This window comes from Bombina bombina, chromosome 3 (assembly GCF_027579735.1).
Source record: "Bombina bombina isolate aBomBom1 chromosome 3, aBomBom1.pri, whole genome shotgun sequence".
NCBI lineage: Eukaryota > Metazoa > Chordata > Amphibia > Anura > Bombinatoridae > Bombina > Bombina bombina.
Window position 1 is genome coordinate 986,745,154 of NC_069501.1, and position 72,089 is coordinate 986,817,242.

Genomic DNA, 72,089 nt, shown 5'->3' on the forward strand with positions numbered 1-72,089 from the left:
TTCACGGGGATATCATGTTTATTAGATGTTGAAGGAACATCAGGCATTGTACTATTACTGATGGATACATTATCTGCATGTAAAAGCTTATCATGACAACTATTACATACCACAGCTGGAGATATAATCTCCACAAATTTACAACAGATACACTTAGCTTTGGTAGAACTGTTATCAGGCAGCAGGGTTCCAACAGTGGTTTCTGAGACAGGATCAGATTGAGACATCTTACAAATGTAAGAGAAAAAAACAAACATATAAAGCAAAATTATCAATTTCTTTATATGGCAGTTTCAGGAATGGGAAAAAATGCAAACAGCATAGCCCTCTGACATAGAAAAAGGCAAGAGGCATATAAGAATGGGGTTTTAAATAATAAAATGATTTGGCGCCAAGAATGACGCACAACGCAAACTGAATTTTTTTTGGCGCTAACAACATCCCGAAATGACACACTCGCGTCATAGCAGACGCACCTTGCACAAGGAACTTGGCGTCAACTAAGACGCCAGAAATGACGAACTTACATCCTTTCGCGCAAAAAAAATGATCACGTCAAGAACAACGCAATAAACATCAGCATTTTGCGCCTCGCGAGCCTAATTTTGCCCGTGAAAATTTTGTGAAAAAGCAGTCAATTTGAAAAAAAGACTAAACCCCAGGCAAGAAAAATATTTTCCTAAATATGTTTCCCCCCCAAATATGAATAGTCTGCAAAAGGAAATATACATAAACCTGACTCATGGCAAATATAAGTACAATACATATATTTAGAACTTTATAATAATACATAAAGTGCCAAACCATAGCTGAGAGTGTCTTAAGTAATGAAAACATACTTACCGAAAGACACTAGCAGATAGCCAAACCAGTAATGAAACAGTTATCAGTAGAGGTAATGGAATATGAGAGTATATCGTCGATCTGAATAAGGGAGGTAGGAGATGAATCTCTACGACCGATAACAGAGAACCTATGAAATAGATCTCCCGCGAGGAAAACCATTGCATTCAATAGGCGATACTCCCTTCACATCCCTCTGACATTCATTGTACTCTGAGAGGAATCAGGCTTCAAAATGCTGAGAAGCGCATAACATAGAAATCTAGCACAAACTTACTCCACCACCTCCATAGGAGGCAAAGTTTGTAAAACTGAATTGTGGGTGTGGTGAGGGGTGTATTTATAGGCATTTTGAGGTTTGGGAAACTTTGCCCCTCCTGGTAGGATTCTATATCCCATACGTCACTAGCTCATGGACTCTTGCCAATTACATGAAAGAAAGAAGGTTTTTCAGTAACTTGTAATGGCAGCGCTATGGAGAGTGCAATACCATTCATTTTTTTGTGTGTTATTTATACAACTGGTTTAGCGCAAAACTTGTAATCTTGGTGCATGTTTGCTGGAAAGGCCAATGGATAATTTAACGGTTGTTTGATAGAACGATTTGTTGGAGTTTGTTTAGTAAGCTTTTGGAGCATATTAGGTGTGATATCCCATGAACCTTGCTACAGTGGGTATTGAGGTATACAGCAATAATACTCTAAAAGTGAAAACACAAGCAATAAAAGTATCAGAAAATGGAAGGATCCTAAACATCAAAAATGTATATTTTTTTTAGAGATTGCTCCTATGTGATATGGTATCCACCAATTGACAATTTATTTTTCTACGTATTCAATTATTGTCACTTTAGGAGTCTCCTTGTTATGTGCCATTTTGTCCTGTTTGTATGGTCCCGAAGTGTCATATTATCCTGTAAATTTTACCTCACTGTTAATAATCTTCTGGCACTGAAAATACATTAAAGGGATATGAAACCCAATTGTTTTTCTTTCATGATTCAGATAGAACATGCAATTTTAAAACATCTTTCTAATTTACTCTTATTATCAATTTTTCCTCCTTCTCTTGGTATCTTTATATGAAGGTAAGCACCTGGGTAGCGCTTGCTGATTGGTGGCTACATTTAGCCACCAATCATCAAGCGCTACCCAGATTCTGAACAAAAAATGGACCGGCTCCTAAGCTTACATTCTTGATTTTTCAAATAAAGATACCAAGAGAAAGAAGAAAACTTGATAATAGGAGTAAATTAGAAAGTTGCTTAATATTGTATACCCTATCTGAATCATTAAAAGGAAAAAAAATGGGTTTCATATCCCTTTAAATATGTTATGTAATAATAATTTATTATTACTCTCTCTCTTGTTAAGTGTAGTTAGTCCACGGGTCATCCATTACTTATGGGATTATATCTCTTCCCCAACAGGAAGTTGCAAGAGGATCACCCAAGCAGATCTGCTATATAGCTCCTCCCCTCACATGTCATATCCAGTCATTCTCTTGCAAGCTAACTAAAGATAGGTTGTTGTGAGAGGGCTGTGGTGTTTTTAAACTTAGTTTATTTCTTCAATCAAAAGTTTGTTATTTTAAATGGCACCGGAGTGTGCTGTTTGTTCTCAGGCAGCATTAGAAGAAGAATCTGCCTGCATTTTCTATGATCTTAGCAGACGTAACTAAGATCCACTGGCTGTTCTCGCACATTCTGAGGAGTGAGGTAACTTCAGAAGAAGGGAATAGCATGCAGGGCCCCCCTGCAAACGAGGTATGTGCAGTAAATTATTTTTCTAAGCAATGGAATTGACTGAGAAATTACTGCTGATACCAATGTTATGTAAGTACAGCCTTAAATGCAGTGGTAGCGACTGGTATTAGGCTGAGGAGTGTGTGTACACTGAAGTATTTTTCTAGGGAATGGAATTTGACTCAGAAAATACTGTTAATACTGAAGTAATGTGTGAGCCTTAACTGCGGTAAAAGCGACTGGTAGCAGGCTTATTAATAACACTTCATAACTTTTAAAATGTATGTTCAAAATGTTTACTGGCATGTTAATCGTTTTTTGTGAGGTACTTGGTGATAAAATTTATTGGGGCATGATTTTTACCACATGGCTAACTTTTGTTTCTGTATAGAAACAGTTAACTGAGCTTCCCCACTGTGTAATATGAGTGGGAGGGGCCTATTTTAGCGCTTTTTTGAGCAGTAAAAATTCAGTCACAATCTTCCTACTTCATCCTCCATGATCCAGGACGTCTCTAGAGAGCTCAGGGGTCTTCAAAATTCATTTTGAGGGAGGTAATCAGTCACAGCAGACCTGTGACAGTGTGTTTGACTGTGATAAAAACGTTAATTATTAAATTGTTATCCGTTTTTGGGTATTAAGGGGTTAATCATCCATTTGCTGGTGGGTGCAATCCTTTGCTAACTTAATACATTTACTGTGAAAATTTGGTTGCTATAACTAATTTGGTTCATTGTTATTTCAACTGTGACAGCTTTTTGTGCTTCTTAAAGGCACAGTAGCGTTTTTTATATTGCTTGTAAATTTATTTGAAAAGTATTTTCCAAGCTTGCTAGTCTCATTGCTAGTCTGTTTAAACATGTCTGACACAGATGAATCTGTTTGTTCACTATGTATGAAGGCCAATGTGGAGCCCCATAGAAAATTGTGTACTAAATGCATTGATGTAACTTTGAATAAAAGTCAGTCTTTACATGCAAAGAAATTATCACCAGACAACGAGGGGGAAGTTATGCCGACTAACTCTCCTCACGTGTCAGTACCTTCGCCTCCCGCTCAGGAGGTGCGTGATTTTGAGGCACCAAGAACATCAGGGAGGCCCTTACAAATCACTTTGCAAGACATGGCTACTGTTATGACAGAAGTATTATCTAAATTGCCAGAATTAAGAGGCAAGCGTGATAGCTCTGGGTTAAGGACAGAGCGCGCTGATGATGTGAGAGCCATGTCCGATACTGCGTCACAATTTGCAGAACATGAAGACGGAGAGCTTCATTCTGTGGGTGACGGATCTGATCCAGGGAGACTGGATTCAGAGATTTCTAATTTTAAATTTAAGCTTGAGAACCTCCGCATATTGCTAGGGGAGGTATTAGCGGCTCTGAATGATTGTAACACGGTTGCAATTCCAGAAAAATTATGTAGGTTGGATAGATACTACGCGGTACCGGTGTGTACTGACGTGTTTCCTATACCTAAAAGGCTTACAGAGATTATTAGCAAGGAGTGGGATAGACCCGGTGTGCCTTTTTCCCCTCCTCCCATATTTAGGAAAATGTTTCCTATAGACCCCACCACACGAGACTTATGGCAGACGGTCCCTAAGGTGGAGGGAGCGGTTTCTACTTTAGCTAAGCGTACCACTATCCCGATGGAGGATAGTTGTGCTTTTTCAGATCCAATGGATAAAAAATTAGAAGGTTACCTTAAGAAAATGTTTGTTCAACAAGGTTTTATCTTACAACCCCTTGCATGCATTGCGCCTGTCACTGCTGCGGCGGCATTCTGGTTTGAGTCTCTGGAAGAGGCCATTCGCACAGCTCCATTGGATGAAATTATGAACAAGCTTAAAGCACTTAAGCTAGCTAACGCATTTGTTTCTGATGCCGTCGTACATTTAACCAAACTTACGGCTAAGAACTCCGGATTTGCCATCCAAGCGCGCAGAGCGCTATGGCTTAAATCCTGGTCAGCTGACGTGACTTCTAAATCTAAATTGCTTAATATTCCTTTCAAAGGGCAGACCTTATTCGGGCCCGGCTTGAAAGAAATTATCGCTGACATTACGGGAGGTAAGGGCCATGCTCTACCTCAGGACAGGGCCAAATCAAAGGCCAAACAGTCTAATTTTCGTGCCTTTCGTAACCTCAAGGCAGGAGCAGCATCAACTTCCTCCGCTCCAAAACAGGAAGGAGCTGTTGCTCGTTACAGACAGGGCTGGAAAACTAACCAGTCCTGGAACAAGGGCAAGCAGGCCAGAAAACCTGCTGCTGCCCCTAAGACAGCATGAAGCGAGGGCCCCCTATCCGGAAACGGATCTAGTGGGGGGCAGACTATCTCTCTTCGCCCAGGCTTGGGCAAGAGATGTCCAGGATCCCTGGGCGTTGGAGATCATATCTCAGGGATATCTTCTGGACTTCAAAGCTTCTCCTCCACAAGGGAGATTTCATCTTTCAAGGTTATCAGCAAACCAAATAAAGAAAGAGGCGTTTCTACGCTGTGTACAAGACCTCTTACTAATGGGAATAATCCACCCGGTTCCGCGAACGAAACACGGGCAGGGATTCTATTCAAATCTGTTTGTGGTTCCCAAGAAAGAGGGAACCTTCAGACCAATTTTGGACTTAAAGATCCTAAACAAATTCCTAAGAGTTCCATCATTCAAAATGGAAACTATTCGAACCATCCTACCCATGATCCAAGAGGGTCAGTACATGACCACTGTGGACTTAAAGGATGCCTACCTTCACATACCGATTCACAAGGATCATTATCGGTACCTAAGATTTGCCTTCCTATACAGGCATTAACAGTTTGTAGCTCTTCCCTTCGGGTTAGCTACAGCTCCAAGAATCTTTACAAAGGTTCTGAGCTCACTTCTGGCGGTACTAAGACCGCGAGGCATAGCGGTGGCTCCGTACCTAGACGACATCCTGATACAAGCGTCAAGTTTTCAAACTGCCAAGTCTCATACAGAGATAGTTCTGGCATTTCTGAGATCGCATGGGTGGAAGGTGAACAAGGGTTCCCTTCCTAGGGACTCTTATAGATTCTGTAGAGATGAAAATTTTCTTGACGGAGGCCAGGTTATCAAAACTTCTAAATGCTTGCCGTGCACTTCATTCCATTCCACACCCGTCAGTAGCTCAGTGCATGGAAGTAATCGGCTTAATGGTAGCGGCAATGGACATAGTACCATTTGCGCAACTGCATCTCAGACCGCTGCAATTGTGCATGCTAACTCAGTGGAATGGGGATTATTCAGATTTGTCCCCCCTACTAAATCTGGATCAAGAGACCAGAGATTCTCTTCTATGGTGGCTTTCTCGGCCCCACCTGTCCAAGGGGATGACCTTTCGCAGGCCAGATTGGACAATTGTAACAACAGACGCCAGCCTTCTAGGTTGGGGCGCAGTCTGGAACTCCCTGAAGGCTCAGGGATCATGGACTCAGGAGGAGAAACTTCTCCCAATAAATATTCTGGAATTGAGAGCGATATTCAATGCTCTTCTAGCTTGGCCTCAGTTAGCAACACTGAGGTTCATCAGATTTCAGTCGGACAACATCACGACTGTGGCTTACATCAATCATCAAGGGGGAACCAGGAGTTCCCTAGCGATGTTGGAAGTCTCAAAGATAATTAGCTGGGCAGAGTCTCACTCTTGCCACCTGTCAGCAATCTACATCCCAGGCGTGGAGAACTGGGAGGCGGATTTTCTAAGTCGCCAGACTTTTCATCCGGGGGAGTGGGAACTTCATCCGGAGGTCTTCGCTCAACTGATTCATCGTTGGGGCGAACCAGATCTGGATCTCATGGCGTCTCGCCAGAACGCCAAGCTTCCTCATTACGGATCCAGGTCCAGGGACCCGGGAGCGGCGCTGATAGATGCTCTAGCAGCCCCTTGGGTTTTCCAGATGGCTTATGTATTTCCACCGTTTCCGCTGCTGCCTCGACTGATTGCCAAGATCAAACAGGAGAGAGCATCAGTGATTCTGATAGCGCCTGCGTGGCCACGCAGGACCTGGTATGCAGACCTAGTGGACATGTCGTCCTGTCCACCATGGTCTCTGCCTCTGAGGCAGGACCTTCTAATTCAGGGTCCTTTCAACCATCCAAATATAATTTCTCTGAGGCTGACTGCATGGAGATTGAACGCTTGATTCTATCAAAGCGTGGCTTCTCGGAGTCGGTTATTGATACCCTAATACAGGCTAGGAAACCTGTTACCAGAAGAATTTACCATAAGATATGGAGTAAATATTTGTATTGGTGCGAATCCAAGAGTTACTCATGGAGTAAGGTTAGGATTCCTAGGATATTGTCTTTTCTACAAGAGGGTTTAGAAAAGGGCTTATCCGCTAGTTCGTTAAAAGGACAGATTTCTGCTCTGTCTATTCTTCTACACAAGCGTCTGGCAGAAATTCCAGACGTTCAGGCTTTTTGTCAGGCTTTGGCTAGGATTAAGCCTGTGTTTAAGTCTGTTGCTCCGCCGTGGAGCTTAAACTTAGTTCTTAATGTCCTGCAAGGCGTTCCATTTGAACCCCTTCATTCCATTGATATTAAGCTGTTATCTTGGAAAGTTCTGTTTTTGATGGCTATTTCCTCGGCTCGAAGAGTCTCTGAGTTATCTGCCTTACATTGTGATTCTCCTTATCTGATTTTTCATTCAGACAAGGTAGTTCTGCGTACTAAACCTGGGTTCTTACCTAAGGTAGTTTCTAACAGGAATATCAATCAAGAGATTGTTGTTCCATCATTGTGTCCTAACCCTTCTTCAAAGAAGGAACGACTTTTGCATAATCTGGACGTAGTCCGTGCCCTGAAGTTCTATTTGCAGGCAACTAAAGATTTTCGTCAAACTTCTTCCCTGTTTGTCGTTTACTCTGGACAGAGGAGAGGTCAAAAGGCTTCGGCCACCGCTTCGTAGCATAATACGTTTAGCCTATGAGACTGCTGGACAGCAGCCTCCTGAAAGAATTACAGCTCATTCTACTAGAGCTGTGGCTTCCACCTGGGCCTTTAAAAATGAGGCTTCTGTTGAACAGATTTGCAAGGCTGCGACTTGGTCTTCACTTCACACTTTTTCAAAGTTTTACAAATTTGACACTTTTGCTTCTTCGGAGGCTATTTTTGGGAGAAAGGTACTTCAGGCAGTGGTTCCCTCCGTTTAAAGTTCCTGCCTTGTCCCTCCCTTCATCCGTGTACTTTAGCTTTGGTATTAGTATCCCATAAGTAATGGATGACCCGTGGACTGAATACACTTAACAAGAGAAAACATAATTTATGCTTACCTGATAAATTTATTTCTCTTGTAGTGTAGTCAGTCCACGGCCCGCCCTGTCTTTTAAGGCAGTTCAAATTTTTTTAATTTAACTCCAGACACCACTGCACCCTATGGTTTCTTCTTTCTCGTCTTGTTTCGGTCGAATGACTGGATATGACATGTGAGGGGAGGAGCTATATAGCAGATCTGCTTGGGTGATCCTCTTGCAACTTCCTGTTGGGGAAGAGATATAATCCCATAAGTAATGGATGACCCGTGGACTGACTACACTACAAGAGAAATAAATTTATCAGGTAAGCATAAATTATGTTTTTGTTATAAAAAAAACAAAAAAAAACGAGCATCATTTTATTTAGAAACTTTGTGTTTTCTAAATATTTATTTATGATTTTCAGAGAGGCTACTACAGAAGAGAGGGCAATTTTTATTAAAGCTTAAAAACATAGAAGATATTATCTATTATATGTGCACATATATTACTATATAACCATGATGTTCTTGAATTAAAAAAAAAAAAGTGGTTTACACGTCAAGAAAAGATTTTGCAGAATAAGATTGTATTAAAAAGGCCATTCTATTGAGAACAATGTGTTTGAGGTGAAATCACATTAAGGGGCCGAATTATCAATGTGCAGACGGACATGATCTGCTGTAGCGGTCATGTCCGCCACACATCGATAAATGCCGACAGCATACGCTGTCTGCATTTATCATTGCACAAACATACCTCCCCCTGCAGATTCGGCCGCTAGCAGGGGGTGTTAATCAACCCGGTCGTATCTGATCGGACTGATTGCTGTCAGAGGTGGCGGACGAGTTAAGGAGCAGCGGTCTTAAGACCGCTGCTTCTTAACTCCTTTTTACGGCAGTTGGGGCCGATTGACTGCTTGATAAATCGTCCCCTAAGGGTGAACACGTGGAATATCCAATGTTCACAGAGGACATGACTTCCATACAAACAAGCTTTGGTGTAAACTGTGGAGGAGTGATCAGGGTTGGCTGCGTCCACCATTAATGGGAAGTTGAACCTGTTTTGTATAGCACACCATTGTTGGTGATTTTTAAGACTTGCATGTAGTTTTAACACTAGAGATGATGCATGACTCGGCTGCGTGATCACTGCTACTGACTTGATCAGCTGCCATTTCTGATCAGGACCAGCAGTTCTCTGTGGCTCCTAAATGGCACATATGGCTAGATAACAAGTGGAGCACAAAATATAGCGCAGTATACATTATCTTTTGTGCCACCACGCATATTACAATATTTTAACTAAAGCATTTTTTGAAGGATAGCATTGGGATTGCTATTAGCACACTGTTTGTGCTTGTAATACAAGTGGTGAGTTAATCATTTCACACAAGCGCAATCCAAACTACCGCTATAAAATGTAGTGCTTTTAAAGACCTTAAGTAAATCATTTTTATTATTAATAGTACAGCACAGAACTACATGAAGAGATCCACTACCTGCACTATCGACTTAGTGATTGAGCAATATCCAACATGAATTGTACTGGGCGCCCTATAGATTATGTGAGGGATTTAATACATGTGACATGTAGATGCTAGCGTGCCCTAAATTAGCACTTGATTGATAAAAAGTAACTTTGGACTTTGAGAGCAAAAATAGAGTTGCTATTGATTGCAAAAAGCTGAATTTCGAATATCACAACCACCTTAACATGTTCCCCCAGACTTCAATGGTGTGTAAAAAGTAGAAAAAAAAACTAACACCCTTACTCGCACACAAACCCGATCGCATTTTCTCAAGTGCGCTAACCCGACATGAAATATTAATATTTTACATTCCACTGTTCTTCACATGGAAGAACATGTTCTATTTATTCATAAGTACACATACATATATATATATACAGTGGGGCAAAAAAGTATTTAGTCAGCCACCAATTGTGCAAGTTCTCCCACTTAAGAAGATGAGAGAGGTCTGTCATGTTCATCATAGGTATACCTCAACTATGAGAGAAAAAATGTGGAAACAAATCCAGACAATCACATTGTCTGATTTTGAAAGAATTTATTTGCATATTATGGTGGAAAATAAGTATTTGGTCACCTACAAACAAGCAAGATTTCTGGCTCTCACAGACCTGTATCTTCTTCTTTAAGAGGCTCCTCTGTCCTCCACTCATTACCTGTATTAATGGCACCTGTTTGAACTTGTTATCAGTATAAAAGACACCTGTCCACAACCTCAAACAGTCACACTCCAAACTCCACTATTGTGAAGACCAAAGAGCTGTCGAAGGTCATCAGAAACAAAATTGTAGACCTTCACCAGGCTGGGAAGACTGAATCTGCAATAGGCAAGCAGCTTGGTGTGAAGAAATCAACTGTGGGAGCAATAATTAGAAAATGGAAGACATACAAGACCACTGATAATCTCCCTCGATCTGGGGCTCCACGCAAGATCTCACCCCGTGGGGTCAAAATGATCACAAGAACGGTGAGCAAACATCCCAGAACCACACAGGGGGACCTAGTGAATGACCTGCAGAGGTAGGACCAACGTAACAAAGGCTACCATCAGTAACACACTATGCCGCCAGGGAATCAGATCCTGCAGTGCCAGACGTGTCCCCCTGCTTAAGCCAGTACATGTCCGGTCCCATCTAAAGTATGCTAGAGAGCATTTGGATGATCCATAAGTGGATTGGGAGAATGTCATATGGTCAGATGAAACCAAAGTAGAAGTGTTTGGTAGAAACACAACTTGTGTTTGGAGGAGAGAGAATGCTGAGTTGCAACCAAAGAACACCATACCTACTGTGAAGCATGGGGGTGGCAACATCATGCTTTGGGGCTGTTTCTCTGCAAAGGGGACAGGACGACTGATCCGTGTACATGAAAGAATGAATGGGGCCATGTATCGGGAAATTTTGAGTGCAAACCTCCTTCCATCAGCAAGGGCATTGAAGATGAAACATGGCTGGGTCTTTCAGCATGACAATGATCCCAAACACACCGCCTGGGCAATGAAGGAGTGGCTTCGTAAGAAGCATTTCAAGGTCCTGGAGTGGCCTAGCCAGTCTCCAGATCTCAACCCCATAGAAAATCTTTGGAGGAAGTTGAAAGTTGTTGCCCAGCGACAGCCCCAAAACATCCCTGCTCTAGAGGACATCTGCATGAAGGAATGGGCCAACATACCAGCAACAGTGTGTGACAACCTTGTGAAGACTTACAGAAAAAGTTTGACCTCTGTCATTGCCAACAAAGGATATATAACAAAGTATTGAGAGGAACTTTTGATATTGACCAAATACTTATTTTCCACCATAATTTGCAAATAAATTCTTTCCAAATCATACAATGTGATTGTCTGGATTTGTTTCCACATTTTGTCTCTCATAGTTGAGGTATACCTATGATGAAAATTACAGGCCTCTCTCATCTTCTTAAGTGGGAGAACTTGCACAATTGGTGGCTGACTAAATACTTTTTTGCCCCACTGTGTATATATATATATATATATATATATATATATATATATATATATATATATATATATACACACTGTATATATGTGTGTGTGTGTGTGAATATCTATTTATAAATACTTAGAACATATTCCCCTAAAATATTTACAGCAAATACATAGTTAAACACTTTATTAAAAATGAATATTGCATAAATATGATTTTTCAGGTTTACAATTTATATATATACTAGTCCTAAAGCCTGTGTACACGGGCCATTTTTTGCAATACAGCGGTCCCACCCCTTGCTCTCTTTCTCTCACCCCTCTCTCTCTCCCCCCTCTCTTTTGCTATCTCTCTCTACCCCCTCTCTTTTGCTCTCTCCCCCTTTCTCTTTTGCCGTCTCTCTCCCCCTTTCTCTTTTGCCGTCTCTCTCCCCCTTTCTCTTTTGCCGTCTCTCTCCCCCTTTCTCTTTTGCCGTCTCTCTCCCCCTCTCTCTTTTGCCGTCTCTCTCCCCCGCTCTCTTTTGCCGTCTCTCTCCTCCTCTCTCTTTTGCCGTCTCTCTCTCTATCCCCCCTCTTCTGCTCTCTCTATTCACCCTCTTCTGTTCTCTCTATCCCCCCTCTTTAGAGCTCTCTGTCTCTCGGCAGCCCGACATCTGGCCCCGCCCAGCTCCGCCCGTGTCACGCCTGGCCCCATCCGCGCCACGTCCGCCCCTGCCCACGTCACGTCCGGCCAAGCCCATGTTGCACCCGCCCGGCCATGCCCACTCCACCAGACGCCAGGTCAGTTGGAAGGCCAGGTGTGTTTGTCTTTGCGCGCAGTCTCTACTGCGCATGACATCTTCGGACAAACACACTTGGCCTTTTATTATTTAGGATATATTTTTTTATTTTATTTTTTATTTATTTATTTGACAGTGTTCTTATGAAGGTAACTGTACTTTTAAATATAATTTTGATGTATTTTGTGCAACTTTTTTGTTGAGCCCTGGCGTGTGTTAAATTCAATTAAGCTCAAGCAAACACGTATACTTTCAACTCGTAATACGCGCACAAAGACCCGCGATAAACCCCTTCTCGCAAACGCACAACACTTGTAATCTAGCCCTATATAGGGAGCATGCAGGTTGACAAGGTACATTTTAGTTCTAAAATTATTTAACTGCACTAAAATATTAAGTGCCTTCTAGGTAAAATCCATGTTTTGTGTAGATCCCAGGTATCCCCTGAAAGGTTATATACTGTGCACTGTGGTTGCTCTACATAATCTCCTTACCTCAAACAAAAAAAAAGAAAAAATGTTACTAAAGGGAAAATAATGTAAAACAGAAGTTGCAGGGCTGTAAGTTTAATGATAATTGTTATGCAAATATAGCACCTACATATTTTTTTAAATTAGTGCATTTTCCCATTCTTATTATTATTTCATTCACTCTACTCATTCATAAAAAAATAGACCAAAGCACTTAATCCAAAAATTTACATTGGTATTACTGCTTGTATGGTTTAAATACGTCAATTTAGTCAGGGGTCTTAAAATGGTTCAGTCACAGTGGTTAGTGTATCACTGAATTGCTCAATAAAAGAGTTTGCACTTCTGCTCATAAAAAATACAAAACCAAATTGGTTTTCTAATAAATTCTTATTATTTGTCTGCATCCCTGTTTGGCATAGACTTCACTTTAACTCGTCTGTCAGCCAAGGGGTTAAAGGGACATTCCAGTCAAAATCTTAATGCACATAGATTAATTACATCTTTGCATAGAAAGATATTTGCAATATACATGTATTAGCAAAAATGCTTCTAGTAAAAGTTATCACTGTTTTAGTGTTAACATTTTTCTCTGCACGTGCATGTGAAGCATAGCTAGATATTGTCACTGCACCCACATTTTAAATAAGGCAGCTGCTCAGATCATCACTGGGGCTTGTATCATGTCAGCAATTAACAAATAGAGTCATTACCAGATGGTACAAGCATCTTAGGCTCTCTGAGCAAGTACTGTGTTTAAAATGCTGGTGCACGGTGCATACCTAAATACACTTTTGAAACAGCGATAGCTTTTATGAGAAGCATTTTTGCTAATGCATATATATTACAAAATTGCTTCTGCTCAATATCAAAATGCACCCATGTGGTTTCCAATTTTGGCTGGAATATCCCTTTAATGTAGGCTGTACTATCATGTAGTGGCACTATGTTTATCTAGAGCAGAAAATGTCCACCTGTCTTCTCCATATTATATTCTCCAACCTTTTTATAGTGCAACCATGCACATTACAAGAAAATGGCTATATATTTTATCCAAACCATCCTAAGATGAGACATTTTCTTTTAGTTAAAGGATAGTATAGGGATTACTATTAACGCCCTTTTTGTGCTTGTATTACAAGTGGTGAGTTAAGTGTTGCACACAAGCGCAATCCCAAACTACCGCTATAAAATGTAGCACTTTTAAAGACCTGAAGTAAACCATTATTATTATTAATAGTATAGCACGGAACTATATATCCACCTGTCTTTCCATATTATATTCTCCAACCTTTTTATAGTTAAAATTAGAGCACACTAAAACACCACATAAGCTTAATATATTTGGCAAAGTTCTAACCTTAATATATTCAGTTTACCTCTTCGATTCACTGTGTTTTTCACCAGTGTTAGAATTCTGGGTGTACTAAATTATTCAATTAACTTGTTTATCAGCAGGCAGCTTTGTGAGTAAACATGGCTTCATCACTCTAAGAATCAGTCTAGATTCTCCTTGAAAAACATGGGCGCCAATTCTTAATTCACAGTAATCGTTCAAGGCTGCCTTCATTTTGACTTTGGCCATACCGGATTTTCCATTGATCTACATATGACAGAGTCTACAGTGATTCAGAATAGCTGTTAAGTCTTCAAGTTTCCATAAATGTTTTTGTCTTTCATACTGTGCAATGCAATAAAGTCCTTGCATAACGTTACCAAAACCCAACTAAAGTCTGTCTTACAAACATGGTGAAGTCTGGTTTTGTCTGGTAAAAATGATCAAGAGCTGGTTTTAACTGTAAAGGTAAATTGTTGCTGCTATCTTTTTCCTGAGCGCCTTGTCTCTTTGCCATTGCTCACTGGGTTGGGGGCACCAGTGAGAGAGTGGTTGGGTTGGCTTCGGGTTATGCGGCCACTGGTCTGATGAGGGGGAGGCGGCAGAGGCTGGTGTGTGGCAGGTCCTGAGCTATTATTGCCATTTCCATTGGGCAGATCAGAAGCTGAAAATTAGATGGGAAAACAAATGAATACATTTGCCCTGCCATTATTGTAGTATCCTCCTATTTTGCAACGCTAGATAATGCTTTTGTTAGCTGCTTGAAAACACCAGTACACCAATTTGAAGTTTAATATATCTGTTTTTGATAAATGTATTGAATGCTTTAAAGTTAGAGCGAACCTACTCAGCTTCTATTTTCAATAAAGAATATAAAACCAAAATAGTACATACTGCAGTAGCCATGAAAAACATTTCTACCCTAATAGGGAATTCTTATTTTTGAAGAGCTTTTAGTCCAACTGGGAAAGTATAATATTTAACATCGGCATTAAAAGGATTTAACATTGAATACTCAACTATTACATTTAACATTAAACACTTAAGCATCCACAATAATAAGATAAAGTTTGAGACAGCCAAAAGTCACATTTGCCCATTACCTTATAAAAATAAATGAAACTTTATGATTGCGCTATGCATAGCATGGATGATTCATAGATTCCATTTCAGAAGTGTTTCCCAAATTAATACAGAGGAATTGCAACAAATCCTAAGAAACCAATAACACATTGTCTGTAATAGCTTTTCATTGTCAATAATGAATGCACAGCTACTCTCCACAACCACACAATCCACGGGCAGCAATTTATTTTGCCAACAAATGCTGTACGACAATAGCACCAGCATGCATGCTCTTTGTAAATCACGTTACAACATTTTTAGGCATCAAGATATGATAAAACATTGATCAGTGTTGTATTACTGTATTACTGTATTTGTTCTTATCACTTCAGCTGGAAGGCCATATGGTAGAAAACGTCCTCTAGTATTTCCAAAAAATACCAATTCCCAACTTGAAATCATGACATTATCTGTTATACAGTAAAATAGTTTGACAATGCTTTTATGTTTACTTTTAAAAGTTAGGCTGCAAGCAATATAGCCAATCAGAGTCCACATTACCAAACTACTATTCTCATCAGGAATGTGATATAGGCCGCCATTGACCTTGGGTGGGCGCCTACTGTGGATATTGGTAAAAAATAAACCATTAATATATTTTGAAGACACCCTCAAATGCTCTACACTAAGTAGACTATAAGTAGTGATCCACTACTTAAGATTACGCAAAAGGAATGGATATAGAGAGACCGTCAGACAGAGATATCCCTTCTGAATGTCAAAAAGGAACAAAGTGAACCCTGGTAGATTAGTTTTTCCATTAGAGGAAAGAGTGTGATTAGTCAAAGTGTAGAACAAATCCCAGTATCTGTAAAGTATAATAAGGCAGAAAAAGGAGGCACCTGAGAGCGTGCTAATACAAGGTTAGAGCCAAGGTATGTAAATGATAGTAAGTGGTAATTTATATTGCAGAATATTTCTTGACTAAATAACTTACAGTCAGTAAATGTTAACTTCACAGACAAGACAGCTGGGGTTGACTCATCTTTACCTGGAGGAGTCTGGTTGTTGGATGAGCTGTGATTTGCTGATCCAGTCACGTTCTCTGCCTGTGCCTGTAAAAAGAGAAAAATATATATTGTTAAAGAAAAGCAGTTCCAATCCTCACACACCATGGGATAAAATAAAAATGCACATCTACCTGCTTGTTTTGGGATTGCTGGGCCACATATTCAGGGTTTGGCTCACTAAAGTTGGGGACCTCTGAGTAAACCATACAAAACCTTGAACAGAAAATAAACTTTATAAAAACAGACAGTTTCTAATTTTTTCTAAACAAATTTTCACTAAGGGCCAGATTACAAGTGGCATGTTAAATATTTTTTTGCTTACGCTCTAACTACATTCAAAAGTAAAAAACTACCCGGGCAGGTTATCGTGCATATTACAAGCTGAAAGTAAAAGTTAGCGCGCAAGGGTTTTCGTTAAATTCCGGACTTCGGATATCGCGACTACGTTAACTTCTTCCCATAGACTTTAACAGGGCGCACTGTAAAAAACAAAACAAAAAAAATCTAACACTTATCATTCACGCGCTATCCTGACACCTCATTAGACCAACAGCGCTAAAGCCGAAGGTAGTTATGAATACTTTATATTCCAATGTTCTTCAAATAGAACATTTTCTATTTATTTTTTTAAACAGATATATAGAAATAAATATCTATAGGAATATATATATATATATATATATATATATATATATATATATATATATATATATATATATATATATATATATTTAAAAATACAAAGAACATTTTCTTCTACGCACATACATACATATTTACACATACAAATGTACTTTATATATATATATATATATATATATATATATATATATATATATATATATATATATATAAATTTTAACAATGAACAGTGATATCACAGGATTTTCCTAAATAGGGTGAAAAATTAAGTGTTTACCTCCTCCCCTCAGAGTTTCAACATAGACCGGATTGGAGCAACATGTGAAAATCGCAAAACCGGAAGTACTACATCAGGGCACTGCCGGTCCGGTGTTACAAAGCCGTGTATAGTAATACAGATCAAACAAATACATAACTTGGTATAAAATGAGCTCTATACTGTATACTCACTACAATTTACATGGTATCCCTGTCACCAGTGAGTAAGATACTAGGAGCTTGCAGCCAGGATATACAAGTGATCGCACCACCGGAAGTGACTGTATTGCCCAAACACAAGATAGCCCCACTTTGGTTTGTTCTGAAGAAGGGGATTGTATTCCCCAAAATGTCAAGAAATTTGACCTGTTTCGGAAAATCCTGTGATATCACTGTTCATTGTTAATTATTCATTTTCAGTGCTTACACAGGTGACTGTACCAGGAGGGCGGATTCATATTTGGATATATATATATATATATATATATATATATATATATATATATATATATATATATATACACATACATATACACACACATATATATATATATATATATATATGTATATATATATACACATACATACATACATACATACGTACAACATAGCCTTTTCCAGTCTAATACCTCGTCGGCAATATCTCTTTTAACCCTTATAAAACATTTTTACTAATACTCATGTGAATTGTATTATCAGAAAGTCTATATATGAGTGCAATTGTTTATTTTAATGTGTTTGTGATTTTTTTTTTTAACCCTTACAATTTACCCTTGGTCTCCAGTCACGCTAATACTTTGAGCTTAGTTTTTGCTTGCGCTCGAGCACAACGGTTTACTGTCAGCTTGTAATATGCATGTTACTTAGCGAGGTTGCGATATTGCTTATTAGCGCACCACTTGTAATATAGCCGTAAATACATTTTATAAGCATATAATTAAGGTTATACCCTGCCTCCCTCTCGTCATGGGTGCTGCCATGCTGAAATCTATCCTTCACTACATTCCACTCATGACCAGTTTGCATATGTGCAGCAACTCTCTTTCAGATACCTACAGTGTAACCTAGGTTGCATAATGGCAGCACTCATGGTAAGAAGTGGCAACACAGTGTATATAATTGGCTGACTGAATAACTAGTCATACAATCTGATGTAAAATTGGTTTAGGTGCAAAACCCTGCATATCACTCTGGAAAGGGGGAGATTTATTATGTAAAACTGCATTATCTGTTTCTACCTCAGAGAGAGTTAATGCATAACATCCACTGCAATATAAAATTGCAGTTTTAGGGGGTACCCTGTACGTCGCCTGTCATAAGGGTCTTCCAGGGTTTTAACAGCGTGGGTCTCGCAGACAGCATTTCTTCTGCGCACCTCACTGCCCTATTTGTGCAAAAGATAGCCTGCCCTTAAGGGATTAAAGAAAAAAAAACATTTTCAATAAGCCAAATTGTATCAATTCATGTCAAGCAGGCAAATTAAAATGTCATATCATTTTATGAAATATAACTATTTATAAATGAACAGTTTGATGGTCTTATTTTAGTTATGTACACGATTTCTAGTTTAAAAAGCACAAGGAGTTACATTTCTAGAATTTTATTCAACCAAGAAACAATCACGTTTATCATCATGTAAAAAAAATAATGCACAGCACTGCCTTGTGAACATGATATGCTGTTCAAAACAGGCCAAGTGGGTTTTCACATTTTAAGGTTATTAAAAAAAGAAGAGTCCAGAAAGAGTGCAAAAACAGAATTTATGCTTACCTGATAAATTACTTTCTCCAACGGTGTGTCCGGTCCACGGCGTCATCCATAACTTGTGGGAATATTCTCTTCCCCAACAGGAAATGGCAAAGAGCACAGCAAAAGCTGTCCATATAGTCCCTCCCAGGCTCCGCCCACCCCAGTCATTCGACCGACGGACAGGAGAAAAAACAGGAGAAACCATAAGGTGCCGTGGTGACTGTAGTTAAAGAAAGAAATTCATCAAACCTGATTAAAAAACCAGGGCGGGCCGTGGACCGGACACACCGTTGGAGAAAGTAATTTATCAGGTAAGCATAAATTCTGTTTTCTCCAACATTGGTGTGTCCGGTCCACGGCGTCATCCAGGTTACCTAAACAGAAGGCACCACAGCTTGCAAAACCTTTCTCCCAAAAATAGCCTCCGAAAAAGCAAAAGTATCAAATTTGTAGAATATGGCAAAAGTGTGCAGGGAAGACCAAGTCGCTGCCTTACATATCTGATCAACAGAAGCCTCGTTCTTGAAGGCCCATGTGGAAGCCACAGCCCTAGTAGAGTGAGCTGTGATGCGTTCAGGAGGCTGCCGTCCGGCAGTCTCGTAAGCCAATCGGATGATGCTTTTTAGCCAAAAGGAAAGAGAGGTAGCAGTAGCTTTTTGACCTCTCCTCTTGCCAGAATAAACGACAAACAGAGAAGACGTTTGTCTGAAATCCTTTGTTGCTTCTAAATAGAACTACATCTAAATTGTGTAACAAACGTTCCTTCTTTGAAACTGGATTCGGACACAAAGAAGGCACAACTATTTCCTGGTTAATATTCTTGTTGGAAACAACCTTTGGAAGGAAACCAGGTTTAGTACGCAAAACAACCTTATCTGAATAGAACACCAGATAGGGGGGATTACACTGCAAAGCAGAAAACTCAGAAACTCTTCTAGCAGAAGAAATAGCAACCAAAAACAGAACTTTCCAAGATAACATCTTGATATCTATGGAATGTATAGGTTCAAACGGAACCCCTTGAAGAACTGAAAGAACTAAATTCAGACTCCAGGGAGGAGTCAAAGGTCTGTAAACAGGCTTGATCCTGACCAAAGCCTGAACAAAAGCTTGAACATCAGGCACTGCTGCCAGTCGTTTGTGTAACAAGACAGATAAAGCAGAAATCTGTCCCTTTAGAGAACTTGCTGATAATCCCTTATCCAAACCTTCTTGTAGAAAGGAAAGGATCCTAGGAATTTTGATCTTACTCCATGAGAATCCCTTGGATTCACACCAACAGATAGATCTTTTCCATATTTTATGGTAAATTTTTCTAGTTACAGGTTTTCTGGCTGGTACCAGAGTATCTATTACAGAATCCGAAAACCCACGCTTAGATAAAATCAAGCGTTCAATTTCCAAGCCGTTAGCTGGAGGGAAACTAGATTTGGATGTTCGAATGGACCTTGTACTAGAAGATCCTGTCTCAAAGGTAGCTTCCATGGTGGAGCCGATGACATATTCACCAGGTCTGCATACCAAGTCCTGCGTGGCCACGCAGGAGCTATCAAGATCACCGAGGCCCTCTCCTGCTTGATCCTGGCTACCAGCCTGGGAATGAGAGGAAACGGTGGAAACACATAAGCTAGGTTGAAGGTCCAAGGCGCTACTAATGCATCCACTAGAGTCGCCTTGGGATCCATGGATCTGGACCTGTAGCAAGGAACCTTGAAGTTCTGACGAGACGCCATCAGATCCATGTCTGGAATGCCCCATAATTGAGTCAACTGGGCAAATATCTCACTCCCACTCCCCCGGATGGAATGTCTGACGACTCAGATAATCCGCCTCCCAGTTTTCCACTCCTGGGATGTGGATCGCAGATAGGTGGCAGGAGTGATCCTCCGCCCATTTTATGATTTTGGTCACTTCTCTCATCGCCAGGGAACTCCTTGTCCCCCCCTGATGGTTGATGTAAGCAACAGTCGTCATGTTGTCTGATTGGAATCTTATGAATCTGGCCTTTGCTAGTTGAGGCCAAGCCCTGAGAGTATTGAATATCGCTCTCAGTTCCAGAATGTTTATCGGGAGAAGAGACTCTTCCCGAGACCATAGCCCCTGAGCTTTCAGGGAGTCCCAGGCCGCGCCCCAGCCCACTAGACTGGCGTCGGTCATGACGATGACCCACTCTGGTCTGCGGAAGCTCATTTCCTGGGACAGGTGATCCTGGGTTAGCCACCAACGGAGTGAGTCTCTCGTCTTCTGATCTACTTGAATCACTGGAGACAAGTCTGTATAGTCCCCATTCCACTGTTTCAGCATGCACAGTTGTAATGGTCTTAGATGAATTCGAGCAAAAGGAACTATGTCCATTGCTGCAACCATCAACCCTACTACTTCCATGCACTGAGCTATGGAAGGTCGTGGAACAGAGTGAAGAACTTGACAAGCGTTTAGAAGTTTTGACTTTCTGACATCTGTCAGGAAAATCTTCATTTCTAAAGAATCTATTATTGTCCCCAAGAAAGGAACTCTTGTCGACGGAGACAGGGAACTTTTTTCTATGTTCACTTTCCATCCGTGAGATCTGAGAAAGGCCAGAACGATGTCTGTGTGAGCCTTTGCCTTTGAAAGAGACGACGCTTGTATCAGAATGTCGTCCAAGTAAGGTGCCACTGCAATGCCCCTTGGTCTTAGAACCGCTAGAAGGGACCCGAGTACCTTTGTGAAAATCCTTGGAGCAGTGGCTAGCCCGAATGGGAGAGCCACAAACTGGTAATGTTTGTCCAGAAAGGCGAACCTTAGGAACTGATGATGATCTTTGTGGATAGGAATATGTAGATACGCATCCTTTAGATCCACGGTAGTCATAAATTGACCCTCCTGGATTGTAGGTAAAATCGTTCGAATAGTTTCCATTTTGAACGATGGCACTCTGAGAAATTTGTTTAGGATCTTTAAATCCAGAATTGGTCTGAAAGTTCCCTCTTTTTTGGGAACTACAAACAGATTTGAGTAAAAACCCATTCCTTGTTCCACGGTTGGAACTGGGTGTATCACTCCCATTTTTAACAGGTCTTCTACACAATGTAAGAATGCCTATCTCTTTATTTGGTTTGAAGATAAGTGAGACATGTGGAACCTTCCCCTTGGGGGTAGTTCCTTGAATTCCAGAAGATAACCCTGAGAAACTATTTCTAGTGCCCAGGGGTCCTGAACATCTCTTGCCCAAGCCTGAGCAAAGAGAGAGAGTCTGCCCCCTACTAGATCCGGTTCCAGATCGGGGGCTACTCCTTCATGCTGTTTTGGTAGCAGCAGCAGGCTTCTTGGCCTGCTTACCCTTGTTCCAGCCTTGCATCGGTTTCCAAGCTGGTTTGGTTTGTGAAGCATTACCCTCTTGTCTAGAGGCTGCAGAGTTGGAGGCCGGTCCGTTCCTGAAATTGCGAAAGGAACGAAAATTAGACTTATTCTTGGCCTTGAAAGGCCTATCTTGTGGAAGGGCGTGGCCCTTACCCCCAGTGATATCTGAGATAATCTCTTTCAAATCTGGCCCAAAAAGGGTTTTACCCTTGAAAGGGATATTAAGCAATTTTGTCTTGGAAGATACATCCGCTGACCAAGACTTTAGCCAGAGCGCTCTGCGCGCCACAATTGCAAACCCTGAATTTTTCGCCGCTAATCTTGCTAACTGCAAAGCGGCATCTAAAATAAAGGAATTAGCTAACTTAAGTGCGTGAATTCTGTCCATAACCTCCTCGTACGGAGTCTCTCTACTGAGCGACTTTTCTAGTTCCTCGAACCAGAACCACGCTGCTGTAGTGACAGGAATAATGCACGAAATAGGTTGCAGGAGGTAACCTTGCTGTACAAAAATCTTTTTAAGCAAACCCTCCAATTTTTTATCCATAGGATCTTTGAAAGCGCAATTATCCTCGATAGGAATAGTAGTGCGCTTGGCTAGTGTAGAAACTGCCCCCTCGACCTTAGGGACTGTCTGCCATAAGTCCTTTCTGGGGTCAACCATAGGAAATAATTTCTTAAATATAGGAGGGGGGACAAAAGGTATGCCAGGCTTCTCCCACTCCTTATTCACTATGTCCGCCACCCGCTTGGGTATAGGAAAAGCGTCGGGGTGCACCGGAACCTCTAGGAACTTGTCCATCTTGCACAATTTTTCTGGAATGACCAGGTTGTCACAATCATCCAGAGTAGATAGCACCTCCTTAAGCAGTGCACGGAGATGCTCTAATTTAAATGTCACAACATCAGGTTCTGCCTGTTGAGAAATTCTACCTGAATCAGAAATTTCCCCATCTGACAAAACCTCCCTCATGGCCACTTCAGATTGGTGTGAGGGTATGACAGAGCAATTATCATCAGCGCCCTCCTGCTCTACAGTGTTTAAAAGAGAGCAATTGCGCTTTCTCTGAAATGCAGGCATTTTGGATAAAATATTTGCTATGGAGTTATCCATTACTGCCGTCAATTGTTGCATAGTAACAAGCATTGGCGCGCTAGAAGTACTAGGGGTCTCCTGCGTGGGCAAAACTGGTGTAGACACAGAAGGAGATGATGTAGAACTATGTCTACTCCCTTCATCTGATGAATCATCTTGGGCAACTTTATTATCTGTGGCAGTACTGTACTTACTTTGTTTGGACGCTATGGCACAATTATCACACAATTTTGAAGGGGGAGACACATTGGCTTCCATACATATAGAACATAGCTTATCTGAAGGCACAGACATGTTAAACAAGCTTAAACTTGTCAATAAAGTACAAAAACCGTTTTAAAACAAAACCGTTACTGTCTCTTTAAATTTTAAACAGGGCACACTTTATTACTGAATATGTGAAAAACTATGAAGGAATTGTTCAAATTTAACCAAATTTTCACCACAGTGTCTTAAAGCATTCAAAGCATTGCACCCCAGACCTTTAACCCTTAAAATGAGGAAACCGGAGCCGGTTACAGTTTTAACCCCTCTACAGTCCCAGCTACAGCCTTTGCTGCGACTTTACCAAACCCAGGGGGGTATACGATACCAAATGAAGCCTTCTAGGAACCTCTTCAACTACTTTCAGACCCACACACATGCAGCTGCATGTCCTGCTCTCAAAAGTAACTGCGCAATAATGGCGCGAAAATGAGGCTCTGCCTACTACAGAGAAGGCCCTTCCTGACTGGGAAGGTGTCTAAACCAGTGCCTGACGTAAAAAAAACGTTCCCCAAAGTTTATAAAGTGTGAATTTCAACATAAAGCTGTATAAAATGCCCAAATAAAGCAATCGATCTAGCCCATAAAAGTGTCTACCAGTTTTATAGCCCATATTAAGCCCTTTATTCTGTTTGAGACTAAGAAAATGGCTTACCGGTCCCCATGAGGGGAAATGACAGCCTTCCAGCATTACACAGTCTTGTTAGAAATATGCCTAGTCATACCTTAAGCAGAAAAGTCTGCCAACTGTTTCCCCCAACTGAAGTTATCTCATCTCAACAGTCCTATGTGGAAACAGCAAACGATTTTAGTTACTGCTGCTAAAATCATATTCCTCTCACAAACAGAACTCTTCATCTTTTTCTGTTTCAGAGTAAATAGTACATACCAGCACTATTTTAAAATAACAAACTCTTGATAGTAGAATAAAAAACTACAACTAATCACCACATACTCTTCACCATCTCCGTGGAGATGCTGCTTGTTCAGCGGCAAAGAGAATGACTGGGGTGGGCGGAGCCTGGGAGGGACTATATGGACAGCTTTTGCTGTGCTCTTTGCCATTTCCTGTTGGGGAAGAGAATATTCCCACAAGTTTTGGACCGGACACAATGTTGGAGAAAAAGTGCTCAAACGTTAAATTCTTTCAGTGCAAAGTACTGATGGAGATTACACAGTCAAATAACTAGGTTTTCTAATGGTTACCAAGCAAATTGGAATAGCTTCAATTCTGAAAACCGCACAAAAAACATGACAGACTATGCACAGCTATTTTAATTGACTGGAATGATTAATACTGGTACGGCATTGTATCTGGTCTGACTATATTTGTTCTCTACATGTGTCTATCCACCACTCATTGTAGTGTAGTGTAGATGAAGTCTCTGTAAGTTTATTATGAAACGGTTTTGCTGGGTGGGTTATTTTGCATTTGCAATTGTCAATTAATATGAATTTTAGGATGTTTGTCTCTCTTAAGCTACGGATGTGACTTCCAGAAGCTCTATGCAAGTTCATACTCTCCAATCTTCTGTAGGTCACCTCCTCGTCCTGTATATAAAGTTAAGCAACCTTTAAATACAGATGCATATCTGCAAAAAGGAAAGAAGTAAACATTAAAACTATAGGAAAAACAAAAAACATATTACACAAGGTATGAGCCATGTCACCAGATAACAAAATATACACACAAAAAAAAAAACAACTCTTGCTTTACAGCTCTTACATAAGAGACATTAAGCATGTTATACTTTTAACAGGAACACTAAATAATTAAACATTTTAGATGATAGTTACAGACTATAGACTTAACACTGCTATATTCCAACACAGCCATTGGTTGCACATTCTAGTGACTCATGTACAGCTGTCCCTGATTGGTCTCAGCAGAAAGAGATTAGATAAAGGAAAGCTAGGTTACAACCCGTTTATGGACTTTAAAAACACAACACTCCTTTTTTTTCAATACTTTAACAATTATTATTATTTTTTTAAATATAACTGCATATTCTTCTCAGGCTAACCATCGATTTAAATAAATAATTCTATTTAGCATTTATTTAGTCCTTCAAGTAATGTTTGTGTTACATAGATCTCAGAAATGTACTCTTAAAATGACGTCTTTAAAATGGTGGGGATCTGTGGCACTTGATCTTTAATACTGTTCTAATCCTGAGCGGTTAGGATTGTTAACCTTTTATCTCTATTAATATTATTAAATAAAAAATTGAATGGCAGAGTAAATATTTGAGGAAAACTCTTGATGCAGATCATTCTCTTATTATGACTAGGGGAAGTACTTCTGGGTAGTTGGATGCTGGCAGAACATTTGAGAGATTGGTTGACAGAGTATTAGGCTAAGATGAATACATTAAAGGGACAATCTAGTCCAAAATAAAGTTTCATGATTCAGATAGGGTATGTCATTTTAAACAAGTTTCCAATTTACTTTTATCACCAATGTTGCTTTGTTCTCTTGGTATTCTTAGTTGAAAGCTAAATCTAGGTAGGCTCATATGCTAATGTCTTAGTCCTTGAAGGCCGCCTCTTATCTGAATGCATTTTGACAGTTTTTCACCACTAGAAGGCATTAGTTCATGACTGCCATATAGATAACATTGTGCTCACACTCATGGAGTTACCTAGGAGTCAGCACCGAAATGCAAGTCTGTCAAAAGAACTAAAATAAGGGTGCAGTCTGCAGAAGTTTATATACAAGTTAATTTACAGAGGAAAAAAGTATGTTAATATAACTGTTGGTTATGCAAAACTAGGGAATGGGTAATTAAGGGATTTTCAATCTTTTTAAACAATAAAAATTCTGGTGTACACTGTCCCTTTAAACTAGTTTGCTTTAGGGGTCACCTGAAGGATGGAGAATGTCAGACTTCATGGAGAGGAGGCTGGTAAGCAAAGTGATAATTTCAAGAGAATATGTAAGGTGGCTTGGGGAAAATGAAAGGTTGTGCAAAGTCTAACATACTTTTCAGAGTAGTACGTGATGGAGTATAAGGTATGTTTGTTTTGGAACATTGGTAAAATTATTCTATGATAAATTTCCATTTTACTCATATACTCGAGATTCTTAAATTGACATCCAGCACATTAAAAACATGCTCTTATTTGTTAAGAGTATTTTATCATTGTGTTACAATGGAACATATGGACAATGTTTAACCCCTGCAAAGTCCTTCTCAGGTGTGACACAGCCAGTGAGCAAGGAGCGAGATATGCAAATAGCCACTAATCACTGTCCTGCTCAGCGCCGGCTCAGCTGCAGTTCCGCTGTGGTATTTAATCCCTTAGCTAGGGTTAAACACGTAGTTAATAGGGGACACTAGTAAAATGCTCTATGCGCATTTCATTAAGAAATGTCCATTCTATACAAGATGATCACATCTGTAAATCTTATTGCTGCGGAGATGGAATTTAATTCTAACTGTTCACGGTCTGCGGTTGTGTGCATTATACTACATATCATCCTACCCTTTAGTGAGACGGATGATGTCTCCAGGTTGGATTAAGTTCCCTACGTCGTCCCAAACAGAGATGTTGATGCTGCCAGTTTTGTCAGCCACTTTACAGGTTCGAACCTCATGCCCATCCTTTGTCTTGGTTACTCTGCCTATAAAAAGAGAAGGAACAGCAGTTCATAAGTACAGACATGATCCCTGTATATAGCAGATATATCTCACTGATACACACAGAAATTACCAAACGCATTTCTGAACAATAAATTATACAATATAGACAGGTTTTTGAAATGCGTTAAAGGAATTGCAGAGAGCTTTTAAACAATTTTCCAAAATTACTTTTATCATCAAGTTTGCTTAGTTCTCTTGATATCTTTTGTTAAAGGGATAGCAAGGTCAAAAATGAAATGTGCATGGGTGCATTTCAATTTGAAATAGAAGCATTTTTACAATATACTTCCACTAGCAAACATGCTTCTACTAAAAGTCATTACTGTTTATTTTCTGCAGCATACACACATATCCTGTGAAAGCCCGTAAACCAATATTCAAACACCACATCTTCTCAGAGAGTTTGCAGTGTTGTGTCATAGACTGCTAAAGACGCATGCAAGTTTCTGAGCTCCTATCAGCCTACAGAAAAACAGAGGGATGCACTCAACTGGGCTTATACCAGAAGCTAGAAAAACGTCCTTGCTTAGTCCCTCCTTACCCCCAGGGTACAATCTCTTTCTGCACACTATGCCTTTCACAAAGGTAACATTTCCTGTAGCAATCAGTCTGACCCTGCCAAATTATAGTGCAGCGCCAAAATACCAGGCAAATCTCGATTGAACAAGGGAAAACAACAAACCCCAAAAGTACGTTTCATCCTCTATGGGCCTCGTCAGAGAGGTGCAGTTGCATTATTATTATCAGGTATTTGTAGAGCGCCAACAGATTCCGCAGTGCTGTAAACATAGTCGGTGTACAGGATAGCTTTTGTAGGGGTCAAGTGGGTAGAGGGCCCTGCCGAGAATTGCACTGTTGTAGTCGGCTCTTATGAAGCGATCTGTAAACAGCTGGGCCCATAGGCTTACATTCTAAGGGGTTCAAGGGGAAAGCAATGGAGTTAGGAAAGGTTAGTGTTGGTTGTAAGCATCCCTGAATAGTAGAGTTTTTAGTGCTTGAAGCTGTTAAAACTAGGGGAGAGAGTCTTATGGAGCGAGGCAGGGAATTCCACAAGATGGGGGCCAATCTGGAGAAGTCCTGTAAACGTGAATGTGAGGAAGTAACAAGAGAGGAGGAGATCCTGAGCTGATCGAAGGGGAAGGGAGGGAGAGTATCTAGAGACAAGTTCTGAGATGTAGGGGGGAGCAGTGCAGTTGAGAGGTTTATATGTCAGGGTGAGGATTTTATGTTTAATCCTAGAGGCAAAAGGAAGCCAGTGAAGGGATTGGCAGAGAGGTGCAGCAGATGAAGAGCGACGAGTAAGGAAGATGAGCCTGGCAGAGGCATTCATAATAGATTGTAAAGGAGCTATGCGGCAGCTAGGTAGACCAGAGAAGACGGAGTTGCAGTAGTCGAGGCGGGAAAGGATGAGAGAGTGGATTAAAATCTTGGTTGTATCTTGTGTAAGGAAATGTCTAATTTTAGCAATGTTTTTAAGGTGGAAGCGGCAGGCTTTAGCCAAGGACTGAATGTGAGGAGTGAAGGAAAGATCTGAGTCAAGTGTGACCCCAAGACATCGGGCGTGCGGGGTAGGGGTAATGATTGAATTATCAACAGTTATAGAAATGTTGGGGGTGCAAGAAGGCCATGCCTGGTTGCCCCTTTTACTCTTAGGGAGACCGAAGAGCATTAGGTCTACTCCTGGGTGGATAAATCACAGATTTTTTTTTTAACACATTAGATTTTTTTTTAAATTTAAATAGGATTTTTTTTTAACTACAATGGTTTTTGAGGAAGTAATGGTAGCTTTTATTTAAAATACATTATAATCTAAAGCTTATTCATCCTGAAATATAGATTTGTTTTTAATTCTAAAGCAAGATGCTGTATATTCATGGCTGTAATGTATACGTTTTTTGGTGAATTGCATTAATGTATTCACAATGTCATATTCTCCCAGAGGTTTCTGTAAGATACTTGTGGGTCATTTTTCTATCTAGAAGATATTATCACATATAATGGGTTTTGTAGTTTGTTGGTGTATTTGTGTCTGCAGAAATAACATGCCCCTTCTTTACAGCAAAACTGTTATAAAATAAACATACAGAGATGAGAAATAGACCTTAAAGGACATAATCATGAAAGAAAACTTTTGGGTTTCAGATAGAGCATATCATTTTCAGATTTCAGAATTAAATCTATTATCAAATTTGTTTCATTATTTTGCCATCCTTTGTTGAAGGATAGCAATGCTCTACTGGGGCCTAGCTGTAAACATTGGGTGAGACAGTGACAAGCAGCTAGCTCACAGTAGTGCATTGCTTCTAGGCCTACCTATGTATACTTTACAACAATGGATACCAAGAAACAAAGCAAATTATATAAGAGAAGTAAACTGGAAAACAGTTAAAACAGAATCAACCCATACTAAGTTTCAAGAAGCTCAATGAATAGAAGATTGCTTGGAGTGGAATCAATCTGCATAAGGACCTATGTGTGAGGAGGGAGGGGCAAACATTAAAATGAAATATGTTATTGTTTAAAGGATTCCAAAACTTTAATATTGTAGGCACAACCTTACCATACTTTTCTAATCACAAACGTTTATATTGGCAAAATTACCGACTCTTACAGCAAAACGATAGTTCATATTACTATAAAATGATATGTTATATTTTCATGGTGACGTCATTTAATCCAACCCTCTTTTATGGGCCGTTCCATAGCAAACTCCATCGGCAATTGTAATGCGATCTATTGCATATCATTAAATGTTAATTTCGTCCCTTAACGCATGCACATTGCGACCCACTGTCTCGAGCATGCGCATATGTTACGTCAGTCAACGCATGCGCATTGCGACCCGCTGTCTTGCGCATGCGCATATGTTGCCACACTTAGCCTTAGAATGGTGTTGTAGTAATGCTTGATGCTGTGTGATGTATGCTATGACGAGTCGGGAATATCGCGCATGCGCAAAGCAACATCTGTCCGCCATCTTCATAACCTAGGTTATTGGTCACGATTGGAGAATGAGAAAGACTAGCCAGAAGTGGGTTCGGAAAACAATTAATTTTCAAAGTAAGGTATATAACAAACGCGAGAAATTGTAAACACAAAGCCAATTACAAATATTGTTAAAATATATTCATCTTGCAATTGGAGATTAGTTTTTATCACGGTTTAGTGTCCCTTTAAGTTAAATAAAACTATTTAAATTGTTATTAAGGTAATGGTTATTTTTCGTTAGTTAAAAAAAAACTATTTATTTAAATTTTTATTGTTAAGGTAATGGTTATTGTTCTCCTTCTAATAAAGTACAGCTGAAAAGTTGATCAAATATGAATGATTAACATATTAAACTGGAGATAGCTCACACCTCCCAATAATTTCATTCATTTCAATGATCTATCTATACATACTGTATCTAATGATATATAACTGAATCAGTAACGGTCTGATATAACTGGAAAAATTATCTGAAAAGTTATTATTCTAAAAATGAAAACCGTGATTTAAAATCAAATCCACCCTGGTTTACTCTTCAACAAAGTATACAGAATTAAATTTGAAAGTTGTTTAACATTACATGTTCAACTTCTATCTGAACCAACCTTTTTTTCCTAGGCTCTAGCTTCACCACATTCTTGATTATTGTACACATTGTAAACATTTATTAGTCAAATCTATATTTGATTGACACAGTGTATTGCTTTAAGTAGCAATGCTTTTTATTGGATTAGCAATCTGTATTAAAATGCAAGCTTTTGAGAGTTTCCTGTCTTCCTCAAGTTTGAAGCAATACTTATCATACTAATATAGCAGTACTTTCAGATTACAAGGCTAAGACACCCCATATAAGCAACCTGACAAACATAGGGGTACCAGATTTTTTTTAGATATTTTTTGTAATTTAATATAGTTAATGTGCTGTTGTGTTTTAAGTGTTAACAAATAATTTGATTTATCGTTGTTAATCAGAAAGTGTTTTTGTTAGATCAAAGAGCATAGGTGAATATGCCATTTAAAGATCAAAAAAGCACCCTCAGTGACAGGAAAGTGTATAAATTGATTGATTTTTTTTGTTTTTTTAATTATGTTTTGAAGAGAAACAAAAAAGATTTTGGGACGGACGGACAATTAGTGGTTGTTGAGATATAAAGTTTGATAAATATAAATTGATGTGCTCAATAGCAGCATTAGGAAGCAGAGGATTGTGGGGGTTGTAGTTCCAGTACTTGGTCCGGATGCTGCTGTAAACTTGAAGACAGTAAGTACCTGGGCCAGTGGTCTGTTATCTGTAACATGTACATGTAAAGGTGGAAGCAAGTCCACATACACACACATTTACAAACTACAGAAAATAATAACAAATAAATAAATAGAAAACTCAACTGAAAATGTATAATAATTTTGGATACCTAATTAAATGATAAAAAGCAAATGCAAAAGGACATGAAAGTATAAAAACAAAATACTCTAACATAGAATTTTATTATTGCTTGAAAACTGAAACGGAGTCGATCTGTATGTGCTCTTTAACATAACTTACCTAGAGAACAATATGAAAATGATAATAGAAGCCCCCTAAAAAATCCTTTAGACTTTGGTCTCTTTTTGAGGGACAGTAAACACTGTGATTTTAATATAAAATGTTTCATTAGGTGTAGTAAAAAAAAAAAAAAAAAAAAAAAAAAAAAACCAAACTTGCTATATAAGGTTTTAATATTTATTTTGCCATCTTATCCTGCAATTTTAAAATGAATGGTTTTCCAATTCTGGAAACAGATGGAGCACATAGAAGGCTTCTCAAGACTTAAATTGCAAATATCTGTCCCAAAGTGGCCTAGAAGAGATATCAGGTGAGCCAATGACAAAAGGTATACATGTTTTGCAGCCAGAACTCAGCAGCTAGCACCCAGTAGTGCATTGCTGCTCCTGAGTCTACCTAGATATGGTTTTCAACAAAGGATACCCAAAGAACAAAGCAAATGACACAGACGTAAATAGTAACGTTGTTAAAAAATTCCATGGTCTGTCCGAATCATGAAAGTATCATGTTTACTTAACTGTGCGCATAGAAACGTTTTAATGGGGAAGAGGTTAGCTATATAAAAGACAATGGGCCAGATTATGAGTGGCACGTTAACAGTTACACTAGAGTGAAAAGGGGGTTTATCGCGTCTGTTTGCGAGTGTCGCGTGTAGCGCTCGTATTACAAGTTTAAAGTAAAAGCAATTGCTTTAGTGCAATTGAAGTTAACACTCATTGGGATAGGGCATCCTCAGAGCTCTGGTTAACTGTTTTTTGGGGGTTTTTTGCAAAAGAAAAAAAAAAGTGTCACAAACACATAAAAATGCATTGCAAAGTACAGTTACACTCATAATAACACTATCTGATAAAAAATATTCCATTAAAAAAATTACACAAAAAAGTTGTAAAGGGCTCAAAGATATGAGGTCTCAGGTGTAAGAAAAAAAAAAGGCAGGCAAAGGGCTTTAACATAGAGATATATACATGTCTAAATAAATTAGTTGAGAGCTTGTAAGTGAGTGCTGGACTTTCTCTGTGTGCTATAGTAGTAAGAAGTGAATACAGCGCCAACAAGAGGCCAAGGGATAAATATACTCACAGAGAGATAAAAGAAGATTATTTAATGAACCATGTTAAAAAGCCTCAGTAATAAAAGACTATATATAAAAAATGTAAAAAGCACATATAAATAAAATTACAAATACAGGAATATCTTACAGAAACGGCTCAAAGGGCCAAAGCTGATAATTATAATAAAAACAGAGGTAATAACAGGTGATCAGTGTGAGTGGTACACCAGAATAAGAGAGTATATACTAATAAAACAGAATTAGCCTAAGTACAACTGTAGCAAGTGCATCATGCAAAAAACTAATAAACAATAATACAAACAATAGTGTTCAAAATTAGTGTTACAAAAATAGTGTTCCAAAAAATAGAAAAATGCACTGCAGTGCAAAAAAAGGGGGGTAGCAAAATAATTGTATAGATACAATCAAATAGTGAGTGAGTGCAAATGGATATAAAAATGCTAGCTACTTAATCCAGTGAGGTTAAGATATAATTAAATAAAATACACAATATGCAATAACATAAAAAATAAAATACACAATATGCAATAACATAAAAAAAAAAATATATAAAATATAATCCAAAAAAGTGTTCAAAAAGTTGATCAACAAATGTTAGTGAAGAACAAAAATAAGTCAATCAAAACTAAAAAATGGGTGATGAAAAGCAAGGTGAAAGTGAGGAAATTGATTCCTTCCAATGTTAGTTACTTTAACGGATCCAAATTCCTGAGTGTGGTTGCTGAAGTAGCTGACTGGATCCTAGCACCTGTCAGCTGCTCCTATGGTATCCTAAAAAGTGTCCCTGTAAAAAAAGAAATTCACAACATAGTGTATCCAATATGAGAATGAAGTAAAGATTAAAGTAATGCTTACCAATATGTCAACGCGTTTCTGCCCTCAAAAAAGGGCCTTTCTCAAGACTGCTAGTCTTGAGAAAGGCCCTTTTTTGAGGGCAGAAACGCGTTGACATATTGGTAAGCATTACTTTAATCTTTACTTCATTCTCATATTGGATACACTATGTTGTGAATTTCTTTTTTTACAGGGACACTTTTTAGGATACCATAGGAGCAGCTGACAGGTGCTAGGATCCAATCAGCTACTTCAGCAACCACACTCAGGAATTTGGATCCGTTAAAGTAACTAACATTGGAAGGAATCAATTTCCTCACTTTCACCTTGCTTTTCATCACCCATTTTTTAGTTTTGATTGACTTATTTTTGTTCTTCACTAACATTTGTTGATCAACTTTTTGAACACTTTTTTGGATTATATTTTATATATTTTTTTTTTTTTATGTTATTGCATATTGTGTATTTTATTTTTTATGTTATTGCATATTGTGTATTTTATTTAATTATAGCTTAACCTCACTGGATTAAGTAGCTAGCATTTTTATATCCATTTGCACTCACTCACTATTTGATTGTATCTATACAATTATTTTGCTACCCCCCTTTTTTTGCACTGCAGTGCATTTTTCTATTTTTTGGAACACTATTTTTGTAACACTAATTTTGAACACTATTGTTTGTATTATTGTTTATTAGTTTCTTGCATGATGCACTTGCTACAGTTGTACTTAGGCTAATTCTGTTTTATTAGTATATACTCTCTTATTCTGGTGTACCACTCACACTGATCACCTGTTATTACCTCTGTTTTTATTATAATTATCAGCTTTGGCCCTTTGAGCCGTTTCTGTAAGATATTCCTGTATTTGTAATTTTATTTATATGTGCTTTTTACATTTTTTATATATAGTCTTTTATTACTGAGGCTTTTTAACATGGTTCATTAAATAATCTTCTTTTATCTCTCTGTGAGTATATTTATCCCTTGGCCTCTTGTTGGCGCTGTATTCACTTCTTACTACTTGTGCATATTTTTTGGAGGTTGGTTAGGATCTCTGTTTGGATACAGCTTGGGGATTACCTTAGCGCTTGTACACACACCCTTTTTCTCTGTGTGCTATAGTAACTTACATATTTGTTTTGTAATTTTTCCATTTGGGGTTAACTGCCTGTGGCTCTGTGGACGGTGCAGCCTCCTAAGAGTGCTGTTTTGCACCCAGGGCTTTGCATGTTACAGGGTCATGGGATGTGTACCCGGTCCGGCCTGAGAGTGCTGTTCCCTTTCCGCATTTTGTATATGTGTATATATATATATATATATATATATATATATATATATATATATATATATATATATATATATATATATATATATATTAGTATCAAAATACCATCAGACATATTCTGCTAACGTGACATATTCATATTTTCTTGTCAAGTAAGTGCACTTGAGAATATGTGTTCTCCCCTATTTTTGCTCCATTTACTTTTATGGGGGAATATGTTAACGCACGCACAATATTCAAAGTTCGGCTTTTTCCGTGCATCAGGTTTGCGCACGAACGGAAACGTTTTACTTTCAACTTGTAATACAAACACTATCTGACATGTGCAAAAAGCTTATTTCTAGCGGAGTTAGCGCGGGAGCCTTAAATAACGCTCTACTTTTAATCTGGCCCAATGTATTTAAAAAAAAAAAAAAATTACATAACGAAAATGTAAATGATAAACACATTCTTATGCTTATACTTTCAATTAAAAATAATTGGGTAAACTGTCCTTTTAAATTAATGCTTGATTGTTAAACTCTGGCATTAACACAAAGGTGTGTTTATAGCACCTTAAATGATTACTTTCTGTTATAATTTTTAAGATAAACAACATATTAAAGTTAATAAACATTAATTAAAACCTACTGACCTATATTTTCTCCAAAACGAAGTTTCATAACGTTCTAAAAGTTATATCTTTTATTCGCCGATGATGTCACGTTATCCTGCCCACTATTTTCAGCACTGCATGTTCAAAATACTTAAACCAATAACTTTGTGTTTAAAGCGCCATTTTGAAACCTAGGTATTGTAAACGGATTGGTACAGAGCAAAGGATACCCACGGAGTGGGTTTGGAAAACAATTAAATTTGCAGACAAGATTTCTGATATACGGTAGAGATATGTTAATGAAATGCTATTGATAAAAAGCGTATTTGGGGTAGTTAGTTTGTAACAGGCATAGAAAATATTTACTTACAGTGGCCCTTTAAGTGGAAAATCCTTGTGAAGAAATCAGCTGACCTGCCTTATCCTTGTGAAACTCAGTTATACTGTTATTTAGCATGTGTCAAGCAAACCTAGAGAGTAGTATAGAAGCCTTTATTTTAATGCCTTAATGATACTGTATGTCACTATAACTTACTTAGTGCCCTGTCCTCATTGTGACACTAGTCACAGGGTTGGCCACTATTTAAATGAGTTCTATCATGAACAGTCCCTTTAAGATTAATCAGGATTTTACATTGGGATTATTTTCAAGGCAGAAGCTTTTCTATGATAAACACTAGTTACTACCTTACTTTATCAATAACTTGCAGACTCACCAGTTTCTGGAATTTATTATAGTTGTAGTTTTTTTGATGTGTTTCTGTTTCTCTGATTGTGTCTATTCTATACATTACCTTAGCAGTATCGCTCACTGGCTTCCTTTCAAATCCATCATTTCAATTTGAAGACATTGCGCTCAAATAGAAATCTCTGAGATAACCGACATAGCAGAATGTTTTCAAATGCATTTGCGGCACCCTAAGACCCCCCCTTTTACCATGTGTGCACATACTTCATTGAGGATATACTTTTTTGTGAAACTTGTCAGCGTAATCCACTTACGCGCTGAATCGCTTTTTATTTTCGTTTATGCCACTGTAGTGGTTTAGAATATACTTGTGCAGAACACATATTTCTTTTAACATGCTTTCATACTAATGACTGGGAAGGAAATCAGAAAATCACACAACAATCTTTTTATCAAATGGTCAGTACTTAATCTATCCAACACCTAGCAAGCTTTTCTCAGGATATAAACATACAAAAAGAAAATGTTCTAATTTGTTATATTAGTCCATTATAAAATGCAGATTACAAGTGGAGCGCTATTTAGCGTTTTTGGTAGATCACTAATTGTGCTAGAAGTAACCTTTTCCATGCCATTGGCTCAAGGAATGTGTTCAGAAAGCTTACACTAGTGCATTACTTCTCTGTCAACAAAGGATACCTAAATGAATTAAGCAAATTTGATAACAGAAGTAAATTGGAAAGTTGTTGATCTAAATCATGGAAATAAATATTTGGGTTTCATATCCTTTTAACCCCTTAATGACAGAGGACGTACCAGGTACGTCATAGGAAAAGCTCCCATTAATGACAATTGACATACCTGGTACGTCCTCTGTTATTTGAAGTGCTGGAAGCGATCATGATCGCTTCCAGCTGCTTACAAGGGATTGTAGTGATGCCTCAACATTGAGCCATCACTGTAATCCCATAATTTAGCCACCTCTGTGGCCCTCTCTGCATCGGCTATTGCGGCTAACACATTCGTTGGTGGGTGGGAGCAACTTCTCTCAATTGTGTGGCCTGTTTTTTTTTTCTCAGTAGTAGCCCGATCGGCTCTAATGTCTCACTGTCGGCAATTGCGGCCGGGGGGGCGTGGGGGTGGGTGCAACTTATGCACTCCTGTTCCCAAAAAAAAGTTGATGCAGTTGAAGGAAGGGTCTCTCCATTATCAAGTAAGGGATCTGGGAGGGGGAGGGATGTATATTATTGAGGGGGGCCAGCTACACTACAGAAAACGAATGTATTAAATAAAAAAGTTAAAAAAAAAACAATTTTTTGGGGCAAATTGGGTACTGGCAGACAGCTGCCAGTACCCAAGATGGCAGCAAATAGGTAGGGGGGAGGGTTAGAGAGATGTATGGGGGGGATCAAGGAGGTTGTGAGGTAAGGGGGATCCATCACTGCAGACTGTATAAGGAAAATAATAATAAAAAAAAAAAATGCTTTTTATTTCAGTACTGGCAGACTTTCTGCCAGTACTTAAGATGGCGGGGACAATTGTCGGGTGGGGGAGGGAAGAGAGCTGTTTGAGGGAGGTCAGGGGGAATCAGGGGGTGGGATGTGTCAGATGGGAGGCTGATCTCTACACTAAAGCTAGAAATTAACCCTACAAGCTACCTAATTAACCCCTTAACTGCTGGGCATATTACAAGTGTGGTGCGCAGCAGCATTTAACGGCCTTATTATTACCAAAAAGCAACACCAAAGCCATATATGTCTGCTATTTCTGAACAAAGGGGATCCTAGAGAAGCATTTGCAACCATTTGTGCCATAATTGCACAAGCTGTTTGTAAATAATTTCAGTGAGAAACCTAAAATTGTGAAAAATGTAACAGTTTTTTTTTCTTTGATCGCATTTGGCGGTGAAATGGTGGCATGAAATATACCAAAATGGGCCTAGATCAATACTTTGGGATGTCTTCTAAAAAAAAAAATATATACATGTCATGGGATATTCAGGGATTCCTGACAGATATCAGTGTTCCAATGCAACTAGCGCTAATTTTGATAAAAAGTGGTTTGGAAATAGCAAAGTGCTACTTGTACTTATTGCCCTATAACTTGCAAAAAAAGCAAAAAACAGTTAAACATTGGGTATTTCTAAACTCGGGACAAAATTTAGAAACTATTTAGAATGGGTCTTTTTTGGTGGTTATAGATGTGTAACAGATTTTAGGGGTCAAAGTTAGAAAAAGTGTGTTTTTTTCAATTTTTTCCTCATATTTTAATTTTTTATATAGTAAATTATAACATATGATGAAAATAATGGTATGTTTAGAAAGTCCATTTAATGGCGAGAAAAACGGTATATAATATGTGTGGGTACAGTAAATGAATAAGAGGAAAATTACAGCTAAACACAAACACTGCAGAAATTTAAAAATAGCCATTGTGAAAATTGAAAAATGGTCCGGTCATTAAAGTGATGGTAAATGCATCAGTTGTGCAAGACAAATTTCTTTTGCTCTGACCTTAACTAGCACATTGATGTGATTATATAAATAAAAAAACGTTTTTTCACTGTTCGATTCTGTTTTTATTACCCTCTCCGTACAGTCTTATAATCAGCCTCTCTATAATTTTCTCACGGGGCAGCTTTGATTGACAACGCTTTTAGCCAATCATCAGCTCACCATGCGCCCCATGTGAAATATGAAGTGCACGCTCCCGTCCTCTACACTAACTCACTGCTACTTACTGCGCATGTGCAATTATTACGCTAACTGTGCATTTCTATATGAGAATACTCACTCAGCTCTAATAGTCTAATACAGAAATGCGCAGTTAGCGTAATAATTGAGCATGCGCAGTAAGTAGCAGCGAGTTAGTGTAGAGGACGGGAGCGTGCACTTCATATTTCACATGGGGCGCATGGTGAGCTGATGATTGGCTAAAAGCGTTGTCAATCAAAGCTGCCCCGTGAGAAAATTATAGAGGCTGATTATAAGACTGTACGGAGAGGGTAATAAAAACGGAATCGAACAGTGAAAAAAAGTTTTTTTATTTATATAATCACATCGATGTGCTAGTTAAGGTCAGAGCAAAAGAAATTTGTCTTGCACAACTGATGCATTTACCATCACTTTAAGGGGTTAAAGGGACATGAAACCCAAAAATTTTCTTTCATGATATAGAAAGATTATGCAATTTTAAACAACTTTCTAATTTACTTCTATTATCTAATTTGTTTCATTCTCTTAATATACTTTGCTGAAAAGCATATCTAGATAGGCTCTGTAGCTTCTGATTGGTAGCTGCATATAGATGCCTTGTGTGATTGGCTCACCCATGTGCATTGCTATTTCTTCAACAAAGGATATCTAAAGATTAAAGCAAATTAGATAATAGAAGTAAATTGAAATGTTTTAAATTGTATTCTCTACATGAATAATGAAAGAAAAATTGTGGGTTTAGTGTTCCTTTAAGTAAAAACTGTGTTCTAGCATTTCTGGATATGTATGTCAATACTGAATGAATTAGCCGGCATTGTTTACTTTGGCCGCGTATCTTTTGCATTTGTGGAGGTCTAAGAAAACAATCAAAACCCCTATTGAAAACAAGTCACAAGCCTCTTTCTTATAAATATTTTGGATCAACCAAGCTGTAAAACCAATGTTTTTTTCTTTTTGCAAGGACATTTTGATGGATTGCAAAGGGAGCAATTGAAAGGTAGGTACTGTACATTACTGCAGATGGTTAATAATACTATGTAACTTCCAATTTAGAGCAGCTGCCTTACAAACAGAGCAATGTATGACTCACCTGTTTCCAAGACAATAAAAAGGACATTCAGGTTCTTCAGGCCAGGTTTAACATCTTTCACAAACGTTTCTGTTGTCATAATGATCTTCTAAATCACTCCAGCCACTTCAGCGCCTGATGCGCTATGCACTGTAAGGGAAAAGCAGAAAAGCCACGAGCTTGTCATACAAATAGAGTACTACATAAGCCGTTACTAAAAAGACAAGTAGTACTAAGCATCAAAAAGAGTCATTTTCTTATCTATCTCTGGCTATCAAACTGTAGCTTTTCTAAGATACATCATACTTTTTAGCAAACTCACTAGTGCCTTCTGGAGTTGGAATGAGAAAGAGAAATCAGTAGACAGTGGGTACCCTGCAACTTTTTCTTAAATCTACCACTGTGTGCCTGTGCATTTTTAGGAAATACGATATTATTTGATTGTGTGTCATAAATTTGTATGCGCCCCTTTAAAGAACAGTAAAGTAAAAATTACAGATAAAGCATGCAATTTTTCTTTTATATTTCTTTATTTATAGTCTAACAATGTAAATAAGTTAAGCAACTCATATTTACATTTTCATTGCACCTCGCAGGGTATCTTAAATAGATCAAAACAATAAGAAAATACATATTCATAACAGTATATTGAACCAATAATATATATCAGCCTTGTCCTCCCTCTATCATAGTTCAGATACAATATAAGTCAAACAACTCCTAATTACACTGTTAGGGTATTTTTGAATTAAATAAAAACCCTTTCCGGTCTCCTTCTAGAGTGTGCAATTTTAAACAAGGTTTCAATTTACTTTTATTAACCAAATTTATTTTGTTTTCTTGGTATCCTTTGTTGAAGAGTAAATCTAAGTGGGATGATGGGAGCTAAGGAGAGTGCACGTTTCCTTAGCATTTTATGGTAACAGTGTTTGCAACTATGTATAAAATTGCTATAAACATTGTTGCAAACACTGTTGTCAGATGGCATGATATTCCCTAGGATTATTCTTTTACAAAGAATACCAAGAAAACTATGCAAACATTATAGTAAAAGAAAACTGGAAAGTCGTTTACAATTCAATGCTCTAGATTTAGTTTAGATTTTGGAATTCCAAAATCAGAGCGGATTCCTGCACGCCAGAGGCGAGCTGGGGTGGACAGGGGCGAAATGTGATAAATCGAGCTCTATGTGGTTGTGCTAGACACATAGCAGCCTGGTTCAGCTCTCTTCTTCACCTCATTTGCATGCCCCTTCAACAACCCACACCTAGTGAGAAGGCAATCTAGGGGTTAAATCACTAATAAATTTTGGGTAGAGTAATTAGAAAGGTTTTAATCACTGCTTTGAGTGAGTTACAAGTAATTTACATTTAAAGTGAAGGTAAACTTGAATGAAAGATTTTTTTTTTAAATACTATTAAAAATAGGGGCACTTTCATTCATCAAAGTTTAGAAGGCAGCCGTTTTGATAAAAAATAAAAAAACAAAAAAAAAAAACACAAAAAAAACCCAACTTACCTTTGTTTTTTTCACAGCCACACCAGATTTCCCCCACCCGGAGATCCTCTCTTCACACATCATCAATGACTAATCCAGCTTCCTCCAATCACGGCATGGCCTCAGGCAATGACTACCCTTGGGGGAAACTCGTGATTGGAGGAAGCTGGATTAGTCATTGATGACGTGTGAAGAGACGATCTCCGGGTGGGGGAAGCTGCTCTGCCTGTGAAAAGAAGAGAGGTAAGTTTTTAATCAAAAACAGCTGCTTTGTAAACGTTGATGAATGAAAGTGCCCCTGTTTTTAATAGTATTTAAAAAAAAATGGGTTCTCATTCATCAAAGTTTACCTTCACTTTAAAATACTGCTGTGTGGTTTAAAACAGTTTGGGATTATACTAGCAACCAAACCAATAAATCCCTTGTCTTTAGTCAATTACAATAATGTTTTAATACTGGATATTCAATACATTATACTTACAGCTTCATATTTCCATATACACAGTATTTAATATATTGTGTGTAACATCCTGCTGCATTCAAGGGACAGTCTACACCTTAGTCATCTTAAAGTCTTACTTTAAATTAAGCTGCAAATATCCTCTTGCACCCCTTTTAATATCATGCAGCAGTAACAGTAAAAAAGTTATGTTAAAATGAATATTGTTTCTGGTCACTTTGAAGTGGCTGCCAAGCTCTGCCCACTGATGATATCACAATCTGTGCTGCATTAAAGACTCACTACACGTATTTGGATTCAACAAACTGTCAATGCTATTCAGCAGAGTGCATAGGTGCAGCCCAGATGGTGATGTCATCAGTGGGTGGAACTTGGCAGCCATTTCAAAGTGACCAGAAACAATATTAATTTTAAAATAACTTTTTATTACTGTTACTGCTGCATGATATAGAAAGGGTGCAGGAGGATATTTGCAGCTTAATCTAAAGTTAAACTAGATGACTAAGGTGTAGACTGTCCCTTTAAGGAGGCTGCAGTGACCATACATCTGATCTAAGCTGTAACTTGGGCACATAGATGACCAAATGGGGAGGCAGAGGCCGGGCTGTCAAGATCAAGTATCTGATCTGAAGTCTTAAAGGGACATGAAACCAAACTGTTTCTTTCATGATTGAGAAAGAGCATACAATGAAAAAAAGCAATTACAGTGTATTTCTATTATCAAATTTGCTTCATTATCTTGGTATCCTTTGTTGAATAAGCAGCAATGTGCTACTATGAGCTAGCTGAACACACCTAGAGAGCCAATGACAAAAGGCATATATGAGCAAACACCAATCAGCTGTTAACTCCCAGTATAGCATTGCTGCTCCTATGCCTACCTAGGCATGCTTTTCAACAAAGGATTCCAAGAGAACAAAGCATATTATATAATAGAGATAACGTGGAAAATTGTTTAAAATTGTGTGTTTTATCTCAAACACAAAAGAAACATTGTGGGTTTCATGTCCCTTTTTCCAGTGCATATAGTTGGTATAAAGGACAGCTGCAGAAACCATTCATCTAAAATTTGGGATGTTTACTGGGAATATGCATCTGATGTGGGGTTTCATAAGGAATGTTACTGCTCTCTGAGTTACTTATTATGTCCTGTGTGTTACTGGCAACAAAGGTGGGTGGGTAATTAATATGTTCTGTGTGTTACTGGCAACAAAGGTGGGTGGGTAATTAATATGTTCTGTGTGTTACTGGACATAAATGGCACGTGAAGCCTGGGTTGTATGTTTTACACACACACACAAAAAGAAAATGGTTATCTGCTACATATTTATGCTGCCCTCTGTCACATGTCCCTAATGCATATGATATATAGGAAGGAAATCCTCAAGTACAGGGTTTTTTAACTCCAGGACTCACTAACAGGCCAGAGTTTCAGGATATCTGAAATGGAGCACAGCTGATTAGTAAACATGGTTATTAACCTGCTCTCACCCAAGGTAATCATGAAACTCTGACCTGATAGGGAGGCTTGAGGACTTGAGTTGAAAACTCCGGCTCTAGAAGGTGCATCTTTTATTCATATGTTTTTGGCCAAATAGCTTTTTCAAAGGTGCCATTTTTTCCCTATACAAAAACATACAAACAGTTTATTCCACCCGATTAACATTAAATGCATCTACATGTACTTAAAGGGATAGTAAAGTCCTAGTTAGACATTCATGATTTAGACAGAGCATACAATTTTAAACAACTTTCCAATTTACTTGTATTGTTTAATTTGCTGTCTTCTCTTGTTATCATTTGCTGAAAGGTTTATCTAGGTAAGCTTGTCATTGCCTCACCCATGTGTTCAGTTAGTAACCAGTAGTGCATTGCTGCTCCTTCAACAAATGATACCAAGAGAATGAAGCAAATCTGATAATAAAAGTAAACTGGAAAGTTGTTTCAAATTGTATGTTCTTCCTAAATCATGAAAGAATTGTTTTTGGTTTCATGTCTCTTTAAAGTGAGTTTTAGAGTGATCCCCTCTTCAAATAGACACTATTTAACAAATATATTCTTATAAAAAATATAGCAACTAGACATTGTTTACACGCTTGCTGTTTGTGTATATAAGTCTATAGAAACAAACTTTGGTTGATATATGTGGAATCCAAACACATTTTTGCAAAAGTATCTATTAATAGAAAATTAAATACCAGCATTCCTGCTGGTTAATTTAAAAAAAAGTTTTCAATTAAAGATTTGATCAACATATGGCAAAATAAAGATGATATATTATTTTATATTTTTACACATTACCACTATTACATTATACATTACTATTTTTATCACAGTCTATAGCTTTGTAATATATGCCTGTATATTTCTGTGAAGTTGGAAATGTATTGCAAAATGTACACCAGAAGGGTGCAGAACAGCACCTATCAATTCTCATGCCACTACCCAACAACACATATACAGGTAGCCACAGATTAGTGCACGTGGCTCGTGTATGTGAGATTGCAGTGGGAGGAATCACACAAAGCAATTCACTACCTTAAGCTTAAAGATCCGCTGCCACAGTCACGACAGCGACCCCTCCGATCGCGATATGGATGGCATCTCCTTCCTCGGGATCAGTTTGCTGTTCGCTTCTCTAGCAGGAAGTCATTGAGTTACATGGACCAATCGGGATAATAGCACTAAACCAATTAGAAACGGCCATTACAAGTGTTCACCAATAGAAGAGAGAGCCTTGCGCAAGGCCTCATACTTTTTGAGCGTCAGGGTTTGTGACCAATGCAGAGGGGTAGGCGGGGCAACTGTCAGAATTATGGGAGCTGACTGAGTAATGTTTTGTGAACGGTGCACGTACACCGCATGAGGAGGTGATGAGCTAGTGACAATATAGACACTGACTAAAGTAAAGTACAAACATTGCATAGCCGTTTCATTCTGTGTCTGTGATATTCATCCGAATCCTGCGAAGCTTAGTATAACGCTGACAGTTGTTTCTTGAATAACAAGTCACTGAAATATATTGCTTGCCTAGATAAACGATGCACATTGGCATTGCATAATAATAATATACTTAGTATGATATAGCTTGATTTCATCATCTTGTAAATTCATTTTAAAATAAATGCATGATTTTTCTTATAAAAATACTGCTACTACTAGCATTTTAGGAACAGTGGACAGTGAAACAATTTCATGATTTTTTTTTTAAAACTGGATGCTAAACCCAACAACAAGGAAGTTGGTTTCTTATTCAAGCTGTTTCTTATTCGTGAAATTCTGTTTCTTATTCATGGAAGTTGGTTTTTTATTCATTTTTTTTGTCAGACGGCTTTAAGTTGACTTTAAAATAAAAATATAGGTTTTATTTAAATAATAATATGATTCATATAATGTAGTTACACAGAGGTGGAATCCCTTTATACAACAATTGGATATACAAACTGGAAAAAAGGGCATACGTTGGCACCAATACAAATATTACTATTTTTGAATAAGTAACAGATATTTTAAAAGGGTTAATAATTTTTGGGCCACTGATTTCACTATGAATATATACAGGGTAGACCCCCCTCCATGCCATGCAATTGTTTTTAGCCTGGCCCAATGGTGTTTTGGGCACAGAAATTGATGCCAACACTGGCACAGGTGACATCATTCTCATTTTTGAATAAGTAACAAATATTTTTAAAGGGTTAATAACCATTGGGCCACTGATTTTACTATAAATATATACAGGGTAGATCCCCTTCCATGACATGCCATTGTTTTTAGCCTGGCCCAATTGTGTTTTTGGGCACATAAATTGATGCCAACACTGGCATAGGTGCTCTAATTCTCAATTTTGAATAAGTAACAGATATTTTCAAAGGGTTAATAACCATTGGGCCACTGATTTCACTATGAATATATACAGGGTAGATCCCCCTCCATGCCATGCAATTGTTTTTTGCCTGGCCCAATGGTGTTTGGGCACAGAAATTGATGCCATCCCTGGCATAGGTGACATAATTCTCATTTTTGAATAAGTAACAAATATTTTTAAAGGGTTAATAACCATTGGGCCACTGATTTCACTATAAATATATACAGGTTAGATCTCCCTCCATGACAAGCAATTGTTTTTAGCCCAGCCCAATGGTGTTTTGGGCACAGAAATTGATGCCAACACTGGCATAGGTGCTCTAATTCTCATTTTTTAATAAGTAACTGATATTTTCAAAGGGTTAATGACCTTTGGGCCATTTATTTCACTATGGATATATACAGGGTAGATCCCCCTCCATGCCATGCAATTGTTTTTAGCCTGGCCCAATGGTGTTTTGGGCACAGAAATTGATGCCAACACTGGCATTGGTTTTTTTATTACCATTTTTAAATAAGTAACAGATATTTTCAAAGGGTTAATAACCATTGGGCCACTGATTTCACTATGAATATATACAGGGTAGATCCCCCTCCATGCCATGCAATTGTTTTTAGCCTGGCCCAATGGTGTTTTGGACACAGAAATTGACGCCAACCCTGGCATAGGTGCTCTAATTCTCATTTTTGAATAAGTAACAGATATTTTCAAAGGGTTAATAACCATTGGGCCACTGATTTCACTATAAATATATACAGGGTAGATCCCCCTCCTTGCCATGCAATTGTTTTTAACCTGATCCAATGGTGTTTTGGGCACAGAAATTGATGCCAACACTGGCATAGGTGCTCTAATTCTCATTTTTGAATAAGTAACATATTTTCAAAGGGTTAATAACCATTTGGCCACTGATTTCTCTATAAATATATACAGGTTAGATCTCCCTCCATGCCATGCAATTATTTTTAGCCCGGCCCAATGGTGTTTTGAGGACAGAAATTGATGCCAACCCCTGGTATAGGTGCTCTAATTCTCATTTTTGAATAAGTATCAGATATTTTCAAAGGATTAATAACCATTGGGCCACTGATTTAACTATGAATATATACAGGGTAGATCCCCCTCCATGACATAGAATTCTTTTTAGCCTGGCCCAATGGTGTTTTGGGCACAGAAATTGATGCCATTACTGGCATAGGTGCTCTAATTCTAATTTTTGAATAAGTAAATTATATTTTCAAAGGGTTAATGACGATTGGGCCAATTATTTCACTATGAATATATACAGGGTAGATCCCCCTCCATGAGATGCAATTGTTTTTAGCCTGGCCCAATGATGTTTTGGGCACAGAAATTGATGCCAACACTGACATTGGTGCTGTAATTACCATTTTTGAATATGCAACATATATTAAGGGTTAATAACCATTGGGCCACTGATTTCAGTATGAATATATACAGGGTAGATCCCCCTCCATGACATGCAATTGTTTTTAGCCTGGCCCAATGGTGTTTTGGGCACAGAAATTGATGCTAACACTGGTATTGGTGCTGTAATTCTCATTTTTGAATAAGTAACTGATATTTTCAAAGGGTTAATGACGATTGGGCCACTTATTTCACTATGAATATATACAGGGTAGATCCCCCTCCATGACATGCAATTGTTTTTTGCCTGGCCCAATGGTGTTTGGGCACAGAAATTGATGCCATCCCTGGCATAGGTGACATAATTCTCATTTTTGAATAAGTAACATATTTTCAAAGGGTTAATAACCATTGTGCCACTGATTTCCCTATAAATATATACTGGTTAGATCCCCCTCCATGCCATACAATTATTTTTAGCCCGGCCCAATGGTGTTTTGGGCACAGAAATTGATGCCAACACTGGCATATGTGACATAATTCTCATTTTTGAATAAGTAACTGATATTTTCAAAGGGTTAGTGACGATTGGGCCACTTATTTCACTATGAATATATACAGGGTAGGTCCCCCTCCATGACATGCAATTGTTTTTAGCTTGGCCCAATGGTGTTTTGGGCACAGAAATTGGTGCCAACACTGGCATAGGTGACATAATTCTCATTCTTGAATAAGTAACAGATATTTTCAAAGGGTTAATAACCATTGGGCCACTGATTTCACTATGAATATATACAGGGTAGATGCTCCTCCATGACATGAAATTGTTTTTAGCCTGGCCCAATGGTGTTTTGGGCACAGAAATTGATGCCAACACTGGCATAGGTGACATAATTCTCATTTTTGAATAAGTAACTGATATTTTCAAAGGGTTAGTGACGATTGGGCCACTTATTTCACTATGAATATATACAGGGTAGGTCCCCCTCCATGACATGCAATTGTTTTTAGCCTGGCCCAATGGTGTTTTGGGCACAGAAATTGATGCCAACACTGGCATAGGTGACATAATTCTCATTCTTGAATAAGTAACAGATATTTTCAAAGGGTTAATAACCATTGGGCCACTGATTTCACTATGAATATATACAGGGTAGATCTCCCTCCATGACATGCAATTGTTTTTAGCCTGGCCCAATGGTGTTTTGGGCGCAGAAATTGATGCCATTACTGGCATAGGTGCTCTAATTCTCATGTTTTAATAAGTAACTGATATTTTCAAAGGGTTAATGACGATTGGGCCAATTATTTCACTATGAATATATACAGGGTAGATCCCCCTCCATGAGATGCAATTGTTTTTTGCCTGGCCCAATGATGTTTTGGACACAGAAATTGATGCCAACACTGACATTGGTGCTGTAATTACCATTTTTGAATATGCAACAGATATTAAGGGTTAATAACCATTGGGCCACTGGTTTCAGTATGAATATATACAGGGTAGATCCCCCTACATGACATGCAATTGTTTTTTGCCTGGCCCAATGGTGTTTTGGGCACATAATTTGATGCCAACACTGGCATTGGTGCTTTAATTACCATTTTTAAATAAGTAACAGATATTTTCAAAGGGTTAATAACCTTTGGACTACTGATTTCAATATGAATATATACAGAGTAGATCACCCTCCATGCCATGCAATTATTTTTGGCCTGGCCCAATGGTGTTTTGGGCACAGAAATTGATGCTAACACTGGTATTGGTGCTTTAATTCTCATTTTTGAATAAGTAACTGATATTTTCAAAGGGTTAATGACGATTGGGCCACTTATTTCACTATGAATATATACAGGGTAGATCCCCCTCCATGACATGCAATTGTTTTTAGCCTGCCCCAATGGTGTTTTGGGCACAGAAATTGATGCCAACCCTGGCATAGGTGACATAATTCTCATTTTTGAATAAGTAACTGATATTTTCAAAGGGTTAATGACGATTGGGCCACTTATTTCACTATGAATATATACAGGGTAGATCCCCCTCCATGACATGCAATTGTTTTTAGCCTGGCCCAATGGTGTTTTGGGCACAGAAATTGATGCCAACACTGACATTGGTGCTGTAATTACAATTTTTGAATAAGCAACAGATATTTTTAAAGGGTTAATAACCATTGGGCCACTGATTTCACTATGAATATATACAGGGTAGAACCCCCTCCATGACATGCAATTGTTTTTAGCCTGGCCCAATGGTGTTTTGGGCACAGAAATTGATGCCAACCCAGGCATAGGTGACATAATTCTCATTTTTTGAATAAGTAACAGATATTTTCAAAGGGTTAATAACCATTGGGCCACTGATTTCACTATGAATATATACAGGGTAGACCCCCCTCCATGACATGAAATTGTTTTTAGCCTGGCCCAATGGTGTTTTGGGCACAGAAATTGATGCCAACACTGGCATATGTGCTCTAATTCTCATTTTTGAATAAGTAACTGATATTATCAAAGGGTTAATGACGATTGGGCCACTTATTTCACTATGAATATATACAGGGTAGATCCCCCTCCATGACATCCAATTGTTTTTAGTCTGGTCCAATGGTGTTTTGGGCACAGAAATTGATGCCAACACTGACATTGGTGCTGTAATTACCATTTTTGAATAAGCAACAGATATTAAGGGTTAATAACCATTGGGCCACTTATTTCACTATGAATATATACAGGGTAGACCCCCTCCATGACATGAAATTCATTTTAGCCTGGCCCATTTGTGTTTTGGGCACAGAAATTGATGCCAACACTGGCATAGGTGCTTTAATTCTCATTTTTTAATAAGTAACTGATATTTTCAAAGGGTTAATGACCATTATTTCACTATGAATATATACAGGGTAGATCTCCCTCCATGACATGCAATTGTTTTTAGCCTGGCCCAATGGTGTTTTGGGCAAAGAAAATGATGCCAACACTGGCATTTGTGGTGTAATTACCATTTTTGAATAAGTAACATATATTTTCAAAGGGTTAATAACCATTGGGCCACTGATTTCACTATGAATATATACAGGGTAGACCCCCCTCCATGACATGAAATTGTTTTTAGCCTGGCCCAATGGTGTTTTGGTTACAGGAATTGATGCCAACACTGGCATAGGTGCTCTAATTATCATTTTTGAATAAGTAACTAATATTTTCAAAGGGTTAATAACGATTGGGCCAATTATTTCACTATGAATATATACAGGGTAGATCCCCCTCCATGACATGCAATTCTTTTTAGCCTGGCCCAATGGTGTTTTGGGCACAGAAATTGATGCCAACACTGACATTGGTGCTGTAATTACCATTTTTGAATAAGCAACAGATATTAAGGGTTAATAACCATTGGGCCACTGATTTCACTATGAATATATACAGGGTAGATCCCCCTCCTAGACATGCAATTGTTTTTTGCCTGGCCCAATGGTGTTTTGGGCACAGAAAATTGATGCCAACACTGGCATTGGTGCTTTAATTACCATTTTTAAATAAGTAACAGATATTTTCAAAGGGTTAATAACCTTTGGACTACTGATTTCAATATGAATATATACAGAGTAGATCACCCTCCATGCCATGCAATTATTTTTGGCCTGGCCCAATGGTGTTTTGGGCACAGAAATTGATGCTAACACTGGTATTGGTGCTTTAATTCTCATTTTTGAATAAGTAACTGATATTTTCAAAGGGTTAATGACGATTGGGCCACTTATTTCACTATGAATATATACAGGGTAGATCGCCCTCCATGACATGCAATTGTTTTTAGCCTGCCCCAATGGTGTTTTGGGCACAGAAATTGATGCCAACCCTGGCATAGGTGACATAATTCTCATTTTTGAATAAGTAACTGATATTTTCAAAGGGTTAATGACGATTGGGCCACTTATTTCACTATGAATATATACAGGGTAGATCCCCCTCCATGACATGCAATTGTTTTTAGCCTGGCCCAATGGTGTTTTGGGCACAGAAATTGATGCCAACACTGACATTGGTGCTGTAATTACAATTTTTGAATAAGCAACAGATATTTTCAAAGGGTTAATAACCATTGGGCCACTGATTTCACTATGAATATATATACAGGGTAGAACCCCCTCCATGACATGCAATTGTTTTTAGCCTGGCCCAATGGTGTTTTGGGCACAGAAATTGATGCCAACCCAGGCATAGGTGACATAATTCTCATTTTTTAATAAGTAACTGATATTTTCAAAGGGTTAATATATAACCAATGGGCCACTGATTTCACTATGAATATGTACAGGGTAGATCCCCCTCCATGCCATGCAATTGGTTTTGGCCTGGCCCAATGGTGTTTTGGGCACAGAAATTGATGCCAACACTGACATTGGTGCTATAATTAGCATTTTTGAATAAGCAACAGATATTAAGGGTTAATAACCATTGGGCCACTTATTTCACTATGAATATATACAGGGTAGATTCCCCTCCATGACATGCAATTGTTTTTAGCCTGGCCCAATAGTGTTTTGGGCACAGAAAATTGATGCCAACACTGGCATTGGTGCTTTAATTACCATTTTTAAATAAGTAACAGATATTTTCAAAGGGTTCATCACCATTGGGCCACTTATTTCACTATGAATATATACAGGGTAGACCCCCTCCATGACATGCAATTCATTTTAGCCTGGCCCAATTGTGTTTTGGGCACATAAATTGATGCCAACACTGGCATAGGTGCTCTAATTCTAATTTTTGAATAAGTAACTCATATTTTCAAAGGGTTAATGACCATTGTGTCAATTATTTCACTATGAATATATACAGGGTAGATCCCCCTCCATGACATTCAATTGTTTTTAACCTGGCCCAATGGTGTTTTGGGCACAGAAATTGATGGCAACACTGGCATCTGTGCTGTAATTACGATTTTTGAATAAGTAACAGATATTTTCAAAGGGTTAATAACCATTGGGCCACTGATTTCATTATGAATATATACAGGGTAGATCCCCCTCCATGACATGCAATTGTTTTTAGCCTTGCCCAATGGTGTTTTGGGCACAGAAATTGATGCCAATCTTGGCATAGGTGCTGTACTTCTCATTTTTTAATAAGTAACTGATACTTTCAAAGGGTTAATGACCATTGGGCCACTGATTTCACTATGAATATATACAGGGTAGATCCCCTTCCATGACATGCAATTGTTTTTAGCCTGGCCCAATGGTGTTTTGGGCACAGAAATTGATGCCAACACTGGCATTGGTGCTGTAATTACCATTTTTGAATAAGTAACAGAGATTTTCAAAGGGTTGATAACCATTGAGCCACTGATTTCACTATGAATATATACAGGGTATATCTCCCTCCATGACATGCAATTTTTTTTAGCCTGGCCCAATGGTGTTTTGGGCATAGACATTGATGCCAACCCTGGCATAGGTGACATAATTCTCATTTGTGAAATAATAACATATATTTTCAAAGGGTTAATAACCATTGAGCCACTGATTTCACTATGAATATATACAGGCTAGATTCCCATCTATGACATGCAGTTGTTTTTAGCCTGGCCCAATGGTGTTTTGGGCACAGAAATTGATGCCAACCCTGGCATAGGTGCTGTAATTACCATTTTTGTATAAGTAAATTAAATTTTCAAAGAGTTAATGACTATTTTGCCACTGGTTTTACTGTTATTATATGTAGGGTAGATCCCCCTCCATGACATGCAGTTGTTTTTATCCTGGTCCAATGGTGTGTTGTGCACAGAAATTGATGCCAAGAGAGATTTCACACACACAATGTGAAGGGCCTATGTGCAGAGTTACTTAGAAATTGCTCATACAGAGTCCATATCTGAGCAGTCACATCTTAAAAGGACCCTTTGCTGGAATAAAGAGGGTCTATCATTTCAGAGGGCTTTTATGTCCCTCTAGAATGAATTTTATTAACATAAAAATGTTGATCACCGGAATCCACAACTAAAACAGATTAGGCATCAGTTGTCCTCTTATGATATGAATAATCACCATGAGAAATAATGAACACTTCCCCCAATGACTACCAAGCTGTTAAGTATCACTCCCCTTCCCACAAACCCCAGTCCGTCATTCTCTTTGCCTTGGTGCATGGAGGAGGTGAAGTTTTTGGTGTCTAAAGAAGATTGGATTTCTTAGCTTCAAGCAAGATTTTAGGGTCTAGCCATACTCCATGTCAATCTCTTTAGTAGGGTAGCTGTTCTTTTAAGGACCCAACGGACAAAAAGCTGGAGGCCTATTTGAAAAGGATATATGTTCATCATGGCCTCCTATGGCAACCTGCTGTGTGTATTGCCACTGTGACAAGCGCGGCATCCTACTGGTTTGATGCCCTGTCTGAGTCTCTTCAGGTAGAGACTCCCCTGGATGAGATCCGAGATCGGATTAAGGCTCTTAAGCTACCCAATTCCTTTATTTCTGATACTATTATGCAGGTTATTAGACTGGGCGCAAAGTCTTCTGCATTTGCGGTGCTAGCCCACAGGGCTTTGTGGCTGAAGTCTTGGTCAGCTGATGTTTCCTCTAAGGTAAAGCTTCTGTCGATTACTTACAAGGGTAAGACCTTGTTTGGACCTGGTCTTGCAGAAATAATTGCTGATATTACCGGTGTAAAGGGTCTTTTCTACCTCAAAATAAGAAGAATAGACATAAAGGACGTGAGAGTAATTTTCGTTCCTTTCGTAAGCTCAGAGTAAAGTCTTCCCCTTCTTCCAAGCAGGAACAGTCCAAGTCCTCTTGGAGACCCAATCAGTCTTGGAATAAGGGGCAGCCATCAAAGAAACCGGCAGCTGAATCTAAATCAGCATGAAGGGTTTGCCCCCGATCTAGGGCATGGATATGAGATGTCCCAGATCCTTGGGCTGTGGACATAGTATCTCAGGGTTGCAAACTAGAATTCAAGACATTTCCTCCTAGGGGCAGGTTCCACCTCTCAAGATTATCTGAAAAGAGAGGCGTTCTTGAAATGTGTACAGGATCTTTCCTCCCTGGGAGTGACAGTTCTAGTCCCAGTACAGGAGCAGGGTCTAGGTTTCTATTCCAATCTGTTTGTGGTTCCCAAAAAAGAGGGAACTTTCATACATATTCTATACCTGAAGTGTCTAAACAAGTTTCTCAGAGTACCGTCCTTCAAGATGGAAACTATCCGTTACATTCTTCCTTTAGTGCAAGAGTGTCTGTTCATGACGACCATAGACCTGAAGGATGCGTACCTTGATGTTCATATTCACAGGGATAATTAAACATTTCTGAGATTTGCCTTTCAGGACAAACACTTACAGTTTGTGGCTTTTTCATTTGGCCTTGCCACAGCTCCCAGAATATTATCAAAGGTTCTGGGGGCTCACTTGGCAGTGATCCGGTCTCTGTGAATTGCAGTGGCGCCCTATCTGGACGACATATTTTTTCAGGCGCCATCTTTCCAACAAGCAAACTCTCACACAGAGATCATGTTGTTTTTTCTACGTTATCCCGGATGGAAAGTGAACCTTGAAAATAGTTCCCTTGTTCCAGCTACAAGGGTATTTTTCTTAGGGACCATAATAGATTCCCTATCGATGAAAATATTTCTGACAGAGGACAGAAAATCCAAAATTCTTTCCTCTTGCCTCTCTCTATACAGTCTACTGTTCAGCCATCAGTGGCTCAATGTAATTGGTCTGATGGTTGCTTCCATGAACATCATTCCCTTTGCTCGGTTCCATTTGAGAGCTCTGCAGTTATGCATGCACAGTCAATGGAATGGGAACCATGCAGATCTGTCTCAGAGGATAGATCTAGATCAGTCGACAAGAGACTCTCCCATGGTGACTGTCTCAGGGAAAATGCTTTCGGAGACCTTCCTGGATGATTGTGACCACGGACGCCAGCCTTCTGGGCTGGGGAACAGTCTAGGACTCATTAAAGGCGCATGGACTCTGGACTCGTGAGAAGTCTGCTCTCCCCATAAACATCTTGGAGTTGAAAGCAATTTACAATCCTCTGATGGCTTGGCCTCAGCTGTCCTTAAACTGGTTTATCAGGTTCCAGTCAGACAACTTCACCTTAGTGGCTAACATCAACCACCAGGGAGGAACTCAGAGTTCATTAGCCATGAAGGAGGTGACTCAGATTATTCAGTGGGTAGAGGTTCACAATTGCTGCCTATCTGCCATCCATATTCCAGAAGAGGACAACTGGAAAGCTGATTTCCTGAGCAGGCAGACTTTTAAACCTCAAATGGGGGGTTCCGGAGTTGGATATGATGGCATCTTGGCAGAATGGCAAGCTTCCAAGGTACGGTTCAAAGTCAAGGGATCCACAGGCCGCTCTGATAGATGCTCTGGCGGTCCCTTGGTATTTCAGGCTGGCATACCCGTTTCCTCCATATGCTCTCCTTCCACGAGTCATTGCTCGTATCCAACAGGAGAGAGCGTCGGTGATTCTAATAGCCCCTGCATGGCCTCGCAGGATCTGGTATGCAGACCTAGTGGAGATGTCGTCTCTCCCACCTTGGAGACTGCCTCTGAGGAAGGACCTTCTGATTCAGGGTCCCTTCCATCATCCAAATCTCGTTTCTCTGAAGCTGACTGCTTAGAGATTGAACGCTTAGTTTTGTCTAAGCGTGGTTTTTCTGAGTCGGTCACTGAGACTATAAATTCAGGCTTGCAAGCCTATTACTAGGAAGATTTATCATAAGATATGGCGTAAATATCTTTATTGGTGTGAATCCAAGGGCTCCTCTTGGAGTAGGGTCAGGATTCCTAGGATTTTGTCCTTTCTCCAGGACGGTCTGGAGAAGGGTTTGTCAGTCAGTACCCTGAAGGGTCAGATTTGTGCTTTATCTATTATGCTATAGAAGCGTCTGGCGGACGTGCCACATGTGCAATCTTTTTGTCAGGCCTTGGTCAGAATCAGGCCTGTGTTTAAGTCTGTTGCTCCTCCTTGGAGCCTTAAACTTCTTCTTAAAGTTTTGCAGCAGGCTCCGTTTTAGCCGATGCATTCCATAGATATTAATTTGTTATCTTTGAAGGTTTTGTTTCTTATTGCTATTTCTTCTGCTCGGAGAGTCTTGGAACTCTCAGCTTTGCAGTGTGATTCACCTTATCTTATCTTTCATGTCGATAAAGCGGTTCTTCATACTAAGTTTGGTTTCCTTCCTAAAGTTATTTTGAATAGAAATAATAATCATGAAATAGTTTTTCCTTCACTATGTCCTAAACCTTCTTCTCATAAGGAACAGTTGTTGCACAACTTGGATGTTGTGCATGCTTTTAAATTCTATCTACAGGCGACTAAGGATTTTCACCAGTCTTCTGCCCTGTTAGTTTGTTTCTCTGGGAGGCGTAAAGGTCAGAAAGCTACTGCTACTTCTATTTCTTTCCGGTTGAGAAGTATAATTCGTTTGGCTTATGATACTGCTTGGCAGCAGCCTCCTGAGAGAATTACAACTCATTCCACGAGGGCTGTCTCCTCTTCTTGAGCTTTCAAAAATGAAGCTTCTGTGGAACAGATTTCCAAGGCTGCAACATGGTCCTCCTTATATACTTTTTACAAATTTTATAAATTTGATACTTTTGTCTCGGCTGAGGCCTCTTTTGGGAGAAAGGTTCTTCAAGCGGTGCTGCCTTATGTTTAGGTCTACCTGTCTTGTCCCTCCCTAGTCATCTGTGTCCTCTAGCTTGGGTATTGGTTCCCAACAGTAATTGAAGACGCCGTGGACTCAACATATCTTAAGAAAGAAAACAAAATTTATGCTTACCTGATAAATTTATTTATTTCCGGATATGGTGAGTCCACGGCCTCCGTCCTTTATTTTAAGACAGTTATTTTTTACTAAACCTCAGGCAACTCTACACCTTGTGTTACTCCTTTTTTCTCCATTTACCTTCGTTCGAATAACTGGGGTTTGTGGGAAGGGAAGTGATACTTAACAGCTTGGCTGTGGTGCTCTTTGGCTCCTCCTGCTGGCCAGGAGTGATATTCACAAAAGTAATTGATGACGTTGTGAACTCACCATATCTTAGGAAAGAAAAAGTATTGTAATTACAAGGTGTTTAATGTTGCTCTGCTACAAATAAACCTTTTTACAATGTATATAATGGTTTAATTACTTTTTTTCCAGCAAAGAGTCCTTTTAAGATGTGGCTGCTCAGATATGGACTCTGTATGAGCTTTTTCACACAATAGTAGCAATTTCTAAGTAACTCTGCACATAGGCCCTTCACATAGTATGTGTGAAATCTTTCTTGGCATCAATTTCTGTGCACAACACACCATTGGACTAGGATTAAAAAAAAACTGCATGACATGGAGGGGGGTCTACCCTACATATATTAACAGTAAAACCAGTGGCAAAATAGTCATGAACCCTTTGAAAATTTAATTTACCTATACAAAAATGGTAATTACAGCAACTATGCCGGGGTTGGCATCAATTTCTGTGCCCAAAACACCATTGGGCCAGGCTAAAAACAATTGCATGTTATGGAGGGGGATCTACCCTGTATATATTCATAGTGAAATCAGTGGCCAAATGGTTATTAACCCTTTGAAAATATCTGTTACTTATTCAAAAATGGTAATTACAGCACCAATGCCAGTGTTGACATCAATTTCTGTGCCCAAAACACCATTGGGCCAGGCTAAAAACAATTGCATGTCATGGAGGGGAGTCTACCCTGTATATATTCATAGTGAAATCAGTGGCCCAATGGTTATTAACCCTTTGAAAATATCTGTTACTTATTAAAAAATTTGAATTATTTCACCTATGCCAGGGTTGGCATCAATTTCTGTGCCCAAAACATCATTGGGCCAGGCTAAAAACAATTGCATGGCATGGAGGGGGATCTACCCTGTTTATATCAATAGTGAAATCAGTGGCCCAATGGTTATTAACCCTTTGAAAATATCTGTTACTTATTCAAAAATTAGAATTAGAGCACCTATGCCGGGGTTGGCATCAATTTCTGTGCCCAAAACACCATTGGGCCAGGCTAAAACAATTGCATGGCATGGAGGGGGATCTAATCTGTATATATTCATAGTGAAATCAGTGGCCCAATGGTTATTAACCCTTTGAAAATATCTGTTACTTATTCAAAAATGAGAATGTCACCTATGCCAGGGTTGGCATCAATTTCTGTGCCCAAAACACCATTGGGCCAGGCCAAAAACAATTGCATGGCATGGAGGGGGATCTACCCTGTATATATTCATAGTTAAATCAGTAGCCCAAAGGTTATTGACCCTTTGAAAATATCAATTACTTATTAAAAAATGAGAAGTACAGCACCTATGCCAGGGTTGGCATCAATTTCTGTGCCCAAAACACCATTGGGCCAGGCTAAAAACAATTGCATGTCGTGGAGGGGGGTCTACCCTGTATATATTGATAGTGAAATCAGTGGCCAAATGGTTATTAACCCTTTGAAAATATCTGTTACTTATTCAAAAATGAGAATGTCACCTATGCCAGGGTTGGCATCAATTTATGTGCCCAAAACACCATTTGGCCAGGCCTAAAACAATTGCATGGCATGGAGGGGGATCTACCCTGTATATATTCATAGTTAAATCAGTAGCCCAAAGGTTATTAACCCTTTGAAAATATCAGTTACTTATTAAAAAATGAGAAGTACAGCACCTATGCCAGGGTTGGCATCAATTTCTGTGCCCAAAACACCATTGGGCCAGGCTAAAAACAATTGCATGTCATGGAGGGGGATCTACCCTGTATATATTCATAGTGAAATCAGTGGCCAAATGGTTATTAACCCTTTGAAAATATCTGTTACTTATTCAAAAATGGTAATTACAGCACCAATGCCAGTGTTGACATCAATTTCTGTGCCCAAAACACCATTGGGCCAGGCTAAAAACAATTGCATGTCATGGAGGGGAGTCTACCCTGTATATATTCATAGTGAAATCAGTGGCCCAATGGTTATTAACCCTTTGAAAATATCTGTTACTTATTAAAAAATTTGAATTATTTCACCTATGCCAGGGTTGGCATCAATTTCTGTGCCCAAAACATCATTGGGCCAGGCTAAAAACAATTGCATGGCATGGAGGGGGATCTACCCTGTTTATATCAATACTGAAATCAGTGGCCCAATGGTTATTAACCCTTTGAAAATATCTGTTACTTATTAAAAAATTAGAATTAGAGCACCTATGCCGGGGTTGGCATCAATTTCTGTGCCCAAAACACCATTGGGCCAGGCTAAAACAATTGCATGGCATGGAGGGGGATCTACCCTGTATATATTCATAGTGAAATCAGTGGCCAAATGGTTATTAACCCTTTAAAAATATCTGTTACTTATTCAAAAATGGTAATTACAGCACCAATGCCAGTGTTGACATCAATTTCTGTGCCCAAAACACCATTGGGCCATGCTAAAAACAATTGCATGTCATGGAGGGGAGTCTACCCTGTATATATTCATAGTGAAATCAGTGGCCCAATGGTTATTAACCCTTTGAAAATATCTGTTACTTATTTAAAAATTTGAATTATTTCACCTATGCCAGGGTTGGCATCAATTTCTGTGCCCAAAACATCATTGGGCCAGGCTAAAAACAATTGCATGGCATGGAGGGGGATCTACCCTGTTTATATCCATAGTGAAATCAGTGGCCCAATGGTTATTAACCCTTTGAAAATATCTGTTACTTATTCAAAAATTAGAATTAGAGCACCTATGCCGGGGTTGGCATCAATTTCTGTGCCCAAAACACCATTGGGCCAGGCTAAAACAATTGCATGGCATGGAGGGGGATCTAATCTGTATATATTCATAGTGAAATCAGTGGCCCAATGGTTATTAACCCTTTGAAAATATCTGTTACTTATTCAAAAATGAGAATGTCACCTATGCCAGGGTTGGCATCAATTTCTGTGCCCAAAACACCATTGGGCCAGGCCAAAAACAATTGCATGGCATGGAGGGGGATCTACCCTGTATATATTCATAGTTAAATCAGTAGCCCAAAGGTTATTAACCCTTTGAAAATATCAATTACTTATTAAAAAATGAGAAGTACAGCACCTATGCCAGGGTTGGCATCAATTTCTGTGCCCAAAACACCATTGGGCCAGGCTAAAAACAATTGCATGTCGTGGAGGAGGGTCTACCCTGTATATATTGATAGTGAAATCAGTGGCCAAATGGTTATTAACCCTTTGAAAATATCTGTTACTTATTCAAAAATGAGAATGTCACCTATGCCAGAGTTGGCATCAATTTATGTGCCCAAAACACCATTGGGCCAGGCCAAAAACAATTGCATGGCATGGAGGGGGATCTAATCTGTATATATTCATAGTGAAATCAGTGGCCCAATGGTTATTAACCCTTTGAAAATATCTGTTACTTATTCAAAAATGAGAATGTCACCTATGCCAGGGTTGGCATCAATTTCTGTGCCCAAAACACCATTGGGCCAGGCCAAAAACAATTGCATGGCATGGAGGGGGATCTACCCTGTATATATTCATAGTTAAATCAGTAGCCCAAAGGTTATTGACCCTTTGAAAATATCAATTACTTATTAAAAAATGAGAAGTACAGCACCTATGCCAGGGTTGGCATCAATTTCTGTGCCCAAAACACCATTGGGCCAGGCTAAAAACAATTGCATGTCGTGGAGGGGGGTCTACCCTGTATATATTGATAGTGAAATCAGTGGCCAAATGGTTATTAACCCTTTGAAAATATCTGTTACTTATTCAAAAATGAGAATGTCACCTATGCCAGGGTTGGCATCAATTTATGTGCCCAAAACACCATTGGGCCAGGCCAAAAACAATTGCATGGCATGGAGGGGGATCTACCCTGTATATATTCATAGTTAAATCAGTAGCCCAAAGGTTATTAACCCTTTGAAAATATCAGTTACTTATTAAAAAATGAGAAGTACAGCACCTATGCCAGGGTTGGCATCAATTTCTGTGCCCAAAACACCATTGGGCCAGGCTAAAAACAATTGCATGTCATGGAGGGGGATCTACCCTGTATATATTCATAGTGAAATCAGTGGCCAAATGGTTATTAACCCTTTGAAAATATCTGTTACTTATTCAAAAATGGTAATTACAGCACCAATGCCAGTGTTGACATCAATTTCTGTGCCCAAAACACCATTGGGCCAGGCTAAAAACAATTGCATGTCATGGAGGGGAGTCTACCCTGTATATATTCATAGTGAAATCAGTGGCCCAATGGTTATTAACCCTTTGAAAATATCTGTTACTTATTAAAAAATTTGAATTATTTCACCTATGCCAGGGTTGGCATCAATTTCTGTGCCCAAAACATCATTGGGCCAGGCTAAAAACAATTGCATGGCATGGAGGGGGATCTACCCTGTTTATATCAATACTGAAATCAGTGGCCCAATGGTTATTAACCCTTTGAAAATATCTGTTACGTATTAAAAAATTAGAATTAGAGCACCTATGCCGGGGTTGGCATCAATTTCTGTGCCCAAAACACCATTGGGCCAGGCTAAAACAATTGCATGGCATGGAGGGGGATCTACCCTGTATATATTCATAGTGAAATCAGTGGCCAAATGGTTATTAACCCTTTAAAAATATCTGTTACTTATTCAAAAATGGTAATTACAGCACCAATGCCAGTGTTGACATCAATTTCTGTGCCCAAAACACCATTGGGCCATGCTAAAAACAATTGCATGTCATGGAGGGGAGTCTACCCTGTATATATTCATAGTGAAATCAGTGGCCCAATGGTTATTAACCCTTTGAAAATATCTGTTACTTATTCAAAAATTAGAATTAGAGCACCTATGCCGGGGTTGGCATCAATTTCTGTGCCCAAAACACCATTGGGCCAGGCTAAAACAATTGCATGGCATGGAGGGGGATCTAATCTGTATATATTCATAGTGAAATCAGTGGCCCAATGGTTATTAACCCTTTGAAAATATCTGTTACTTATTCAAAAATGAGAATGTCACCTATGCCAGGGTTGGCATCAATTTCTGTGCCCAAAACACCATTGGGCCAGGCCAAAAATAATTGCATGGCATGGAGGGGGATCTACCCTGTATATATTCATAGTTAAATCAGTAGCCCAAAGGTTATTAACCCTTTGAAAATATCAATTACTTATTAAAAAATGAGAAGTACAGCACCTATGCCAGGGTTGGCATCAATTTCTGTGCCCAAAACACCATTGGGCCAGGCTAAAAACAATTGTATGTCGTGGAGGGGGGTCTACCCTGTATATATTGATAGTGAAATCAGTGGCCAAATGGTTATTAACCCTTTGAAAATATCTGTTACTTATTCAAAAATGAGAATGTCACCTATGCCAGAGTTGGCATCAATTTATGTGCCCAAAACACCATTGGGCCAGGCCAAAAACAATTGCATGGCATGGAGGGGGATCTACCCTGTATATATTCATAGTTAAATCAGTAGCCCAAAGGTTATTAACCCTTTGAAAATATCAGTTACTTATTAAAAAATGAGAAGTACAGCACCTATGCCAGGGTTGGCATCAATTTCTGTGCCCAAAACACCATTGGGCCAGGCTAAAAACAATTGCATGTCGTGGAGGGGGGTCTACCCTGTATATATTCATAGTGAAATTAGTGGCCCAATGGTTATTAACCCTTTGAAAATCTCTGTTACATATTCAAAAATGGAAATTACAGCACCAATGCCAGTGTTGGCATCAATTTATGTGCCCAAAACACCATTGGGCCAGGCTAAAAACAATTGCATGTCATGGTGGGGGGTCTCCCCAGTATATATTCATAGTGAAATCAGTGGCCCAATGGTTATTAATCCTTTGAAAATATATGTTTCTTATATATGTTTCTTATTCAAAAATGGTAATTACAGCAGCAATGCCAGTGTTGGCATCAATTTCTGTGCCCAAAACACTATTGGGCCAGGCTAAAAACAATTGCATGTCATGGAGGGATATCTACCCTGTATATATTCATAGTGAAATCAGTGGCCCAAAGGTTATTAACCCTTTGAAAATATCAGTTACTTATTAAAAAATGAGAAGTACAGCACCTATGCCAGGGTTGGCATCAATTTCTGTGCCCAAAACACCATTGGGCCAGGCTAAAAACAATTGCATGTCATAAAAGGGGGTCTACCCTGTATATATTCATAGTGAAATCAGTGGCCCAAAAGTTATTAACCCTTTGAAAAAATCAGTTACTTATTCAAAAATGAGAACTATGTCAAATATGCCGGTTTTAGCATCAATTTATGTGCCCAAAACACGATTGGGCCAGGCCAAAAACAATTGCATGGCATGGTGGGGGATCTACCCTGTATATATTCATAGTGAAATCAGTGGCCCAATGGTTATTAACCCTTAATATCTGTTACTTATTCAAAAATTGTAATTACAGCACCAATGTCAGAGTTGGCATCAATTTATGTGCCCAAAACACCATTGGGCCAGGCTAAAAACAATTGCATGTCATGGAGGGGGATCTACGCTGTATATATTCATAGTTAAATCAGTGGCGCAAAGGTTATTAACCCTTTGAAAATATCAGTTACTTATTCAAAAATGAGAATTATGTCACCTATGCCAGGGTTGGCATCAATTTCTTTGCCCAAACAACCATTGGACCAGGCTAAAAACAATTGCATGTCATTGAGGGGGGTCTACACTGTATATATTCATAGTGAAATCAGTGGCCCAATGGTTATTAACCTTTTGAAAATCTCTGTTACGTATTCAAAAAACAAAATTTATGCTTACCTGATAAATGTATTTCTCTTGTGGTGTATCCAGTCCACGGATTCATCCATTACTTGTGGGATATTCTTCGCAACAGGAAGCTGCAAGAGGATCACCCACAGCAGAGCTGTCTATATAGCTCCTCCCCTAACTGCCACCTCCCAGTCATTCGACCGAAGACAAGCAAGAGAAAGGAGAAACTATAGGGTGCAGTGGTGACTGTAGTTTAAAAAATAAAAAACACCTGCCTTAAAATGACAGGGCGGGCCGAGTACTGGATACACCACAAGAGAAATAAATTTATCAGGTAAGCATAAATTTTGTTTTCTCTTGTAAGGTGTATCCAGTCCACGGATTCATCCATTACTTGTGGGATACCAATACCAAAGCTATAGGACACGGATGAAGGGAGGGACAAGGCAGGCGCTTAAACGGAGGGCACCACTGCCTGTAAGACCTTTCTCCCAAAAACAGCCTCTGAAGAAGCAAATTTGTAGAATTTAGAAAAGGTATGAAGCGAAGACCAAGTCGCCGCCTTACAAATCTGTTCAACAGAAGCCTCATTTTTAAAAGCCCATGTGGAAGCTACTGCTCTAGTGGAATGAGCTGTAATTCTCTCAGGAGGCTGCTGGCCAGCAGTCTCGTAAGCAAAGCGGATTATGCTTCTTAACCAAAAAGAAAGAGAAGTTGCCGAAGCCTTTTGGCCTCTCCTCTGTCCAGAGTAAACCACAAACAAAGCAGATGTTTGACGAAAATCTTTAGTGGCTTGTAAATAGAATTTTAAAGCACGGACCACATCAAGATTGTGTAATAGACGTTCCTTCTTTGAAGAAGGATTAGGACATGGTGAAGGAACAACAATCTCCTGATTGATATTCTTATTAAATACCACCTTAGGAAGAAACCCAGGTTTGGTACGCAACACTACCTTATCAGCATGGAAAATGAGATAAGGAGAATCACATTGTAAAGCCGATAACTCCGAAACTCGTCGAGCCGAGGAGATAGCTACCAAAAACAGAACTTTCCAAGACAACAGCCTGATATCTATGGAATGCAAAGATTGAAACGGAACCCCTTGAAGAACTTTAAGAACTAAATTTAGACTCCATGGCGGAGCAACAAGTTTAAACACAGGCTTGATTCTAACTAAAGCCTGACAAAACGCCTGAACGTCTGGAGTATTAGACAGACGCTTATGAAAAAGAATAGACAGAGCAGAAATCTGTCCCTTTAAGGAACTAGCCGACAATCCCTTCTCCAATCCTTCTTGGAGAAAAGATAATATTCTAGGAATCCTGACCTTACTCCATGAGTAACCCTTGGATTCACACCAATGAAGATATTTTCACCATATCTTATGATAGATTTTCCTGGTAACCGGTGTTCGAGCCTGAATTAAGGTATCAATGACCGATTCAGAGAAACCACGCTTTGATAAAATCAAGAGTTCAATCTCGAAGCAGTCAAACACAGAGAAATTAGGTTTGGATGGTTGAAAGGACCCTGAAGTAGAAGGTCCTGCCTCAGCGGCAGAGTCCATGGTGGACAGGATGACATGTCCACCAGGTCTGCATACCAAGTCCTGCGTGGCCACACAGGTGCTATCAAAATCACTGAAGCTCTCTCCTGCTTGATCTTGGCAATCAGACGAGGGAGCAGAGGAAATGGTGGAAACACATAAGCCAGGTTGAAGGACCAAGGCACTGCTAGAGCATCTATCAGCGTTGCCTTGGGGTCCCTGGACCTGGTCCCGTAACAAGGAAGCTTGGCGTTCTGGCGAGACGCCATGAGATCCAGTTCTGGTTTGCCCCAAAGTTGAATCAACTGTGCAAATACCTCCGGATGGAGTTCCCACTCTCCCGGATGAAAAGTCTGCCGACTTAGGAAATCCGCCTCCCAGTTCTCGACTCCTAAGATATGGATAGCAGATAGATGGCAAGAGTGAACCTCTGCCCATAGAATTATCTTTGAAACCTCCAACATTGCTAGGGGACCCCTTTTCCCCCCTGATGGTTGATGTAGGCTACAGTCGTGATATTGTCCGACTGAAATCTGATGAACCTGACCCCAGCTAGCTGAGGCCACGCCTGAAGAGCATTGAAAATCGCTCTTAGTTCCAGAATGTTTATCGGAAGGAGTGCCTCCTCCTGAATCCACGAGCCCTGAGCCTTCAGGGAGTTCCAGACTGCACCCCAGCCCAGAAGGCTGGCATCTGTTGTTACTATAGTCCAATCTGGCCTGCGGAAGCTCATCCCCTTGGACAGATGGACCTGAGATAGCCACCAGAGAAGAGAATCCCTGGTTTCTTGATCCATATTTAGTAGAGGGGACAAATCTGTGTAATCCCCATTCCACTGACTGAGCATGCAAAGTTGCAGCGGTCTGAGATGTAGATTGCCGCTACCATTAAACCGATTACTTCCATACACTGAGCCACTGAAGGACGAGAAGTGGAATAAAGAACACGGCAAGAGTCTAGAAGTTTTGACAATCTGGCCTTCGTTAGGTAAATCTTCATTTCTACCGAATCTATCAGAGTCCCTAGGAATGAAACTCTTGTTAGAGGGGATAGAGAACTCTTTTCTTCATTCACCTTCCACCCATGGGACCTCAGAAATGCCAGAACAATGTCCGTATGGGACCTGGCGATTTGAAAAGTCGACGCCTGTATCAGAATGTCGTCTAAGTAAGGGGCTACTGCTATACCCCGTGGCCTTAGGACCGCTAGGAGGGACCCTAGAACCTTCGTAAAGATTCTTGGTGCCGTGGCGAACCCGAAGGGAAGAGCCACAAACTGGTAGTGCCTGTCTAGAAAGGCAAACCTGAGAAAACGATGATGATCTTTGTGTATCGGGATGTGAAGATAAGCATCCTTTAAGTCTACGGTAGTCATATATTCACCCTCCTGGATCATAGGAAGGATGGTTCGAATAGTCTCCATCTTGAAGGATGGGACTCTGAGAAATTTGTTTAAGATCTTGAGATCTAAGATTGGTCTGAATGTTCCCTCTTTTTTGGGAACTACAAACAGATTTGAATAGAAGCCCTGCCCCTGTTCCTCCTGCGGAACTGGGTGGATCACTCCCATAACTAGGAGGTCTTGAACACAATGTAAGAATGCCTCTCTCTTTATCTGGTTTGCAGATAAATGTGAAAGATGAAATCTCCCTTTTGGGGGAGAGGTTTTGAATTCCGGAAGATAACCCTTGGACACAATTTCCAATGCCCAGGGATCCTGGACATCTCTTGCCCAAGCCTGGGCGAAGAGAGAGAGTCTGCCCCCTACTAGATCAGTTTCCGGATTGGGGGCTGCTCCTTCATGCTGTCTTAGAGGCAGCAGCAGGCTTTTTTTGCCTGTTTCCCCTTGTTCCAAGCCTGGTTAGGTCTCCAGATCGGCTTAGACTGGGCAAAAGTTCCCTCTTGTTTTGTGTTAGAGGAAGTTGAAGCTGCGCCACTCTAGAAGTTTCGAAAGGGCCGAAAACAAGACTGTTTGGTCCTTAATTTGGTGGACCTGTCTTGAGGAAGGGCGTGACCTTTTCCTCCAGTGATGTCAGAAATGATCTCCTTCAGTCCAGGCCCGAATAGGGTCTGTCCTTTGAAGGGAATGTTGAGAAGTTTAGACTTTGAAGTCACGTCAGCTGACCAGGATTTAAGCCATAGCGCCCTACGCGCCTGAATAGCAAAACCTGAATTTTTAGCCGTTAGCTTGGTTAAATGAACAACGGCGTCAGAAACAAATGAATTGGCTAGCTTAAGTGCCTTAAGCTTGTCAATAATATCTTCCAACGGGGTTTCAACCTGTAGAGCCTCCTCTAGAGACTCAAACCAGAAAGCCGCAGCAGCAGTGACTGGGGCAATGCATGCAAGAGGCTGGAGAATAAAACCTTGTTGAATAAAAATTTTCTTAAGGTAACCCTCTAATTTTTTATCCATTGGATCTAGAAAAGCACAACTGTCCTCGACAGGGATAGTGGTACGCTTCGCTAGAGTAGAAACTGCTCCCTCCACCTTAGGGACCGTCTGCCACAAGCCCCCGTGTAGCGGCATCTATAGGAAACATCTTTTTAAAAACAGGAGGGGGAGAGAACGGTACACCTGGTCTATCCCATTCCTTAGTAATAATTTCAGAAAACCTCTTAGGGATTGGAAAAAAATCAGTGTAAGTAGGTACTGCATAGTATTTATCCAATCTACATAATTTCTCTGGGACTACAATAGTGTCACAGTCGTCCAGAGTTGCTAAGACCTCCCTGAGCAATATGCGGAGGTGTTCAAGCTTAAATTTAAATGTAGACATATCAGAATCAGGTTGAAGTATCTTCCCTGAATCAGAAAAATCACCCACAGATTGAAGCTCCCCTGCTTCAGCTTCAGTACATTGTGAGGGTGTATCAGACATAGCCACTAAAGCGTCAGAGAGCTCTGTATTTATTCTAGTCCCAGAGCTGTCTCGCTTTCCTTGCAATCCTGGCAGTTTAGATAATACCTCTGTAAGGGTATGATTCATAACTGCCGCCATATCTTGTAAGGTATATGCAATGGGTGCGCTAGATGTACTTGGCGTCCCTTGAGCGGGAGTTATAGGTTCTGACACGTGGGGAGAGTTAGACGGCATAACATCCTCCTTGTCAATTTCTTCTGGTGATAAATTTTTTAACCCCTTAATGACAACTGACGTACCAGGTACGTCAGTTGTCTAACAGAGTGCTGGAAGTGATCACAATCACTTCCAGCAGCTCTGAGGGTATTGCAGTGATGCCTCGATATGGAGGCATCCTGCAATACCCCTTTACAAGCCTCCGATGCAGAGAGAGCCACTCTGTGGCCCTCTCTGCACCGGTAGTGATGGTGCCGATGGTGCCTTTGTCCGGTGGGAGGAGGGAGCGTGTGCGCGCGCGTGCACGGGTGCGCGTGTGCACGTGGGTGCGTGTGCACGTGCGCGCATTAGCCACACTGACACCAATGAAGGAAGGGGGGAAAAAAAAAGTTAAAAAAAAGGTTGTTTTTTTTTTACATATAAAAGAATCTGGGAGGGGGAGGGGTGGGGGTATTGTGGGGGGGCTGCTACACTACAGAAATAATTAAAAATACAAATAAAAGTTATAAATAAAATTTAAATAGTTTGGTTTGTGGGGCCAAACTGGGTACTGGCAGACAGCTGCCAGTACCCAAGATGGCGGTAATTAGGTAGGGGAGAGGGTTAGAGAGCTGGAGGGGGGATCAGGGAGGTTGGTGCTAAGGCAGGGGTCCATCACAACTAAAATATTTTATAATTTTTATTTAAAAAAAAAAAAAAAAACTCTTTTATTTAGTACTGGCAGACTTTCTGCCAGTACTTAAGATGGCGGTAACAATTGTGGGGTGGGGGAGGGAAGAGAGCTGTTTGGGAGGGATCAGGGGGTGGGATGTGTCAGGTGGGAGGCTGATCTCTAAAATTAACCCTGCAAGCTACCTACAAGCTACATAATTTAACCCCTTCACTGCTGGGCATAATTCACGTGTGGTGCGCAGTAGCATTTAGCGGCCTTCTAATTACCAAAAAGCAACGCCAAAGCCATATAAGTCTGCTATTTCTGAACAAAGGGGATCCCAGAGAAGCTTTTACAACAATTTCTGCCATAATAGCACAAGCTGTTTGTAAATAATTTCAGTGAGAAACTTAAAATTGTGAAAAATTTAAAGTTTTTTTTTTTATTTGCTCGCATTTGGCGGTGAAATGGTGGCATAAAATATACCAAAATGGGCCTAGATCAATACTTGGGGTTGTCTACTACACTAAAGCTAAAATTAACCCTACAAGCTCCCTAATTAACCCCTTCACTCCTGGGCATAAAACATTTGTGGTGTGCAGCGGCATTTAGCGGCCTTCTAATTACCAAAAAGCAACCACAAAGCCATATAAGTCTGTTATTTCTGAAAAAGGGGATCCCAGAGAAGCATTTACAACCATTTGTGCCATAATTGCAGAAGCTGTTTGTAAATAATTTCAGTGGGAAACCTAAAGTTTGTGACAAAATTTGTGAAAAAGTGAACTTTTTTTTTTTTTTATCGCATTTGGCGGTGAAATGGTGGCATGAAATATACCAAAATGGGCCTAGATCAATACTTTGGGATGTCTTCTAAAACAAAATATATACATGTCAAGGGATATTCAGGTATTCCTGACAGATATCAGGGTTCCAAAGTAACTAGCGCTCATTTTGAAAAAAAGTGGTTTGGAAATAGCAAAGTGCTACTTGTATTTATTGCCCCATAAATTGCAAAAAAAGCAAAGAACATGTAAACATTGGGTATTTCTAAACTCAGGACAAAATTTATAAACTATTTAGCATGTTTTTTTTTTGGTGATTGTAGATGTGTAACAGATTTTGGGGGTCAAAGTTAGAAAAAGTGTGTTTTTTTCCATTTTTTTCCTCATATTTTATCTTTTTTTTTTTAGTAAATTATAAGATATGATGAAAATAATGGTATCTTTAGAAAGTCCATTTAATGACGAGAAAAACGGTATATAATATGTGTGGGTACAGTAAACGAGTAAGAGGAAAATTACAGCTAAACGCAAACACTGCAGAAATGTAAAAATAGCCATTGTCATTAAGGGTAAGAAAATTGAAAAATGGTCCGGTCATTAAGGGGTTAAAGCCAGAATATGGTCTTTGTAATCTATAGTAAAATCAGTGCATTTGGTACACATTCTAAGAGGGGGTTCCACAATGGCTTCTAAACATAATGAACAAGGAGTTTCCTCTATGTCAGACATGTTTAAACAGACTAGTAATGATACCAGCAAGCTTGGAAAACACTTTAATAACTGTGAACAAGCAAAAAATAAAAACGGTACTGTGCCTTTAAGAGAAAAAAACAATCACATAAACTGCAAAACAGTGAAAAAAGCAGTACATTTTACGAAATTTTTACAGTGTGTATAATAGACTGAAATAGCATTGCACCCACTTGCAAATGGATGACTAACCCCTTAGTTTCAAAACCGGATCAAAAAAATGATATAGCCATTTTTAAACAGTCACAACCAACTGCCACAGCTCTACTGTGGCTCCTACCTGCCCATACAACGACTTTGGAAGGCACAAAAACCCTGTAGAGGGGTCCTATATGTCAGGGGACTCCTTCAGGGAAGCTGGATGTCTCAAGCTGCAAAAACTATTGCGCAATTAAGGCGCGAAAATAGGCCCCTCCCAACACGTACTCACAGTCAGAGGGCCTTAAAAACCTATCCCTAGGCAAAATCTAGTCAGCCATGTGGAAAAACTGGGCCCCAGAATAAAGTTTTATCACCATTTGTAGTAAACGTTTATATACATCAAGCAAACGTTAGATCTATTAAGTAATGAGAGTAAATATTACCCTTTACAGTAAGCATGATACCAGTCGTTATTAAATCACTGTAATCAGGCTTACCTTAAATAAATCAGGTACTGTCAGCATTTTCTAGCTTATCATCTCTCTAGAAAAATTTAAAACTGCACATACCTCAGAGCAGGAAACCCTGCACGCTATTCCCCCAGCTGAAGTTACCCATCTCTTCAGTTATGTGTGAGAACAGCAGTGGACCTTAGTTACAAACTGCTAAGATCATCAAAAAACTTCAGGCAGACTCTTCTTCACCTTTCTGCCTGAAGCCAAAATAGTACAACTCCGGTACCATTTGAAAATAATAAACTTTTGATTGAAGATAAACTACATTAATTCACCACATCTCTCTAGCTACTTCCCTTGTCGAGAGCTGCAAGAGAATGACTGGGAGGTGGCAGTTAGGGGAGGAGCTATATAGACAGCTCTGCTATGGGTGATCCTCTTGCAGATTCCTGTTGGGAAGGAGAATATCCCACAAGTAATGGATGAATCCGTGGACTGGATACACCTTACAAGAGAAATGGGAATTACAGCACCAATCCCAGTGTTGGCATCAATTTATGTGCCCAAAACACCATTGGGCCAGGCCAAAAACAATTGCATGGCATGGAGGGATATCTACCCTGTATATATTCATAGTGAAATCAATGGCCAAATGGTTATTAACCCTTTGAAAATATCAGTTACTTATTAAAAAATGAGAAGTACAGCACCTATGCCAGGGTTGGCATCAATTTCTGTGCCCAAAACACCATTGGGCCAGGCTAAAAGCAATTGCATGTCATGAAAGGGGGTCTACCCTGTATATATTCATAGTGAAATCAGTGGCCCAATGGTGATTAACCCTTAATATCTGTTACTTATTCAAAAATGGTAATTACAGTACCAATGTCAGTGTCGGCATCAA

The 72,089-nt window shown here is 39.3% G+C and overlaps 1 protein-coding gene across 3 annotated transcripts; it reads right to left on the minus strand.

Annotated features, from left to right (window-relative positions):
- Positions 1-12,642: 12,642 nt before the first annotated feature.
- NABP2 (nucleic acid binding protein 2) lies at positions 12,643-44,506 on the minus strand. Of its 3 annotated transcripts, none has more exons than XM_053708100.1 (7): positions 44,316-44,506; positions 39,842-39,970; positions 26,871-27,009; positions 24,905-24,976; positions 16,165-16,246; positions 15,961-16,078; positions 12,643-14,562 (listed from the first exon to the last, which is right to left on the minus strand). In XM_053708100.1, exons 2-7 carry the CDS (start codon positions 39,918-39,920, stop codon positions 14,381-14,383), a joined length of 672 nt encoding a protein of 223 aa, XP_053564075.1. In that variant the 5' UTR covers positions 39,921-39,970; positions 44,316-44,506; the 3' UTR covers positions 12,643-14,380. The 3 variants fall into 3 exon arrangements, with proteins under 3 accessions (XP_053564075.1, XP_053564077.1, XP_053564076.1); XM_053708102.1 differs by having other exon boundaries at positions 16,015-16,078; positions 44,316-44,499; XM_053708101.1 differs by lacking the exon at positions 44,316-44,506 and adding an exon at positions 43,293-43,402.
- Positions 44,507-72,089: the final 27,583 nt, after the last annotated feature.

What these genes read in the sequence shown, in the direction of transcription:
- NABP2 (XM_053708100.1), bottom strand. Translation starts at nt 39,920, where the DNA reads ATGACAACAGAAACGTTTGTGAAAGATGTTAAACCTGGCCTGAAGAAC. An exon ending in AGCAATCCCAAAACAAGCAG is followed by an intron (nt 16,079 to 16,164) that starts GTAGATGTGCAT and finishes CTCTTTTTACAG; the next exon opens with GCACAGGCAGAGAACGTGAC. An exon ending in GAAGTTAACATTTACTGACT is followed by an intron (nt 14,563 to 15,960) that starts GTAAGTTATTTA and finishes TCTAATTTTCAG; the next exon opens with CTTCTGATCTGCCCAATGGA.